Source organism: Bidens hawaiensis, unplaced genomic scaffold (genome assembly GCF_021521415.1).
Source record: "Bidens hawaiensis isolate Kalapana, Puna unplaced genomic scaffold, B.hawaiensis_p1.1 tig00009444_1, whole genome shotgun sequence".
NCBI lineage: Eukaryota > Viridiplantae > Streptophyta > Magnoliopsida > Asterales > Asteraceae > Bidens > Bidens hawaiensis.
In genome coordinates this window covers 1-72,089 of record NW_027491699.1, presented here as the reverse complement: position 1 = coordinate 72,089, position 72,089 = coordinate 1, and the positions used below count along the sequence as shown (strand labels likewise).

The window sequence follows — 72,089 nt, the reverse complement described above, 5'->3', positions numbered from 1 at the left end:
GTGACTTGTTAGAGACAAAGGAATGATGCATGCGGACTTCCAGCTTAAATAAGTGGCTTGTCACCAGAATAAAGAAACGTGTTTTGTAAATTAGAATTTAACTCTATAAAACTTATGTTTGTATCAAAAATGGATTAAATTCCCGGTTTATCATAATAATAATCATGGTGTTTTTATAACTCTGATCATTTTTTCCAACTACAGTTCTGATGAAATTTTCCGCTGCAAAATAATTTAATAAACACCGATACCACCAATTAATGTTCGCGGCTCCCCTCCCAGAATATAGGGGTAAGGGGATGTGACAAATACTAGTCATGGCAAAGAAAACAAAAATTGCTTGTAAATTGAGTGATTCCAATTTGGAAATCAAGAAACTAAACTTTTTAACTAAATTTGTCAATTTGATAACTGATTCGAATTTAAAAATTTGTATTCGATCGAAACTTTAGTTATTTGATAGCTCAAATAATTGAAAATAATAAACAAATAAATAAGTAAATAAAAATCATATATACAATTATATGAGACTGAACACAAAACATGACCCATGAAAATAAAAGTTTGGTTAATATGTATAATAGATAAAATATAATAAAGACACACAGTTGATTAGAATTTTCTAAAATGGTTAATATGTAATCTCTTTGGTTTTTAATATAAAAAACTTATATAATTAGCATCATCAATATTTTTATTTTATTATTTCTTAATAAATCGCACGCATCAAATTATTTTTAATCCAAAACTAATTTAATTATTTCTACATCTTGGTGAATTTTTTATTTTATTATTTCTACATCTTGGTGAATTTAATCCAAAACTCCAAATAAATCTCACGCATCAAATTATTTTTATTTTATTATTTCTTAATAATAAAGCCCACATGGCCACAAATGACGTCAAAAGACAAAAGGACTGTGGGCTGCCGTTCTTAGCCCGGAACATTTAACCCATTATCATAAAAATACGCTCCTATTTGGGGTTCTTGTTTCTACTCTTATAACTAGTTTACTTTATTTTATTTTTGTTTTTATGTACATGACAAAGGCGTTAAAGGAGGGGTGCACACCTAGCTAACACGTGACAAAAATTTGGCAGAGCTGATCTTGTATTAATACAAACTTATGACCTTCTATACGATCCGTACCGAGAGAACCACCGGCGCCCAATTCTGAATTTGACTTAAGTGTTGATAGCTTGCAATACGGATCGTATGGTTCACCCGTGATGACTTTGTGTCTTAAGAACCTCAAACTTAGCCATCTAGTTTGTTAAGGAGCATGGGTGAAGCTCAGTGAGGCCCAGGGTCTCCCTGCCCCCCCCCCCCCCCCCCCCCCTTTTCATGTAGAAGTGTAAGTTTACTTCTGAAAATTTGAGCCCAACCCCCTCATTGATGTATTTTTTAATACATTTTGAGTCCCCCCCCTGACGTTCTCGCCCAAACTTCGACACTGTTAGGGAGAATGCAATCTTTAAAGTAAAGAAGAGAATTCACGTATGAAATGTGAAATTTTCTTTAACATCATTAGTCGATCACAAACGAGTGTGTTGTGGATTCTCTAAGGGTGGGATGAAGGTAGGGTAATGGTGTGTCAGTGATTCAAATACCTCTTTTGAAAAGAACATAAATGTGTATTTTAGTTCAATTATATGGATAAAGATAAGGAGATCCATGTGAATGCTCTCTTGCATAGTTAGCTACTTCAACGTCACTACAACAACGTGGAGCCGTAGCAACGCGCCCGTGGCACCATCCAGTAGTTGTTTTTAAATATAGACATTTGTAGGTCGACCTATCATTTATACTTTATTTTTGTTTAACATATATAGTGACTGTGGTCTTATATTTACATCTTTTTACCGTAACCCACTCAACATTTCCCTCTCGTTATCATTTGGAATGTTCCAGGTCTTAAATTCATTATTCTCCATTCCTATGCAATAGAAAGCTAAAATCCATAGTTTACAGTGCACCGTATCACTTGACGAAGTTATTGATAGAAGACTTGATAATATATATTAAAGCAACACGTTTTATAAATGTTTTCCACTTTTAACTTGTACCATTGACCGAAAAAGAAAGTAGAAAGTTAAAACTTAAAAGAGTACCATGTCTTCTTATTCTTATCCACGCTTGTATTAATTATACCCTATAATTTTGTATAATGCATGCGTGGATACATTTGTAATCTGTAGTACTGATTTCTGCGAAGTTTTATGTGTATTAGGGTTTTTGTTGAAATATACGGATGTTTCAATTCAATAGCAAAATGATACTTGGAAGACATTACATGGGATATGGGCCCCTATCAACAGCCAAGGGAGGAAGAAAGCCCAAGCCCAGTAAAGGAAGAGTGAGGGGAAAGCAATATCAAAGGAAAGTCTTGTCAAGACTGCATAAAGATGATGTGACTTGGTCCAAGTGGGCGGCCCAAGGAAAATGGTCGGCCCAGCTCAGGATAACATACACTGGCAGTGGCGGATCCAGGAACTTTCACTAGTTGGGGGGGGGGGGGGATTATGTTCGATATAAACACTCGGTTGTAACGGGTCAAAAGAGGTCGAGTATATGGGTCAAAACAGGTCGAGTATATGGGTCAAAACATGTCGATTGTGCAAGTTTTTGTTTTAAAGCTACATTGCATAAATCAATTCAACTTAAAAAAAAACCATATAGAATGAACAGCCACTATGCCGGACTCAGGAGCCTTGTAGTTGTATAGACCTATGTACTCCACCGTCACCTACCCACTTACCCGTGCATCAAAAATATATATGCAGAAAAGTAATAATTAATGCACACTATTGCTTTAAGGGTTGATATTATAGCCGGTTCATTAAAAAAAACAAGAAATTGATTTGATGTTTTCCGTTTCCATTTGGGTTTTCTAAAGGCCAATGTGCATTCTTAATTTTGTCTTGGGGGCATGTGGATTTTTTTTGGATTCCACTAACATATTAAGCTTGATAGGCTAATTTCAGTGGGGTCTATACCCCCCCTGAAGCATGAATGAATCCGCCTATACACACCGGGTAATAGGAGGAAAATGAGAGGCTCGGCAGGAAAGTCTGAAGACCAGGTGAAAATGTTATCTACTTAGGAATTTCAATATTATATGTCATGTAATAGGCTACTCTCCCTAACCTTATAAGAGGGAATGCCATGTTTGTAAATAGACATACACAACCAGATATAAAACTTATACTTTCACTCTCATATTCATACTCATACTTAACCATTGCACCAATCAACCATTCTCAAGTAATCGATCCACCTAAGAGGTCATCTAGGGTGTCTACAGTACTAAAAAAACATGATTAATGACATTATCAGTTTTACTTGTTAAATGTTTAGTTGGTTGACAATAATATTAGTTTTAAGCTCTAATATAATTGTGTTTATTTTGTATGTTGGAATGAGCCGAGATCAATTTGGATTTAATTAACAGAAGTTGGGTTAAAGATGAGAGGAGATTGGGCTTATGCTTGCTAGAGTTCGTGATGGGCTTGGAAGCTTATGCGGTGTTGAACTCAACTCGTGGGTCGGACTTGAGACCTGTGATCAGGTATTCAGGTGTACTAAAAGAAAAGGAGAGGGAGAGCTATTGGAAGAGTTCAAATCGTCCCCGACTTTATTTTTGATCTCATATCAGAACCATCCTTAGTATCTTATTCATCTTCGAACACTTTTCGATTTTGGTTGTTTTGTTTGATTTAGTGTTTCGTTACTTGGATGATTACTATTGTATTTCTTTGATCTTGTTCGATTCTTGGGTGAAACATTTGTGGTTTGGATTTAGTAATAACATATTCAATATCTGTGACAGTATCTATTAACATGATCGATTGTGTATGCCATCACATGTTTTATTTTTGTTCCGTTGCATATTTAATTTCGTCAATTTTGGAAATCGATCACTTTATACATAGTTAATTAACTAGAGAGAAACTATTTAACTTGTTAACATGCATGATATAGTTTTCATATAACTCTTAGTATTAGAACAGGAAAAAAAACCTTGAATCCAAATACACGTACAAGAAACAAAAAGGATACATCATAGAAAGAGCCATAACTGAATGGACCTCTTATCTTTTATTGCTAAAACCAAAACTTAAACTACAACACACATGGATTCTCATCTCCCTTCATTATTTAGTCTTGCTCTTTCTTCTTCATAATTTAATGAATCCTGCAATTTCAAAATTAATGTTTAATTAAACACTAAATTATCAACAACTTTATAACTTTCTATAATCAGAAAAATGTTTTTCTTTCACAAACGTTAAATTATAAAGACGTGATTTTAATTTTTTATTATTACTGTTACTGTTATGATGTATGTGTTTTGATCTAGGGGTGTAAACGAACCAAACCGTCTCGTGAGCAACTAAAGATTAGCTCGTTAAAAACTTGAATAGAGTCAAGCTTAAACAAGCCCGAGCTCTAGTCTTAAAAAAAATCAACTTGTATGATAAGCGAGTCTGAGCTTCAGATATCAAGTTTAAGCTCGTTCTCAAATCTCAAGCCAAACAAGATTGTTATTTATATAATTTTAATTTAATAAATTAAATTTTATATAATAATATTTATTATATACAAAGTTATGATATATGATCTTATATTTCTAAACTTATAGTTAAAATATATATAAAAGTAACTAAAATATATATAAATTAATTATAAATAATAAACGCCGAGTTTAAAAGGCAACTCATGACTCGCTGTGAGCTCAAACTTAAATAAAAAAGAGCTCAAAATGAGTCAAGTGAGCGAGCTCGAGCTCTTGTATATCAAAACAAGCCGAGCATGTGCCTAATTTTGATGAAGCTAGGTAGACATACTTGGAGCAGTCGGTATTGGGGCTGATCTTGTATGGAATATTGACACCACACTTAGAGGGGAGGCTAGCAGCAGTGCTTGCGACAATCCCGGGGCTGGAGTTGTAGGACCTCTTGAGGCAGTCACACGCGGTCTTCCTGTCAGCGGTGTTACTAGCGGCGGAATTAAGTCCTTTAACACCAGCACAACAGGCTGGAGGGGGGATCCCACCGGGGCCCTTTAGGTAAGTTAGGCAAGGAATCAAGCTGGAAGCCACCTTACCACATGTGATGGCTGCTTCTGCATGGGGTGCAAACACCACCATGCAAGCCACAACCATACAAGCCATCTTCATCAACATGCCTGCCATTGTTGTATTAAGTTTTGGTTAAGGTACTTGAGAGGGTTTGAGTTGTGTTTGGGTGAGGAGAAAGGTGTTGAGCATATGGTGTTTATATAGAGCCAAAACTTATTAATCCTGACAATCGCCGCTTGCTATTCATTATTCTTGATAAACGATACATAGAGATTTTTGAAAAATTTTGTATTTGCAATATAAATAAAAGTACAATATTTTTTGAGTCTTAGAATGGGAGGGGTGGTTCTATATATATGCTATCCTGAGTTTCACTAATACTAACTGTCATATTATTTATTCCATTAACTATCATAAAACCTTTGTAATTGATAATACTTTTCTAAAGTACTCTAAAATCATTTTTATTTAAAGAAAAAAAATTAATTAAAAAAGTTAGATAAGTAAAGATTAAGGACCCTCAACGCATTCTCTATCTCCATTTCCATAATATATGACTACAACTAGAAAATGAGTTTTATGGGACACCTACCTTTTCTTCTAAAAAAACCACCTATAAAGCCCCGTATAGGACTATATGGGACGTAATTGGTCCCCTTATACGTCTCGTATAGGCCTATACGGGGCATAATTGGTCCCCGTATACGTCTCGTATATCCCTATACGAGGCGTATAGGGGTGTCCCTAGTAGAACCCCTAGAAACTCACTACCCTAACGAGAGGGCGCCATGTACCCTCTTAGCCCTTAGGGTATCTTACCCAATCACCACCACCCTAATACATCCCTCCCACCCTTAAGTATTTGTTGATAATCAATTATATTAGTAGAATTTAGTTTATACATTTCTTATTGCATGTATTTGTTGATAATCACTTATTTTACGTTAATCTAGTTTATAATTTCTTATTCAAATGATAAGAACATCTACAATGGAAAATGTTAAAAAAAAAACATCACCATACCCATGCCACATGAAATATGTCTGGGGACTGGGCTCTGCTCGCTACCTCAACAAAAGACGCCTATTAAATGTCTTAAAAATGGCGGCGCTTCCTCTTTTTAGGTAAAAAGAAAAGATCCCCCCCCCCTCCCCCTCTAGGCCTCTAATGATGTACCATCTTAACTTACCTTACCCTAATATGCCCCTTCCACCCTCATTTATTTGTTGATAATCACGTGTTCTAGTAGATTTTAGTTTATACATTTGTTACTGAATGTATTTGTTGTTAATCACTTATTTAAGTTATTTTAGCCGAATTTAATTTATAATTTGTTATTCAAACGATAAGGACATCTTTTCAACGGAAAAGTTTAAAAAGTGTCGCCATACCCATGACACATTTGTCCGGACTTTGCCCACTACCCCCCCCCCCCCCGGGTCTTCCAGTTACGTCTTTCTACGCTTTAAGAAAAAAGATAAACAAAAAAAAAGCATCCACCTCCTCCTCTCTTTCTTTCAAATCAACCACATCTTTTCTCCATCTCATTCAGAGTAGCTTAAAACGCTAAAATAAAATAATGTGCGTTGTAACAAGATCAATTACCATGCAGTTAAGTATGAATCTATCATCAAACAAGCGAATTTGGGTGTAAAATCACCAAGCACAAGTGTAAAATGTAAGAAGTGAGGCATGGCAGTGGAGTAGGAGTAGTTGGGAGTTGGGTCCCGACTCTTTTATGTAAGCATTTATGAGACAATTATTTCTTAGGCCCTACGTACTGCCTTCAAAATATGAAAATAAGTCCACCCCTAGTGAAGAGGTATGTCCCAGCAGAGCCCAGTTGGACCCGCAAGACTCACCTTGAAGAGGGACGTTTGCGCAAGGACCAACTGGTCCCGCAGGACCCACCATGCTCAGAGATGAAGACCTTACGCGCAGTACGCCAGCCGTTCACGCAGGGAAAGCCTCCCAATGGTGAAGTACCCCGCCTGTCCCCGCAGCTGCGGATACAAGCCATCAGGGAAGGCTACCCGCACTAATAGCAAGGCTACACGCACAAGGCACTAAATAATTCAGTGTCACCTGAAGGAATGAGCAAGGTGGGAATACTCCCGCCCAAATGAGCCAGTCCGTATGCTTCTGGAAGATCTTTTGTACTATACCTGCCAAGGTATGGATAAAATAGACAAGATCTGACCAAAGCAGCCCATGAACCAATCACAGGGTGACAGCTCACCGACAAACAGTACGAGGAGCATGCTCTAGTACTGTTTGTCACTATTAGCCGCTGCCTACTCACCAACCCTTGTCGTGGCACGCACATAGCCTGCAGTTGGTGGAAAAGGAATAGTACACAGCCGGCCTGGTCACTATCAGCCGCTGCCTACCCACCAACCAGCATGGCACGTGCGTAGCCCGTAGTTGGTAGAACAGGAATATTATACAGCTGGCTGTACCTGCTTGGAAACCTACCTTCGGCTATAAATACTCCAACACCTTGGAACGGTATCATCATCTGGTATTTTACCTTCACTAGCTATTTCTCTCAATATACACTTATATTCAGAGCAATCTAGTCTGATTCTCACGCCGGAGGGTGGTCACAAGGAGGAACCCCCCCCCCCTTCTCAGTGACGAGCTCACGGTGTCTGTTTTGCAGGTCATCTGAAGAACATCCTTCTTTGCCGGACCTAACCCTCGTGGGAAACATTACTTAACCCCCAGATTATCCATAATCTACTCGGGGTCGATTAGTGTTTCTTCACCTAGCCTTCCCGTTAATGTTATATTTCTTTCCAAAACAAAATAAAATGATAACTAGATCCATATATAAGATTTGTTCTATGATGATAGTTCATGTGTAAAAACTTGAAAGGTAGTTTTTGTATTAATAATGTATAATGTACTAGGTTGACGCCTCACTACACATGTACTTTTATTTTTGGTTTGAAATTAAATTATAAAAACAAATTTCCACGCATCTTTTAAGACTCATGCCCGAAGGGGCTTAAGCCCCTGTAAATCTGATGTGACGGCGATGCTAATTAAGCTAACCGAAACAGGCAATAATCCTTGCATGCGTTAGTCGGTTATATCTTTGTATGGGGATCACACGTAGAAGCAACTAGTGTCCGCTTTAAAGATCTAGAATACAAGCTGTCCCTTTTCTACCGCTGATTTTTCTATACCTGGCTAGCCTGATCACCCTTTCTTAGTATCCAAACAAAAAGATGTTCAGTTGTTCACGTTTCTTTTGTCGGTGCTAATTTCTAGTTTACATTTAATTTCTTTACTTTGTTTAAAATGAAAAGTAATTTTTTCTACAGTGAATCCGTTACATTACTAAAAAACACATCACCGACTATATTTTCACATTCGGATCATCAACAAATTAACAAACAAACCAGCCACTAAGAAAAATATAATAATAAAACTCCAATATTTAATAATCGTAGTTGATTTCGCGCTTATGACAAAAAAAAAAAAAAAAAAAACAAAGAAAAGGTTTCTGGTTGAGCCAGAGGGCTTTCTCACATATGGTTGGTTTCCTCATAAGGATGGTCTCCTCTAGCTGTACTCGGGGAATGGAGATAAGCGGGTGGTTCAGTGATTCGTCAGTAATCCAAATTAGACGTTTAAAAAAAGTTGAATTAATTAACGCGCATATAAAAGAGAATTGACAGATTATAAGATTAAAATGAAGAGTAATTGCGGTCACATATTCATTGGAAAACCTGCATGTGGTGGTGAACATACGTGAATTCGGTCATTATTGACCGAAAAAAAAACATATTCACGCGTTGTAACGGAAAACCGACACGAATACTGTCACACCCGACCTGAGGGGTCTGGATGTATGACCAACTGGTACCAGTTTGTAAATAGATCATAGTTTCCTTTCATTAGCTTAAGTCTTTCAAAAAAATATATGTATTTATATAAAACCTGGGGATTTAAATACTTGTTTTATATTTTACAAAACATTTGTTTGATATAAATATACAATGCTTTAACTGTATCAAAATCTAAACCACAAGCAGTGACGAAACTTGGCCATACACGTCGAGGGGGCCGGACTTAATATTTATAAAAAAAATTTATAAACTAGAGGGTTGTGGGCTCAAATTTCGGTCAGAAATGGGTAAATTTACACTATGTATAAAAATTTTCGGCCGAAAAAGGATAAATTTACACTACTGATCGAAAAAAACGGAGGGGCCGAGCTCAAAATTTCGGTCGGAAACGGGTAAATTTACACAATGTATACAAATTTTCAGCTGAAAAAGAATAAATTTACACTACCGAGCGAAAAAACGGAGGGGGGAGGACTCAAAATTTCGGTCTGAAACAGGTAAATTTACACTATGCATAAAAATATTTGACTGTAAAAGAATAGATTGACACTACCAAACGAAAAAACGGAGGGAGCTGGGGCCACCCCTGGCCCCAATTAACCTATCTCTGGCCATAAGAATATGATTATACTCTATCCTCAATCTTACTCTTATCCTTGTGTTTCTTTCTATGCATGATTACCTAAAAATACCCTTTGAAAATATGTAAGCTATATGCTGGTGAAACATTGAATGATACAAGACGTTTTTAGGATTCCGTTAAAACATAAATATAATTTTTTTGACAACTCAGCAAGGGGCCTTTTCACAATTTCAAGGGCGTATCCAATATCCACTAACACACAAGTAATCATTTCTTAAGAGTTGTGCACATTGAGAAATGTATTGAGATTGACATAAGTTGTGCACATTGAGAAATGTATTGAGATTGACATATGACATGCATGTTCTTTTTTCATGGATTGAGACACATGCTTTTGGTTTGAGTTACTATTTTTTGTTTTGTCTTATAATGTTTTAGGGATTTCATTATCTGTTGTAAATGTTTTCTAACTTTTCAACTTATAATTGATCAGTCTTGTAGAGTAATCTTTTTGACAATTTTTTTTAGAGTTTAACACATTCACCTTTTGATCAGTTGGTTTAACTAGGTTATGTAGCATCTATTGGTTTATCGGGTGTCATATACAAATTATTTAACTTTCATTGATAGCATTCTGCACGGTCAGGTATTTGAAGCTCAAAACAAATTAATGACAAACAAGTCTAATAATGTATTGTTTATTTTAAAATTGTTATATACAATTTATATAAGTTTCATTGTTAGCATTCCGCACGGTTAGGTTTTTAAACGTCTAATAAAATCAACGGCAAACATGTCTAGTAGTGTTTTTTTTAAATTGTTGTAAACACTATTGTACAATTGTAATATTGACGGTGTTTAATAATTTTATTATCTATTGAATATCAATTAATAATTAATTTGGAGACCGCATGCTATGAGACAACACAGGAAACCAGAACAAAGAGGAGATGAACTTTGAACTTGGCACACAAATCAATATATGGTTTAAATGGCCACCGACGGTGTTGTATTTTACTTATCTTAATTTATATCTTTTTTTCTTTTTCCCTTAATAACATCTAGAAACGTCAATTTATAAGATTGGATTGCGTATATACTAAAACAAATGAATTGAAAATTTTAAGCATGTCTTAGACAACACGGTTGTCACTATGAACGCCCTATGTCGAGTAAACTATAATTGAAAGATCATGACAAAAACTATCATAAGAATTTTAAAACGCGAAAAATCATATGATTTAATTTTATTCGTGAAAATTTATAATGAACCAAGGATTGCATGGTGATAGTTGTTATGAAAATAGATTTGGGTAGCGAAAATTTTACCACGTGTATTATATAATGTAGTATAATTAAAAATGTCGAGAGAGGTTTAAATAATTAAAATTTTGAAGTGATCGTTCAAACTAAACGAAATAGTTATAAAATAAAATTTTATAATTTTTTTTTTCTTTTTTATACAAGGATCTTAAAGAAAATTTAAAGCTTATTTAAAAGAAAATTTACTTGAAAAGTTGATGTGCAATTTATCATAAAAACCTTCTAAATATGATTATATATATATATTTAACTTATATCGAAGAGATCATAATGAACGAAATTTGTAATAAAAATCATCGTGAAATCAAAAGGAGAAATGATATAAAACTTTACCATATAAAATCGAGATATAAAAGAATTATTAACAATAAGAAAAATATAACATTTATAAATAAAGACTTGTGATAAGAATTTATAACAAAATGAAGGAAAAATGGTTTAAATTCTTGAAATGTAATAATAATGTTTTAAGATTTTAAGGCGGAAAAATCGTACATGAAGCACTATGACTTGATATTCCGACACTAAAATCTTTATAACAAAAAAATACCATATTGGGGTCTAAATATGTGCACGTACCACCGCGTCTTTTTCATGTCTTCGACTCAAATAACGATTGTAACAAAAATAATAAATCAGAATACAAAGTCATGTCAAAACACTAGTCCACGAAATCACCGTAGTTCTATTGTTTTGACACCGAAAATCTTTATAACAAAAAAATACCATATTGGGGTCTAAATATGTGCACGCACCACCGCGTCTTTTTCATGTCTTCGACTCAAATAACGATTGTAACAAAAATAATAAATCAGAATACAAAGTCATGTCAAAACACTAGTCCACGAAATCACCGTAGTTCTATTGTTTTGACACCGAAAATTAGGATGGCGGGCGGAACGCTCACATTCGACTACTTAAAGTGGTCATCTCATATGAGACAATCTTTAAGGAGATTTGAAACAACAGGATCCAAGTTAAGCTCGTGATCCATAAAACACCCTAAAAAAACTAATGTTTTTGCGTTTTAAGATAAGGATACCTTGGAGTACTATGAAAAGTGTGTGTATGTGTATATTTATGATTTGATAAATAAATAAGTATATAAATAAACAAGTGCATTGAACAATCAAGTAGGGTAAACACGTATAGGCAACACGTATAAGGACCTATCCTTATAGGTAATACGTATAAGGACCCTAAAGTAAAGACTATACTAGGTCGTTACGTCTAACCACCTATCATATAGTCTTGTGGCTCTGATACCAATCTGTCACACCCCGACCAAAGGCGGAACATGCCAGGGTGCAACGTGATTGGACAAATACACAAGACACTATTAAAGTGAAAATATTTAATCAACTCATTTATTTCACAAATTAATAAACAACACATCTTGGTCAAACGAACAAATTGAACACAAGTAAACAAATATATTGTTCGTTTTACTAATATCCTAATAGTCTTGGTAACGTTTTCCGTCAAGTCCTCAAGTCGATAAAAGTCAAACCTGTAACAATGCATAAAATAATATTTTGTCAACACGTATGTTGGTGAGCAATTTCATAGTTTGAGTATATATAATATGAGCGAAATCCACAAACGTATATGAGACTACAAATAAAAGCATCAATCGTGGCATATAAAACATATGTAAATGAGGATCCTTTCTACTCGGTAACAACCAACATACTCGGATAATGAGGCCCTATTCTACTAGCACAAGGCTAAGTAGTTAGGGGAGCGTATGATCATACTTAATGAGGCTCAACAACAACATAAAAATAAACACTCGCGCACGTAAAGCATATGAGGCATATAACACACAAAAGAGCAAGTATTCCAAAGATCATATACCCTAAAGTTTGTGGTTTGAGAAAAGTGTATAATAAATTATTCTTGTTTTGAATAAGTATGCATGTTACCCCCAAAACATAAAAGGGAAAACGGGGGATGAAATGTACTCACCTCGATTGACGAATCGAGAAATAATAAATGATCGAAATGTAGAAAGCTTGCGAACGAAACGAACGAATCCAACTTGAATGCTAAATGAAAACGAATAAATAAAATATATTAATGAACTTGAACTTTAGTTGAAACTTTATTTGAAACACTGAAAGAGAAGGTTCGGTTGTTAATCGGGTTACCGGTTAATTTGTTAACGATTAGGGACTCGTACTTAATTGATAAATAAAATAAAAATAATAATATTTTATTAGGCTTTTAAATAACTAAACCAATATTAAATAGAAACAAGACATGTTTTAAATCAAGGGTTCGGTTTTTATAAAAATGAATTGATAATAAAGTTTATAATAATAATATTAATGATAAAGATAGTAATGATAATAATAATTTTATAACATGTTATATATATATATATATAAAAGATAAAGATTATGATAATACATAGTAATACTACAAATTGAGAATTGTTGTTAAAACTAATAATAGTAGTAGTAGTAATAAATATAATAATTATTACTTTATTGTTGAATACGTTATTAATAGATTTATAAGTTTTAATAATAATAATAATAATTATATGTGCCATATTAATAATAATAACTTACTTATAACATTTAATAATGATAGTATTAGTGATAAGAATATAACTCGAGTAACGATGTCGTTAAACGACAACTAGGCCCAACATGGGTTTCGGCTCGATAAAACAAATGGATAATATTTAACAATAATATAATTTAATAATATTCCTTAATAATAATAATAATAATAATAATAAACTATTAATTATGAAAATAATGATAATAATAACTTTAATACTAATAATAATAATAACAATAATGAGTTTTATAAGGATTTATGTTATTAATAATAATGATACCAAAAATACACTCCAAAGTTGGTTTAAGGGGGTATCGAACTCGTGACTCGATTACCGATTATGAGTTAGACACCAAGATAAACAAACTCTAAATCTCATTACCTATAACCGATGCTTGACCGAGAACAATTTTCGGAGCCGAACAAAGATAATCGGAGAAACCGTTTCCACCAGAGAGAGAGAGAGATAGTCCGTGATAGAGAGAGAGAGAGAGACGGTGAGAGAGAGTAAGGCAGAGAGAGGGAGTTGGTGAGAGAGAGAAGCAGAGAGAGAGACGCGGAGAGAGAAGAGAGGCGTAGAAAGAGAAGAGAGGCGGAGAAAGAGAAGAGAGAGAGAGCAACGGAGCGAGCAGAGAGAGAGAGAGGTACCGGTGGTCGTTTTTCCGGTCGCCGGAAAAACGAGCTGGAGGGGAAAGGGAGTGGTGGTGGTGGCTGCGGGTGATGGTTTGCGGACCAGAGGGGAAGAAAGGGACGGCCGAAGGTGGTGGTGCGGGTGTGGTGGCCGGAGGCGGCTTCTCGCCGGAAATGGAGGTTCGCCGGAAAACGACAGGGGGTGGGTGGTGCTCGCCGGCCGCCGAGAAATTATAAACGAGAGAGGGGAAGATCGCCGGACCTTTGTCGGAAAAACGGACCCGCCGGAGACGGCTCTGGTCGCCGAAATTCGGCTAGGGGAAGGTGGCGACTGGAGTTTAGTTTGTGAATGTTAGGTTTAGGTTATAATGTTTGGTTTATATATGTGATACATATTTACATAAAATGCCCTACAAGTTCCAAGTGTTTTATAAAAGAGGGTATAAAACTTAATAAATGTTAATATAGGTGCAAAAATTGCAAAGATTACCCCTTACAACTTATAAACTATTTTTGTGTTAAATAAACAACGATTAGTACACGCCTACATGATGGGTTTGATGGACCAAGTACATGGAAGGTTTAAAGATCGACTTAAATGATGTATAAAATTACCGGGTCGGGTTTATAATACAATACGGGTTCGATGTATAATTTATTAAAATAAAACGCGAAAAAGAAAGTTCAAAACCCGAATTTGACGAATGTCATAATTGTGATCTCGTTGTTTTGTTGTATATTTATGATTTGTTTGACTTTGACTTTATTAAAGTGTACCCACATTATTTCTTATGATTAGTGTGCTTTGATTTATGGTGTTAATCAGAAGAGAAATTATAGGTAAATAATCCTTCTACTTTTTGCTTAATCAGGGATAAGATGATTTGCGCGGTTTTGCATAACTGTACCAAGGGTAATCTTATATTAAACCTTATTTCTAAGAGCACACGGTGTGGACACTGGAGAAACCTGGCCACGATCAGGAATACCCGGGGGGGGGGGGGGGGGTTGTAGTGATTTGTGCGAGGAGGCCGTTAATCAACGGTCAAGCGACCGTTACAATTTAAAAAAAATATATAAATTTAAACCTACGAAAACAGGTACGTGTGTGTGTGAATCACTGAATTGTGAAAAACTCTGGCATCTGGGTCTTTAAAGACACAAGTTGTGTCAAGCAGCCCAAGCATCTTCAGCTCAGTTACTCAGCAATCAGCCCAACAAACCCACTAATAGCCGGCCCATTTGCACTTTAAAACTTGGTACATGCTCATTAAAATCTTTAGCTTTTCATTAAAGATATTAATTCGTTAATAATTGCGTATAGAAAAACAAAATCTGGATTCATAAATTCCCTGTGGTTTATCACTTTATCTGAACTACATATACAATTATGGGCTCGGCGGAAAAACATTTTCTAAATACTAGTTTAAATCTAATCTTATTTTTGGCATTCAGCTTTCTAAGGGATGTGATCCTCATACACCACCCCCACATGCCTATACAGCTCGTATAGGCCTATATGGCCGTATAGGGTACGCATACCTGACAAAGGGACAAAAAAACCCAGCTTTTTGCAGCCTATACGACCGTATAGGCCTATACGAGCCGTATAGGCATTAAATGGCTCGTATTGCCTTCTAACAAAACCATAAAAGATATACGGTCGTATAGAAAACATTTGCAGAAACATTCAAATTGCCTTAATCGCTGCCGGAAAACGACTATACGGGCCTATACAAGTCGTATAGTGCTATACGACCCGTATAGACAGATTTTCAGTTTTCTAAGCTTAAAACATGAAAGATTTTTATAATGGTTGATAAGATTAGGATGAACGTAATTTGAAACATTATGTATTTTGGGGTGCGCTTTTATTTTAATATATGTGGACTAAATGTTAAAAAAAACCTCAAATTTTTATTGTATGTAAGCAACAAGTATGCCTAGAATATTAAAAAGCCTCAAAATTTTGTTTAGAAAGTTTAATAATAAAAAAGCTGGGTCAACCAGCCCCAAACAATCTTGAGCTTTTGACGAGCTAAGCTTGAGCTTAACATTTAAGCCCGTTAAGATAACCGAGCCAAATACGACCCGTATAAATCACATATATTGTATATATGATCAACATTTTTTTTAAAAAGTGTCTGTATAGGCCTATATGACCCGTATAGGCCTATACGAGGCACTCTAAACGATGACCGACACAAACTGACACGATTCAGGTCCCATATGACCGTATAGCCCTATACGAGTCGTATAGGACAAAAAATGGTGTATGAGGATCTAGGATGGTGTGGGAGGATCCCTTGCCCTTTCTAAACGAGCTTGATTGTTGAGTAACATAAAACGCTACATATTTTTTTACACATTTTTAACGAGCAATATTTATTTTTAAATTATTATATGGTCTATGTTTTCATATTTTATGATATTAGTTTATATATATATATATATATATGGATCAGGATCAGGATCAGGATCATAAGAGATCTTTTTGAAATTGAGAACTATAGAACCATTTTGGACCACAAAAAAATAAAAAAAAATCATAAAATAAAAAAAAAATCAAAAAAGTATAAAACCAAAATGCTTATTTTATCATCCCGGTTTCATATAAAAAAACAACTCGGTTTAGCTAAATTATATACACATATGTATAATATATACATATATGTATATTTACATGTTTTTTTTGTACACATGTGTATAATTTAAGATAAATGATATTGTACATATGTGTATATTACGTAACCAAAGATTATATAAAATTATACATATGTGTATAATACGACGTTTTTTTTATTTTTTTTGTATTTTTAATGAAACCGGAATGAAGTATAAGAATTTTGGTTTTTTACTTTTTTAAAATTTTTATTATTTTTTGTTTTATGATTTTTTTAAATATTTTTTTTAAAGATGTTTTTAGTGGTTCAAAATGGTTCTCAAAGTTCTCAATTTGCAAAGGGTTCTCATAGGATCCTTACTTATATATATATATATATATATATAGGGGAGGGTTATTTTGAGAAACATGGTGAGTTTTAAGAACTTTAAAAACTCAATTTTGAACCACACATTTAAATAAATTAAATGATATGAAATATGTGGTTGAGATTAAATTTAATTAAAAAATGAAACAGGGGAGAGAATAAGTATTTTTGATAATTACACAAGTTTAAACGTTAGTTACACATGTGTAAAAAGTCGATTAGGTGTGTAAAAAAATACCGTAATTTTTTGTACATCACTTACACTTACGTATTACACATGTGTAAAAAAAATTCGAAAAAGAAAATTGTTACGCTGAGTTCTTTCGAGTTCTTAAAACTCAGAGTGGTTCTTAAAAGAAATCAATCCTATATATATATATATATATGAAATGATGCAGTTTGACGAGACATTCAGGAACTTTAGATTTTGGGGTGGTCGTTTGATAATTGGAGGAAGAAGGATGGATGGTGGTTGGGTTAAAAGGGGTGGTGGAAGAGAGGTTGAAGAAGAAGGAGGAGCTTATGGGATTTTTTATATGAAAAATCCTCAAAATAGCCATTCTGATCCAGCTATTTCCAACTTTGGCCATGGTTTTGAGAAAATACCCAAAATAGCCGATAGCTTTCGACGGAAGCACATTAGTCTCTGACGGACACAGCAGGGTGTAACAACTCGCCACATGTCTAACAGTTTTGTCATCTCAAATAAAGAGGTAAAGATCCGACGGGACTTTGAAGAGATCCGACGGAACTTTGAAGAGATCTGACGGAACATTAAATTGTCGGACTGATAATGCAGGAGGCTACTTCTGGCGGCTCCGACCGTTTAACCCTTCCGTCAGATCACACTCAAATCGATCTCCCTCAATCTCTCTTTCTGTTTCGTCGTCGTTGCGATTTTCTGGCGAGGCCGCATCAGTCGTGTATATACCAAATCGAAGTACGTAATTATAGTAATCAACTCATTTTCATATTCCGATCAAAAGCCATAAGTTTTGATTTCCTAATTGTAATCACTGAGCACCAATTTAGAATCTGAAAAGGGGTTGTTCTAGGGTTTGTTTTGATTAAAGAAGATGAACTGAAACTGTTCATTTTTCGTTGAAATCCTTTAATACATCTTTGAACAAAATGAGTGAATATTATTTGTTTCATAAACCTGCCCTTGAACGGTGGCCGAACATCACCGCCGGAAATACGAAGAAGATGGCAGGAACAAGACTTCAATCAAGGTAACATCGCTGGAAAATCGAAGAAGCAGACAAATGATCCTTTTTGTCGGATCCAAATCTCTTTTGGAGGGTCCCTTTAAAGTTTCGTCGGATCTTCATCTCTTCCGTCAGAGCCGGCAAACCAGTTAGACATGTGGCGATTTGTTGCAGGCTATAGTGTTCTGCCAGAGACTAGTGCTTCTGTCGGATCCGGCGGAAGCTGATGGCTATTTTGTGTATTTTCTCAAAACCTCGTGGTTTTGATTGGATGAGTTAAATGATAAAGGAACAAATGTTTTTGCACTGAAGTTATGCAGGCGTGACGATTGATAGAAATATAAGCAAAATGGATCGTAATACATGGTCTTATAAGTGTTAAAAACTCTAGAACTCAGAAGTGTTACAATTAAGCATAGTAAGGCTTATATACAAAGCGGTTAAATCAATATCCTTGATAGAAATGTTACAACCAAGCATAATAAGTCTTATATACAAAGTGATTGTCCTTGATAGATATAAAAGGTATATTAGAGAGGGAGTGGAAGAGGAGCGATTTGATTCATTTTGAAACCTGCTTAAACAACATGTGTAGACGAAAAACAATGATTAATTTGTATTTTGTGGGATTGGGAACATAGAAATAAAAAATAGTTTGTGATAAAAAAGGGAAATCCATAGAAAAGAGAATGCTTCCGGAAGGGCTGATCCGCTGATGCAAACTATTTAGAATAGGAGCATTACAAAAAAATTTAGTTATTTTTTTTGAAACTTTGATTGAATGGATTAAAAATGAGGACTAACCTTTATGACAAAAGGTTGGATATTTCTTTCTAATGTGTCCGTTTTGTTTTTAACATACACAGAGGCGTCTTAACATCCTTTTATCTCGTGCGCGGTGGCAAAATGATTATGGTGGCCTGGGACTCCGTTTTTCTTTAAGTTTCGCCACTGCTTGTGTGTTGTTGCAATAAACGATTTGATCTCGGTTCGGAATGGTTTCAAATATTAGTTACTATACTAATGGTAGTGTAATTTATTTTTTCTATGAAAAAAATATATGGTGGAAGGAATCATTTATATATTATGTGATGGGTGATTTGTAAACACAGGAATGAAGGTTACGAGGCTATCTACAATCCATGATTTTAAGATGGAGCTCATTTTGATTCGATAGTCCATTTTTTGTTTTTATGGATTGTTATACTTGAAACATTAACATTAGTATTTTTTTGGACCAAGTGGTTTTAAAACCCAATTCTTTAATATAATTTTGATGTTGTGATGTTTGGTTAGCTTTCTTTAACTATTATCTTTTTATATAAATTGGATGTTAAAAAACAAACAGGAAATGAGCCCAAAGCAATAAATTATTTCACATGGTACAATTAAAAAGGAGGCTTGCTAATAATTGCTTGAAACTTGATATATGCATGTGAAAAGAAAAGCATTCAATAAATTAATTCAAAGAAAACTTGTTTTCTTTTTAATTGTCAAATAAATATTATTTACATAAGACTTAAACACCCTACCTTCAATTAGTTATTAAATCACCTTTACCATCACACCAAAGTGACCAAATGGTGTGGGGGTTAAAAGGAAACTTGTTAACGTCTGTTCTTGTGTTTTAGCTTTTCATGTTTATTTTTTATTTATAGTAAACTGTAGTTTCGTCAATGTGTTTTGTCAAAATCTGCGGGTTTAGTTCAATAATTTAAAATTTACGATTTTCAACCCTTTAGTTTTATTTAACTTGCAATTAAACCCGAATTTATTAACCTCGTTAAGTTCGGTCATTAAACCCATCAGCGTGTCCCTCACGTGAGGGACAGTTTTGTCCATTTTCTCCCCAAACAAACCTCAGACCTAATTCAGAAGCCCCCTCACGTGAAGGGCTGGGGTGTATTTGAAAAAAAAAAGACAACACTGTCTCTCACGTGAAAGGCACGCTTATGAGTTTAACGACCAGACTTAACGGAATTAGTGAATTCAGGTTTAATTGCAAGTGAAATGAAACCATAGGAATGAAATCGCAAATTTGAAAGTATTGCACTAAATACGAAGATTTGGGCAAACCACATAAACAAAAACCACAATTCACTCTTTTATATATTTATTTTTTTGAACAAGTTTTTCCTTTATTTACTGTTTTGAACAACCAAACTTGATATGCATGTGAAAAGAAAAGCATTCAACAAATTATTTATCTATTTGTATACTAATGGGTTTATAGGACATCATATTTAAGGATTATGAAATTCAAGGCCCAAAATAAATGTATTAGAACGATTTATCAAAGATAATAAGTTTCACGAAGTGGTGTTTCAGTATTTCTTAGATTAACTATTTTCAAACAGCGTTTTTACTACGTGGGAAGCCATTAGGCCTATCAATCATGTTAAAAATAATAGAGTTATAAATTTCTAATTCAATTCAATGTTGTATTTTTTACATGGGCTGGAGTTGATGTTTGGGCTGCTGGACATTGGATGCTGATTGGGCTTGTAGATTGCAGTGGGCTTACTGGGCTTGTAGATATTGCTGGTCAAATGGTCAAGTTGTTGCTGATCCGTCTGGTCATATTCTGCTTATGTTCAGCCGTTATACAAAAAAGAGTTTTGGTGTATTATTATTAGATAGAACACTTGTACTCTCTCTAAAAAAGTTGTTACGGGTTGTTAGATTGTTCTAATTTGATATTGTTCATCTTGTTCAAGTATCATGGCTCGTTAGATCTTCTCTATTTCGTGTTCAGATCATCATATTGATGACTTGTGTGTTAAAGACAAAGTAGCTGTGTTCTTCAATTGGTATTTTCGATTTAATCAATCTGGTTAAACTCTTCTTTGATTATCATTTTTTGACAAATCACCAATATTCGAGTTCGAACCGTGAGACGGAATTTCAACCATTGGTTATTAGTTTGACGCTCCAGATATTCAAACCCAGGACCAACCCAATAGGCCTCATGGCGTCCTTTTGATTAATTAGTGTCTTATCTATAGACTCTTAAATTGTCGGAAAGGTTGGGTTGTTAGCGATCCATACTTGGATTCGATCATTATTATCGATAGAAACGGATTACTAACACAAAGTTAGGCAAGTTCAAACACAGAAGCGTTGAAGATTTCATTAATGCCAAACCCAAACTCCCACCGAACAATTAGTAATTACTTCCCTAGAATACACACATGTGCATGCAAAAACGCCAATATAAATATGTACCAATACACACTGTTTCTAGCATCAACATAGTTCTAAAAACATACCAAATTTCATTCTAAAAATAATATTCAAATGGCAAGGACAGTAATGGTTGTTTTATGTCTCGTGGTGGCTGTCGCGGCGCCCTTTGCCGAGGCTATTACCTGTGGTCAAGTGGCGAGTAGCTTGGCGCCATGCATTGGGTACCTAACAAAAGGTGGTCCTGTGCCACCTGCTTGTTGTGGTGCTCTTTCGGGACTCAATAATGCTGCAAAATCAACCCCTGACCGTCAGGCTGCCTGCGGTTGCTTAAAGGCTATTTTACAATCCAACTCCGGCATCAATATCAATAATGCTAAGAGCATTCCTGGGAAGTGCGGCCTCAACATCCCTTACAACATTAGCCCGAACATCGATTGCTCCACGTATGTCTTTCTTTCCGAACACTTGGTGTCTCTAGCTCTTTGCTTAGGATTTCCAGTTTTATAACGCAGCCGCCGTTCAAAAATTTAAAAAAAAATTGATATAGTCAAGTACCCATAAAAGGGTCATGCTATAGCCACACCAACCCCCATCCAATTTTACATCATCAAAAGGACGTTGGCAAAACACTCAGACAACCGTTTTGAACGAAAAAATTAAACTTTGAAAGTTATTGGTCACAACGATTGTCCGGTCAATTTTCAGGCATAACTTCTGACCATAGATAGTCAAACTTTGAAATTTTTTGGTCAAAACAGCTGTCTGACCATTATCCAAGTGGCCGTTTAGAACGATATGAAATTTGATGTCAGACGTTGTGTGTAGCTAACCCCCCAACCACCCATCCATAATAAAACATCATTTTATTGTTCCAGACAGGGGTGAAGGATATCAAGGGCCAGGGGTGGCCCCGGCCTCCCTGTTTTTTCGCGCATTAGTGTAAATTTAGTTGTTTTTCGCCTGAAAATTTTTATACGAAGTGTAATTTTACCTGTTTTCTGTCACAAGTTTGAGACCCCCCCCCCCCCCCCCCCCCCCGGACATTTGTGTCCAAGCTTTGCCACTTGTTCCAGGCTTCCAGCAACACCAAAATGGTACTAATTGTGCTAAAATATGATGATTTTTACAGGGTGCATTAAGGCTGAACCTTATGCATGGTGGAAAGAAGCATATGATAATAAATAAGGAGAGCACTTCAAAAAGACACATCTGGTTGTGTTTTATATATTTGTAATGTCCAAGGGTGTAAAAACCTTTTAAGTTCAAGTGATTATGTTCTTATAATGGATTAATGGTTAAACGTTTCAAATATGTTTAAAAAAAATCATAAATCCACCGATATGTACTACATTATGTATGATCTAGATAACAGGAACCACCGAACCAGTGAACAAAATACACGAATTTATCAACTATTTTAAGAACAAAAAGCCTTACCTTTTTTGTAAATAAATCTACAAGTTGATCATTATTATCTATTTTTCAAACTTTTAGAACTACTCCTAATATCTTTTCTTACCTCTTATAAAATGAAGATCAAAGTTATAGTTTTTGTTCAATCATGCGAATTGTCACAGAGGAGTTTCGACTAACTGTGATATCATCCACATGTTTTAACAGCAAAACTATCTCACAACCCGTAATACATTGCACCATATTTTGTCTAAGCATAAGACCGAGAAACCGTGGATTATCTTTTTGCTCTTCCAAGAAACTAGCTCGGTGTTGTGGCTAGTTATAGGGGTTCCATCCTTGCCACATATACATGATGGCGCCTGCTACACCACCCAGGCTAATGAAGGTGCCATGGGGATAGGTGTCACCCCAACCGTTGCAAAACGATTCTATTTAATAATAATAATAATAATAATAATAATAATAATAATAATAATAATAATAATAATAATAATAATAATAATAATAATAATAATAATAATAATTTAAACCAATGTATATACCACCATACTTTATACTCCACAGTCCACATCACACCAAAATACTCTTCTATTTTATACACCACGTACACCACACATGCTTCTATTTTTTCTTACAAAAATTTCACAATGCAACGAACCAACGGCCAGCTTATAATGTGTGGGATCCGATGAATCCGTTGAAGGATTAATCTTGAATTCTTAGTAAGGTTAAGAGTTTATTTTGTTAAGTTACAATTTGGTTATTTGAATTGTAGTAGGTTTAGGAAATGTCTTGGCTTGGAGAGAAAGTTTAGTGATTGCCTTGGTGAGCAAGTTAAATAAGTCTATAAATAGAGGTCTAGATTATTGTTTTCATAGAGAGAGTTGAGAGAGAGTCAAGGAGTCTCATCCCATGTACGTTTGATAAGTTCGTGAAGTTCGTTTGTTATGTTCGTTTGATTATATGAAAAGAGTCGAGGGTTGTCACCCCAATATCTCGTGTTCGCTTGTTTGATAAGTTCGTTTGATATTATTGTTTGATTCGTCTGGGCCAACAATTGGTATCAGAGCTACGGCTCGCGTAAAGTTTCGAATTATTTCTTTTCGAAGGTTTTGTTCGGTTATAAGGATTTGTAACCCGGAAGCAAGAAAATTTTGGCGTGCAGATTACAATAAAGTTTAACCTTGGCTATTTAATTTGTTGGTCAAGGAATTGCAATTTGTTTCTTTGTTTGGTCGTTATCTGCGACAAAAGAAAACATTGTTGTTTTTTTAAATATTAAACCTTGATGGTTTGACTTTGGATAATCCATATACCCGCCATATATTTTGTGTTTCTTTGGTTTTAGCAATTTGGTTTGTTTCTTGAAATCCTTGGAAGTCATTGCAACATATTTGTTTTATTCATCGTTGCAACCAGAAGAAGAAAAAAAGGAAAATAGGAAGTAAGAATATAAAGAAAAGTTTGTGGTGTTTGCTCATTTATTGGAGATTGTTTTCGGGATGGAATCAATTCCAACTAAAAGAACAAACAGGAAAAGAAAGTAAAGATAGGAAAGACACGATGGTGAATGAGGGACTTCCAGTATTGACGAAATCGAACTACAAAGTATGGTCGATCAAGATGAAGGGATTTCTGAAAGAGTATGGTCTTTGGGAAGTTGTTGAACCTACAGTCGGTGTAGCTGTTGATGAAAGGAAGATGTACATGGCGTTGGGGTTCATATGTCAAACCCTACCGGAAGACATCTTGGTACAAGTTGGCATACTTATGAATGCTAAGGAAGTTTGGCGTGCTTTGAATTCTTTCTTCAAATCTGACACATCAAATTCTTTCTTCATAGATTCTTTGAAATCATAACAGATGGCCTTGTCACTTCCTGCATAGATAAGATCATCAACATACAAACTTAACATCAAATTTTTATCTGCCACCTTCTTGATGAACAAAGTATGATCATAACTGCTTTTCTTAAAGCCCTCTCTTTTGAAGTAGGCTTCAATTCTATGATACCAAGCTCTAGGGGCTTGTTTCAAACCATACAATGCTCTCTTCAACTTGTAGACTTTTTCTTCTTCTCCCCCCTTTACAAATCCTTCTGGTTGCTCCACATACACAGTTTCATTTAATTCCCCATGGAGGAAAGCACTCTTTACATGAAGCTGATAAACAACCCAATTTCTTCTAGCTGCTACTGCAAGGAACATTCTAATGGTATCCCATCTAGCCACTGGTGCAAACACTTCACTATAATCAACCCCTTGCTTCTGAGCATACCCCTTTACTACAAGCCTTGCCTTATATTTTTCAACTTCACCCTTTTCATTTAATTTAGTTTTGAAACCCATTTAACCCCAATAGGCTTCACATCAGGTTCAACACTAACCAGCTCCCAAGTGTTGTTTCTCTCTATAGCTTCTATTTCAGTTTTCATTGCTGCCTGCCACTTGTTATCTTTTGCAGCCTCTTCATAACTTGTAGGATCTTCTATGGCACCATACATGGCCATTAAGTCTTCCTCAGCGTAGCTGGTATAGTAGTCTTTCATCCAACCGGGTACCTTTTTCATTCTACTAGATTGGGCAGGAGGGGCAGAATCGTCATTCTCACTGTTTGATTGGCTGTCTATTATTTCTTCTTCAGAAGGTGCTATATTTTGAGGTATAACTTCTTCTTGAGAAGCTGCAAGTTCATTATCTTCCGTGAAAGAAGAATTTTCTGCATCTACACTATTTTTACCCAAAATGCCCTCCTCCTTAACAATCAATTCTTGGACTTCCTCCTTATTCAACTGCCAATTCCATTTCTTTTCCTCATCAAATGTCACATCTCTACTTATTACAATCTTTTTGGTGATAGGATCATAAAGCCTATAGGCTTTTGATTCAGTGCTCACACCAAGAAAGATGCATTTGTGACTTTTATCCTCTAACTTTGTTCTCAACTGCTTAGGCACATGAGCATACCCAATACTACCAAAGATTTTAAAGTGACTTACACTGGGCTTTTTCTTAGTCCATAACTCCTCAGGGACCTTTTTATCAAGACTACGACTAATACACCTATTTAAAACATGACAAGCCCAAACCACAGCTTCTGCCCAAAATTGCTTTGGCATTTCCTTTTCAGTTAAAAGGCACCTCACCATATTCATGAGGGTCCTATTCCTCCTCTCAGCCACCCCATTTTGTTGGGGTGTATAGACAGCAGTCAACTGCCTCTTAATTCCTTCATTCTCACAAAATTCTTTAAATTCTTGAGAAGTAAACTCACCCCCTCTATCACTTCTTAAACACTTAATACTATTCCCAGTCTCATTCTCAACTAAGGCTTTAAACTTCTTAAACCATCCAAATGCTTCCCCTTTAGTACCCAAAGCATATACCCAAGATTTTCTAGTATAATCATCTATGAATACTAACACATACCTCTTATTACTTTGGGAACTTGGCTTAATGGGCCCGCATATGTCGGTATGCACCAGTTGTAGTATTTCTGATGCATGCCACTTGGCTTTCTTTGGAATCTCCACACGATCTTGCTTCCCAAGTGTACAAACTTCACACACCCGGGTTTTTTCAGCCACCTTTGGAAGCCCCTCAACCATGTTATTAAATTGCATGGTCCTTAGAGCTTTATGATTTACATGAGCAAACCTCTTATGCCACAAATCTTCTCTAATAACAACTTGCATGCAGACAGCAGGATCAATGGGTTCTACAAAAATTGGAAACATCTGGTTCCTAGTCATCTCAGAGGTCAGAATTAACCCCTTTATAGGATGATAAGCTTTCCCTTTACCTCCTTGGAAGATAAAGGTTACCCCTCTAGCTTGAAATTGGCCCACACTCAGGAGGTTTGAGGTCAAATCTGGAGCAAAATAAACCCTGGTAATAATTTGAGTTTTACCATTAACTTGCAGCTTCACATCTCCAACTCCTTTCACCTCTAATCTCTTGTCATTACCAAGTTTCACAGAATGAGAAAAATTTAGGTCCAACTTAGTGAACCAAGACTTGTTCCCAGTCATGTGATTTGAGCATGCTGAATCAAGAAACCAGATCTTTTTTTTACCCTCTCTTAGCTCCCTTGACTCAGCCATCAACATCTTTTCTTCATGCTGAAATCTATCAATATCTTCCTACACAGTTGCCATTAATAACAACTCTTCACTGTCATCATACTCAACATAATTTATTGCTTTATCTTCAGAAGGACATTCATATTGAAAGTGCCCTAGTTTGTGACACTTATAGCATTCCAACATGCTCTTATCAATCGAACCTCTACCTCTTCCTCTGCCATATGACGACCTTCCTCTTCCACGGCCCCTACCACCTGTTGTTTCTTGTTCAACCTTAAGTACTTGTTCTTCTGTTGACTTCTTCAACAGTTTCTGCTCATGAACAAGGAGGGAGCTCTGCAACTTATCTACAGACATCTCATCTAGATCCTTGGATTCTTCGATAGAACACACAATGAAATTGAAATTTTCAGTTAGTGTTCTCAACATTTTCTCTACAATGGTTACATCAGTCATGTTATCACCACATGACCGCATTTCATTGGCTATAACCATCACCCTTCCAAGGTAATCAGTCACACTCTCTCTTGTCTTCATTTCAAGTACTTCAAAACTTCTCCGAAGTCTCTGTAATTGGGCCCTCTTCACACGTGCACTTCCTTGATACTTGATCTTCATGGCATCCCAGACTTGCTTAGAGGTTTCCTTTTGAGTGATCGTCTTCAATATTGATTTATCAATAGATTGGAAAAGATAATTCAATACTTTTAGGTCTTTCAGCTTGTTCTCTTCATAATTCTTCCTTTGTGTGGCAGTGGCTTGCTCTCCAGGATTGATTTCTGTATACCCGTTGTTCACCACGCTCCAACACTCCTTAGATTGAATGAGATTCTTCATGACCATACTCCAGTGGTCATAATCTCCATCAAATCTTGGAACGTGGGTTGCCTGGAAATGATTTCCTTCTTCTGCCATTGCTACAGCTTCTTGTTCTGGATACACTAATGGAAACGATTGTGCTCTGATACCACTTGAAGTGTCAAGTGCGTATAAAACACAAATAGATTGAGTGCATAACTGCTTCATTAACATCACTGGCTTAAATAGCCAAACTTACAACGCTCAGAAACTAAAAAATCAGAGAAAACAGGAAATAAACTAAAAACTAGGAAGACTCAACAATCTCCTTATGACTTGGCTACCCCACTACTTCTTAACAAACCAAACCAATTTGACTTGGTTTATTTAACAAAAAACATAAATAAAACGTGCACTCCTGATTCAATATAGTTTAACTGTAACTTTAAACCCAAAAAAAATGTATATGAAGTAAAAGTTGTTGCTTTTCCTAAGTAACCAAATTATACACACATAACAGAAAAATTCACATTAATTAACAACACGAAAATGCATATTAATAACAAAAGATAAACCATTAATGAAACCTATTTAGTGCTACTATAGTGGGAAGTAATAGCAATTAACCAAAAGATAAAACCATTAATAAAAACTCTCTAAATGTACCTTAAAAAGAATATAAGTTTATTAATGTTATCCTACATTAACTAATGCTACAAACTTTGGCCTAATAGAGTAATAGTTGCAATTTTATATCAATTTCACAACCAACAAGAATCAATAAATCATTAAACAATTCGAGTAAGTTTCTTCTAACAAAAAAGAATTTTAAAAAGAAAACTAGAAACATTTGGCACTATAAAGTATCAAGGGACAAACTCTATTGACTCCATATTATCCTTATACACAGTCAAAGTTAACTCTTCTGCTCTCTTAACTTGTTCCCTCCAATCTGTTTTGATCAATGTATACATCATCAAAAATGCACAAGCAGCCTGTGATGCAACCAACCCTAGCCACAGTCCTATGTAACCGAGCTTGAACATGAAAGCCAATGCAATAGAGGTAGGAAGCCCTATAAGGTAGAAGGCAGCAATGTTGATCTTAACCCCCACTTTGGGTCTTGCTGAACCAGTCAAAACCCCGCAAGCAGCGGTCTGTAAAGCATTTCCAACTTCTGCGAGCCCTATGACGGGTAGGGCGGAAGAGAGCATGACCAGGATATCGGTTTCATTAGTATACACCATTCCAAGAACATTTCTTAAAGAAACATATAGTGTGAAAACAATAAGCCCATATATAAACGCGGTTGATATCCCAATCGCTGCAGCCCATCGCGCACGAGAGGGTTGCCCTCCTCCTAATTCGTGCCCAACGCGTTGTGATATGCCTAAACTCAAAGAGAATGGAATCACATACACTACACCAGTTAGTTGTATTATGATTCCTGTTGCTGCCACACAAGATTGAGGATTTGCGAGCAATCCGCTGAGAAACAGAACGATTTCATACAACCACCACTCCAAACAGACAGAACAGACACTAGGGATTGATATGCTCAACAATGGCCACCAACCTTTTAAAATTGTTGCCATGGTGGTCTTCGTAATCGAAGGCTTGATGGCGACATTTGACAGGTATACATAGAGAATTAGCCCAACATTCATGTTATACGTAAAGAATGTTGAGGCCAATGCAATGCCTTTGGTTCCTAGTTTTAAGTAACTAACAAGAAAGTAGTTTATAGGAAGGTGTAGGATTGTGGCGCAAGTCGCGACAACGGTTGTTGGTGAGTTTAGTCCTTGTGCTCTCAAGAAAGAGCGCAACGGTAAGAGGTGAACCAGGGCTGGGATTTCTGGGAGAGAAAAGAATAAGTATGTGGCTGCAACCCTTGCGATACTAGGCTCTTGACCAAGCCCATGTAAAACAGGTTCTATAAATAGCCATAGGAATGTGATGGGAATGGAAACGAACAAGAGTAGAATGATGGTTTTTATGTATATTTGGCTAAGGACCGAGAATCTCTTCGCGCCATAGGCTTGAAAACAAATGGGATCCATTCCCATACATAGCCCTTTCATGATTGACATACATGTGACATTTGCGATAGCGATGGCTAGAACAACTCCTGCTAGTTCAGATTTTCCAATGTGGCTTAAGAAAAGCATTGAGATTATGGACTTTGAATACACAAGGAAGGTGGTTGTTGCTACTGGACATGCTGATGTTCCTAGCAGTATTAGCTCTTCAATCACCTAAATCAATAAACAAAATCAACTATTCTCTCATTTGAAACATGTATGTACCATATAACAAATAAATGAGGTAAGATATTCAAGATGAAAAGAAAACATAGTCACCAAATATCATCAAAATTTTGATTACATGAAACACAAGTTTTTGAAGTTTATCTTTAAATTAAGGTACTATGACACATAAGTAAGTTGTTTGTTGAGTTGCGAACCTTTCGTAAAAACATTTATTTGCCATGACGTATTCCGCACTTGTTTTATAAACATTTTTTCTTACCAAGTTTTCTCTCATCAATGTAAGGTTATAGAGATCTTTTAATTCTTTAAAATCCACATTTTTTACTTATCTATCGAGGTGGGATTGTAGTTTATATATTTCCTGAAAAATATATGATTACAAAATGTCTTTATATAAAGCCCGAATTCCCCATCCACTTTTCATGTTGTTTTTGTGGTGCCATCGGGACTGGATGTTGAGGTCGCTTTCTTTGTGTCTTCTTGTTGTGGTGGTCGGTTGTGTTTCAGAAACGATTGAGTGTTTCAGATCGGTTTCGGGAATGAAATCGGGTGTGGCCGTGTGGGATATGGGTTTGGTGTTGGTTTCAATTGACAAATGGGTGAGAGATTCATTTCTGTCGGTTTCAAAACGAGGGAGTATAACATAGTGATCCCGTATGAAACTGACAAAACATCATTGTCCAACGATTAGGCAGCGTCTCAAGCTGCTTCGGATGCTAATTCACATTAATCTTGATGGCACGGATGATGAATCGGGTTTAAGAGTGTTTGAATCGCGTCAACCTTAGATTATTAAGTTTAGTATAAATATAAGTCTTGGATATGGGTTATATGTACGTGTGTCTGGTTTTAGGAGTTAATTGATTAATTAATTAATAAAGAAGAGAGTGTGAGACGGTAAGTCTCCAAATGGTTCGTGTGTTGGTTTACCCATGAAGAACTAACAAACAATTGGTATCAGGGCATTATGCGACAAAAGAGCAATATAGGTACCGCAGCTCAATCAAGAACCAAACAAGGAAGCATTAACTAACCCAACGGGATGAGAAGAAAACGACACAAGAATGATAACAAAGTAGTATTCGACAGCAACGAAGATAATAACATGTTTGGGTATCCATGGAATGAGTTAATTAATAATCACAAGGTGGTATAATATTCTTGAAGTTTTCTCCCACATAGTCCTATCATACATATGCCATTCATCATGACATACTGTGAAGTCCTTAACACAATATCTCATGATTGATCATCCTCATGCCTTAAATTATTTAGTAATTAGTATGAACCTATAATATTTACTTGTCAACATGCTCTTAATGTGTATGGCTATTCACAAGCATGCATTACTTTCCATTAACTAAATAAGGTAACATGTGTCTCTACTTGCATTGGTTTAAATATTCTTTGTCCGATAAAGGTATACAAGGAAAACAGTTTATGAAGGCAATTACTATTTTAGACAAATCAAAAGCAGACTTTATGAGTTACAGGAATATAAAACACAAGTTGAAAGGTACAAATCCAACTCAAGCAATTTAAAAATGGTAGATGTGCATCTTATAATTTGTTGTAAATTATTTAATATTTGCCAATTGGTGTCTTTTTCCATCGCCTTTTTTAAACTTTTGAGGTCAGGAAAACGTTTTGAGAATCTCTCAGAATGCGAAAGTTGATGGTCCAAAAGATTTTATTTATTTGTGGCAAGTTATTGGAACAAATTGCTACCACATGTACCTTTATGTTTTCACCAATGGTGTTGTGATTCTAAACAAGGTGAAATGACTGCTACCACACGATGCATGTACTTGAAAACATTTAGAGAACTCGAAAAATGCAATTCTGGACCGTTAGACTATCGCTAGTGCAAGATGTTAAGTGCAATAAGATTGATCTTAATTATCAGGGAGATTTATAGACATGAGAGAGAAAAAGAGAGAGAGAACCTTATTTAAGAGCGCTCGTCCACGAAGGCGATTAAAGAAGTTCTCTTCAACTCCTCCATGAATGCAGCTATCTTGATCGATCTTCGATTCAATACATGACTGCTCATTGTTGATTACAACAAGAAGTTCAACACCATTTTGAGGTCCTTGATTTACATCCATGATCACCGTGCATGCCCTCCTTAATCCGTGTGCGTTTTGGTGAACAACAAATAAGAGAACAAAAGAGCTCAGATGTGAGAGGAATGCATAATGATAAATAGACATTAGAAAGAACATCATATAATTGAATCCAAGAAAAAGTATTCCCTCAGAATGATGGGCTGGTTGTTACATGGGGTGTACTTAATAAATTATAATATCCTCACAACATAAAATAATATGATCTTTTACCAAAAATTGAAAACAATATTTTGAAGATTATGCAAACCTTAAAATCGTCAAAATAGGTTTTGCTTGTCCGTCGTTTAGTGGTTGGCTTTGAACATGTTCGTCAACCATGGGACTTGAAGTGTTACAAGACAAGAAGATGAGAGACATATGCATATGTTACAACTCAACTCCATGTCACCAACACATGATTGAATGCATCCGAGCTTTCCATTTATTTGCACATCGAGAAGCCAAAGAAACAAGTATATATTTAAACCTATAATATATATCTAGAGTATGGTTGGGTTCGTAGATTAGAAAAAAGAGATATTATTATTTTAATAAAGATTAAGTTGTGAGAGATTGTGAATGAGTATAAAGAATTAGTATTTTTAAAAGGATGTGAGTAGGACAAGAGAGAGAAAGATGGTTATTGGTTGGGCAAAGTTATCAGTTTTTTTTTTGGAAAATTCTCTAAATAACTCATTTGAAAAAAGAGAAAATTTAAATGACCTATTAGTAATCAATATTCTTAAAATGGACCAACAAATTTGGACTGAAGCGACGGGATTTAAAAAGATTTGAATCTCGTGTGTTCCGTCCAAATTTAAAGTAAATCCGTCTTTCTGGTCCAAATTTTAAATAATTTCAACTTTACAGTCCAAATTTTTAGAAATTCTTTTTGTCTTTTTCTCTAACACTTTTTTCTCTCTCATTCAACCACTCTCTTCTTTTTTTCTTCCTCTTCATCATCATCACCGTCTTCTTTTTATTCATTCTCTCCATCGAATTCTATCTTTCGACTTGTCCGAGGGAAAATATTTCGATAAACACGGAGTGGCTTCATCGTCAATTTCTTCATCTTCATCATTGTTAAAGAAATCATATTAATAATTATCGATCAACGACGAGAAATCTTGGAACTTGGCCATTTTCCGTTAATGGGTTTTCTTTTTATTGTCGGAGATGAAAAAGAAAAGATGATGATGATGATGATGATGAAGATAAGGAAGAAAAAAAAATAAGAGAGAGCTTGAAGGAGAGAGAGAAATGTGTTAGAGAAAAAGAAAAAAAATTCTAAAAATTTGGACTCAAAAGACGAAATTATTTAAAATTTGGACGGAAAAGACGGGATTATTTAAAATTTGGACGGGAAAGACGGAATTCACTTTAAATCTGGACGGAGCAAACGAGATTCAAATCTTTTTAAATCTCGTCGCTCTAGTCCATATTTGTTGGTCCATTTTGGTAATATTGATTATTAATAGATCATTTAAATTTTCTCTCTATTCAAATGGGTCATTTTTAAGAATTTTCCTTTTTTTTCTTTTTGAAAGAAGAAGCTAGTAATCGATTCAAAAATGTTTTTTTCTATTTTCTCGTATTTTTTGGTATATAAATTTGTAAAGTAACAAATAAAACAAATGTTAATCAAAACTTATTTAAGAGTGAGTTGCTTAGTCGTTAAGGCTAGGATATCAAGAAAAAACTTTGTTTTAACAACAAAAACTTTAGAGGTAAAAAAAAGGATTAGAGGCTGTTTAAATTTGTAAATCAAATACGACTGGTCATAGGTTCTAATATTCTTTTTCAATTTCGTAATTTTGGATTCAATTCTTAGGAGTGTGAGTAGCTCCCCAAGTCACGAGGGGCTACAAACCGGATATATATGTGAAGAATTTTCCATTTTTGCACCCAAACAAGATACACTTAATTTCTTGGTATATTCTTCGATGCAATTTATTTCCAACTCAACGTGCTCTTACTATTAAATATAAAGTACTATAATAACCTACTTGATTTCGGATGTTATTGTTTATATGTACATAACTATTAAACCTTAGACAAGCGAACAAGAACACCAAACACGATATTGCATAAAACGTTTATGCGACTCTTTTCATTAATAAGAAACAAGAACAAATATTTTCTACTCTCTATACTCTATTAGAAATAAACCTTTTGATGGGTTTATATAACACCCACAATTTTAATCCTACTCAAACTAGGAAACATAATTAAACTAGACTTTCAATTTATTTAATAATAAATAAAGAAAACTATGACACCAATTTATTCAACTTGGTCCTGAACTTTGGATCTCCACTGAACCGCCCCTTGAGATCTTCCGTACCACCCTTATACTTTTCGTATTAACCATTCGGGTCCTTCAAGTTGGTATTGCTCCAAGTTTTACACTCCCTCTCAATGCTAACTTCCATTGTTCCTCCAAGATCCTTCACACCTTGTAACGCTCTCACCTCTTTAAGCTTGATTCTTGGATTCGACTTTATAACACTACATACGGGTTTCTTTTTCTGGTTTACAAATGTTTGTTTCGAGATTACCACTATTTAGAACTGCATCACCCGCTTTCAGATGGGAAATAACTTTTGTTTTCTCAACTCCATGACCAACTATCATGGTACTCAAAGCGATTCTTTCATCCCCACTCAATGCATGCTCCCTCTCGAACTCAAGTCCTTTATCCGTTTGTTCATTCGGATCACTTGAACTTTGCATGAACCTCATGCAAACTTCAACATCAACTTTGTTGGTTTGTTGATCTTCAACGTTTTTTGTTCCACCATGACAACCCGTAACATGAGACGAAACTACCTACTCGTGCACTTCATTCAACACGGTTTCTTTCTCGTCTTGTTCGGTTTCCGTCACGCTTACGTTTTGATCAACCGTTCATTCTTCTTCAAACATAATTTCCTCATCATCCAGATTCAAAATAACAATAGATGATTCCAAGGTTACCTTCAACGGATTCGACTCTGGCACTACTTCTGGACTTGTCCACCAACAGGAGCCTTCTTCAAACCATTCATCTACCAAATTCGGTTTGAATTCGGTGTCAGCTGCGTATTTTTCTTGAACCTCGGCCATATTAGCCTCCACATCCCACGGTTCTTCTTCTTTAACGACAGCTGCATTATCTTCCTCCTCAAGTTCTCGACAGTATTTTGCCATATGCCCTTTCCGTCCACATTTGTGGCACCTAAAAGGAAACTGCTTTGGTTGATACCTTGATTCCTTGTCTCGGTTCTCTTCGTCCGATGAATCTTCTTCAGAGTTTTCAACTCGACTCTTTCTGTTCCATTCTTTCTTCTTCGGTCGTTCACGTTTCTCGTTCTCCGGGTACTTACTCTTGCCTTTCTCGCCATAACGGTTCTTATTTTTGTTTAACCAATGCTTCTCCTTCCTTCCGACATACAAGGCTTCACTCTCGGTTTTAATCGACACACCGGCTAATTGTTTTGCTAAGGCTTCTTGTTGAAATTTGGTAACCAGGATCGATAAACACCATAACAAAGTTTTAGATCATAAGCTCGATCTTTGTAATTCTCATTAGCTCGAAAATTACAATACTAAAAACTCTTTTAACTCTCTTAATGATATAACCCACAAGCTCGGGTATATATACTAAATTAGATTTCAAAACCCAACTAGACTAGAATACAAATACCATAATCATATTCAAATACTAATTGGTAAAAACAAATCTAAATAATAATTAATAAATAAATTTCTTGTTGTCCAAGTCATTGGCTCGACTTGTTCACCAAGTAATTTATTCCATGTAAACCAAGTCACGTGCTCAACTTGATAAACAAGACACTAACTCATCATAGGCTCGATGAGTCGGCCCAACCCGCCTCATTGACTCGAGGACGGAAATTAAGTCCAACAATCACCCCTTTAATTTCGGACTCGAAGGTTGGTGCATCTTTAACTCCAAGCATATCTCTTTTGCTTAGATTCTCTACTCCAAGTAGTTTTTCCCTTTCTTTAACTCCGGATGTCTCGACATAACTCGCCGGTTCACCATCTTGAGTTAAAAGTAATTTCGGGTCATCAAAAATGACTTCTCTTCCTCAATCGAAACAAACCTTTCTATCCAACATAAAATCATTAATTTTCTTTGGAGAAATGGTGGTTTGAGTCAACCGTCTCACGGTTGATGGACCCGGATCAGTTTGCATACCAGACAAAGAAAGAACCGGACCTTTAGCATGGACTGCAACATTCTTTGCAACCTTACTCGGACTACTCTGAATCAAATTTACTCGATTTTTAGGATTCTTATCAACCCGGTCCCACCTTCTTTTCTCATAAAAAAATTACATCTCGAGAAACATGCATTTGGTTCTTAACCGGGTCATGCTTCCGGTATGACTTTTTACCATGTTCGGTACCGAGATTAACCATAGGGGTACTCAGGTCATCAAACTTTTTAACCGAAGTAATTGATAGCAAACACATCGATGTTTCTACCCGGATCGGTGTTTCAACCCGAATCGGTGTTTTAACTCGAAGCCTAACCTTGTACAACCGATTTCTTGATCTAATCGACTTCATAATCACCTTTCTCGATTTGTCAAGAACTAAAAGTTGATCATCCTCCATGATCACCTTGCGCCCATTCTCGGTTGCTTGAACTAATCTTAAAATATTGCTCGTTAAGTTCGGGATAAAATAAACGTTTGAGATAATTCTCTCAACATCATCATCACAAATAATTGTAATGGAACCTTTTCCCTTGATGTCGACACATGAACTATCACCAAAACGCACCTTCCCAACAACAGTTTCATCTAATTCAAAAAAATAAGATTTCATACCCGTCATATGATTGTTTGCCCCGTTATCAAGGTACCAAAGACCATCCTCCATCGGTTCCGACTCGTACCGCTTAGGATGCACACTTTCTTCATTCAACATGACTTGATCATTAATACTTATCTTCATTAAAATTTCCTTTTTTGTTGTTGGTTCGTTTGCTTCAGTTAAGTTTGCTTCGGCTCGTTTTCCTCTTCTTTCCGGGCATGCCGAAGCGAAGTGACCCATCTCGTCCCAACGAAAACATTGAACCCCAGAATAGTCCCTTTTCTTACCCTTTAAAATTTCTCGCCTTATTGAACAATAGCTTCCCGTGACTCTCGGGTTCGTCATCAACACTATTCACACGATCTTCAAAAGCTTTAAGACGCCCAACTATTTCTTCAAACTTGAGTGTCTTGAGATCTACCATTTGCTCGATAGAAGCTACAATATTTATGAATTTTTTTAGGCATACCAGTTAAAAACTTTATCACCAATCTTGTTTCATCTATGGCGGAACCAAGTGCTGCGAATTTAGTTGCTAAACCGGATAATCTCCCGGAATAATCGTCTATAGACTCGGAATCCTTCATCTTCGTTCCTTCGAATTCAGTTATAAGGGTATGTAGACGTGCTTCTATAACCCTCTCCGCTCCGACATACCGGGCTTTTATGACATTCCAAATCTCTTTAGCCGACTTGTAAGTACGGACGAGAAGAAGAATGGTGCGGCCATTGCTCTTTTCTTTCTCTCCTAAAACGAACAGCCCACATGGTGTAATTCGTTTTGGTTAGCATCGGACATTGTAGAGAAATAGTGGTTTGGTTACTAGGTTGGTTTGTTATGGTTCGTCTCCGACCGAAGGTTTGCCGGAATCTTGAATCGATCTTGAATACAATGATGCAAAGAAACCCGAAACCTATGCGCTGGTCTTGATTTCCCAAAATCTGTCACGGATCTTGAAATAATGTTGAATTCCTTCACAACCTTGGAGTTCTTGGAGTTTGCGTGAAGAGATAATTAAATCCACTTGAATTAATTTGTGAAGAGATAATTAATTTCTTGTTTTCCTTTCGTATTCAGAACGCCAGAACCATAAGTTCATGCAATTCTTGACTTTTCCACAAAAAGACAAATTGCTTTTGACTTTTATAAATTATGACCCCTTCACAGTTCTTTAATCACAAAATCGGAAAACCACTTGATCAAAAGAAAAAAACTCTCTCTGCTACTTCTTTGCTTTCCAGCGACCAAACAAAAATAAAAAAATTCACGATCACTTCTTTAAACCAAAAACAAGAACTCGTGTTTTTATAACCAAGCTCTGATACCGATTGAAGTTTGGTAATCAGGATCGATAAACACTATAACAAAGTTTTAGATCATAAGCTCGATCTTTGTAATTCTCATTGGCTCGAAAATTACAATACTGAAACTCTTTTAACTCTCTTAATGATATAACCCACAAGCTCGGGTATATATACTAAATTAGATTTCAAAACCCAACTAGACTAGAATACAAATACCATAATCATATTCAAATACTAATTGGTAAAAACAAATCTAAATAATAATTAATAAATAAATTTCTTGTTGTCCAAGTCATTGGCTCGACTTGTTCACCAAGTAATTTATTCCATGTAAACCAAGTTACGTGCTCAACTTGATAAACAAGACACGAACTCATCATAGGCTCGATAAGTCGGCCCAACCCGCCTCATTGACTCGAGGACGGAAATTAAGTCCAACACTTGTCCAACAAGAATATTCTCGAACTCGATAATACTCGGTTGGGTCGCCCACACTTGAATAGCGGTAACGAAGCTACGATACTCCGGCCTTAAACCGTGGATGAGTATCTGCTTCATATGAGCGTCGCTAACCTGAGACTGTGGATCGAGTTCTCCAATCTCGCGACACAAATTCTTTACCTCGCGAAAATATTGTGGGATTGGAAGATCTCCTTGGGAAATTGTCATCAACTCACCTTCAACTAGTTGCAATCGAGCATCGTTCTTCTTTGTAAATAAGGTCTCCAGCGTATCCCACGCTTGCTTTGGGTATTCGAGATCTTGAATATGATCAAGAACATCATCATCGACGGTTGTCTTGATGATAAACATCGCTCGGCCCGCTTTTACCTGCCACTTCCCGATACTACCATTAATATCGTTCGCGGGTTGTCTCGTCTTAGTACCGTTCGTTACCTGCTAAAGATCTTGACCTTGAAGATACGATTTGATGCACATCGACCATTGTTTATAGTTGCACTTGTTTAACTTCTTGATTCCTCCTGCAACTTGTAACTCGGCCATTGTTTCTGATTTACTAATATCGGATCGAATCTTGCTACAATCAGACCTTTACTGCTCAAGCCCGACGTAACACCTGAGCTTGTTCCGATAAATTATATAACAGCCAAAAAACTGCCTTTGGTTCGAACCTTGGTTGATGTACGGAAAAGTCAACAACACCAAAACAAATAATTATATATTATATGGTTAGAGAAGAGTGAACTTCAATCTGAGCCATAGAAAATACCTGATGTAATTCTGACCACTTATATTGATGCAGTGGTTTTCACGGTGGTTACCATTTTCCTCACGTTATAATAATAGGTTACAACAGTTTACCATCCCTCTCTAGTCGCCCTCTTCCATCCTATTCAACAACCGATCAGTTGGATCTGATTTCAGGGGTTCGTCATCCCCATCCTCCTTTCCGCTAAAATTAATTAATAGCTTCGATTAATTATAAAATATTTGGTTGCTGGATTTCGAGTTAGTCGTCCTCTCAATTACGTTCAATTCATTATTGTTGAGTTTGTTTTCCCTAAATTTGATCTTTACGTTTGATTTGTTGACAGTTCAAAGGTGACGAGATTCTTCTCCTTCTGATCAATCAGAGTAAATCGATTGTGGATGCTATCGGTCAATATGTAATCACCACTTCAATGCCTAAGACGAGGTATGTATGTCAATTTCCCATAATTTGTTTATTAATTAAACCAAATCCACATTAAATTGTAGAAGATTACATATTGTTGTTTCTGTTTCTGAGAGAGATTCATTAACGAGGAATTTTATAATCTGCTTATTGTGATCGAGGATCAAAGGATGGAGGATTATAGATGTGATTTTGGCAACAAGCTGTAGCTAGAGGATGCTGTCTCTCAAATCATATTTGATTGTAAGTTTCTTTCCGCTGTTTTTGTTACCATAGTTTTGGGAATTAACTCCACTTTATTATGATTTCTGAAGAAACGTGGATCTACTCACTGGTAGCAGATCTACTTTCCTCGGGTGTGATTATACTATTTCACCGATGGTTCTTCTGGATCAGTGTTCTTCCACCTACAAAATGAACAGCGCCGTTACTTACCCCTCAGAAAGGGACAGAGGGGTCCTCTTTGGGGTAACCCTCCGGCGTGAGAATAAGTATGTGTAGGAGAAGATAATAATGTGTGTAAGAGAATCTCAAGAGTATTGCTTAATTGCTCAATACCCTCCGGTTGTGAGACTGTGTGATTGTATGTCACTGACTGTGAGTGAATGTAATTCAATATGATTGAATGTGATATCACTGCCTGTAACTGTCAATGATTGAGTATGAATGTCCTCATCAAAGTGGAGTTGATGTTGTATTTATAGTGCTAGGGTTTCCCCTGATTAGGCTCAACCTCGTTGGCCTCCTCCAATCGCACTGCGCCACGTGTCCTCTGGGACACCTGGCGCTTTCTCGTTGGTTGTAATCACGTGGTAGCACATGTGTCATGCTGAGTTGTCGACCTTTCATTTGGCAGCTGTCAACATCAGCATATTCTTATTCCTTAAAAAGATGCCTTCTGGAAGGTTGTCTGACGTGCACAATCAAGGTTGCCCTAATCCTGATTTGGATAAGGACGAGGTCGATTATGTGCATGTGTGATATGCGCCCATCCTGAGGATGCGCGAGGTCTTCTCTTTATTCTCACGCGCAGATATTTCATGCGCAGATGTGATATGCACGAGCATGTGATATGCGCCGCGCGCTGGTGCGCCGCGCGCATATGTGATGCGCGAGCATATGTGTGCCTGGGCAGATGTGATATGCACGAGCATGTGATAAGCGCCGCGCGCATATGTGATGCGCGAGCATATGTGTGCCTGGGCATATGATGCCTGAGCATGTTTTGTATGCGCCATGCGCATAGGTTTTGGCTTTGTGCCTTCATAATGTGTTTATCTTGTGGGTTGACCCGCCTTGCTCGGTGTTGAGGCGGGTACATACCTCTTCAAGCCCCCCCAGTCTAATGTGTGTCTTATCTCGCGCGAGCGCGGTAAGATAGATATTAGACTTACTGATTTGGTCTTTTAAAGGTGTTTTGTCGTTTTCTTGGTTGTTTTCATCGTTGCGCGAAGTTCTATCCATTTGGTTGAAACGAAGGATCCAAACACGTGGTCGGTTGGTGGTGACGTGCGCCGTAAACGTGTCAGACGTTTCGTGTGCTCGAGGTGCTACAGTTGCCTTTCATGTCCTCTCGCACAGCTGTCTGGAACACGTGTCGCGCTCGCATTGGTTTGCACCTGCGAGTGGGGGCGCGTCTCTGTTCCGTGGCAGGTCGGTTACATTTTTATGTCCCCTCAACAGTGTTAGGGACACGTGCCGCGCTCTCGTTGGCTTGCACCTGCGAGTGGGGGCGCGTGAAATCCGATCAGTTACCACTTTTCTCTCTCCTGGGCCTATAAAAGCAGGCCCTTAGGAAAAATTTTTATCTTCATCTTCATTGTTTGCTAATTTTCGAATTCTGTCTTTCATATTCTGAATTGAGTGTTTTCATCGTTTCGAAACTTCGATTATCTGCTGCTGCAGTTGTATGTCTGATAGTTCAGACTCGTCTAGCCCCTCAATCACCTCTATTGCCTCTCGAAGACGCCGTGTGAAATCTGTGGTAATGTCGACATTGAAGCAAAAGGGGAAGGGGAAGAGGGTTGTTGAGACCACATCGGAGGAAGTAGGGAGGACCAAGGCCACCAAAAGGTGGAATGAAATCCCCTGCAAATTGAGGCAGGTCGATTTCGACAGCCTCATCGCCTCTCAGGGTTTTCCCACCCTGTTTGGCTGCATGTTGCCTGTGGCCGGGCAGACGGCGGCGGACCCGCCTCCCGGCTATATTTCACTGTACACCCATTTTTTCACCCACTGCAACCTTCGTCTTCCGATGACAAGGTTTGTAGGCGCGGTGTTACGTTTTTTCGGGATTCATATATCCCAAGTCCATCCGTTTGGACTTGTGCGCATGACTCATTTCGAGTTCATGTGCAAATCACAGCGCGAGGAGCCCACCCCTCGGCGCTTTCAATTTTTTTACAAGCCCAAGATCCAAGATTCTTGGATCTCCTTTATTCCTCGCAGTCAGAAGGTTAAGTGCTCCACTGTTTCATTCAAGAGCCTTCATGACTGGTCTGAGAGGTTCTTCTATATCAGGGCTGGTGTAATCCCCATCCGCATGACGATGCGCTCCATCTCTTCTGCGCCTGCGGATGTGGGTGTCCTCAAGAACCCAACTGGCGCCTGGGTTAAGAAACTGACCGATGAGCCATCCCCCGCGAAGAAAATTTGCGAGGAGGCGCTGGTGGGGGTCGGCATGAGTAAGCTATGGGCCGACAGCGCGCTTGAGCCCGTTATCCAAGTCGACGGGTTGTGTAAGTTTATTTCATTGCTTTATTTCTTTTTCTGCGCGAACATAATTCTTTTTCTGATATCAGTTGACTTGTTTTTGCGCAGTCACCAAGGACTATATCCACGCCGCTTATGATGATCAAGTGGAGGGTGGCTCCGTCGCGCTTGGCGCTGGGGAGGCTGGTTTCCCAGATCGCTTCGATGACATGTTCATCCCAGTGGATCTGGAATTTGACTTTGATGGCGACGCGCCTGGTAAGCCTTCACACTTATGTTTATTCCTTGAGAATACCAAATTTTGCTAACAGTTGTGTTACATGTATTATAGATGCGCTGGAGAACTACGAGCTGGAGCTCTCGGAGGAGGAGGAGGAGGAAGAGGAGGCGCCCCTACTAAAGCGCAAAGCTAAGGGGAAATCAGGCGCAGGGGGCAGTAAGAGACAAAAGAAAGATGACACCCCTGTCGCTCATCCCCATGCTCAAACGAAGGGACCTAAGGAAACCCAGGTGTTTACCACCATGGGTTCTTTAGCTTCCCTGCATGTGAAAGTGGGCAGACCTCCTGTCCACTTGAGGTATGGTGGCGTCACCTCCTCCGTTCGCGCGGCTGAAGAGAGAAGCAGTGCCGCGCCTGCGACAGGTATACTTTGCTTATCTTCATCTGATTGCATTATTATTAAACCTTTGCTCCTTTGAATGTTTGCAGGACCGGCGACGGTTGCAGATCAGCCGCAGGCGCCACAAGGTGCTGAGGCTGCGCCGGGGTCTGCTTCGAAGTCCCCCGTTCTACCCTCTGAGAAGGGTAGAATGAACTTTATGGCTATGTTCGCCGCGCGAACAGAATTGCGCCAAGGTATGTTTTGCACATTTGTCTCCTGAATTTTTTCTTTTGGATCCAGTCGTAAACCAATTTTCCTTGTTGATTTGTTCATAGGAGTTGTAGCTGGCGTACAAGTTGCCGGTGACACTCCTAGCGCCGTTGACGGCGCCGCTGGTTCTGGTCCTGCTCCTGCTAGTGCTGATTCTCCCCTTATTGGGGTTACAAAGGAGCAGGAAGCCGTATTGCGCGCCGAACTGGCGGCGTCGAGACCTCCCTCGCCTCCTCCTACGCGCAGCCCTCTCCGCGAGGCTGGTTTGGAGCCCCCCAGGTCGCAGGAGAAGAGGCCTATTCAAGAAGATGAGGAGGATGAGGGGGCTCAAGCTGAGGACTCCTTGGGAGACCGCGCCAGCCCTGCGATGCCACAAGTCTTCGCAGCGCATACTTCTGGTGGGGCTGGCGCTGACTTTTCTGCTTCATCCCCGCAGGTATGTTTTAATTTGTTGCTCCGCTGCGCGTACCTCCATATAAGTATGTTTATGACTTAGAACATTTCTTGTGTTTTGTAGGAAGGTGACCACGTTTATCGCCCGAGATGGAATATTAATGAAGACAGTTCCTTCCAATCCATGGGCGTATGCGAGGACTTCTGGGCTCATGCCGTGCCTCCTACTGAAAGGAGGTATCAGGAGGAGCGCACCCGCGCTGACTTGCTCAACGATCACATTTTCGCTGGGTCAGCTTTCTTTGCTGCCTCCCAAGAGCTTCATCGCGATTATATTAAAGTACGCGATGCTCTTGTGGCAGCCCAGCAAGAGGCTAAGGTGGCTGCCTGGAACCTTTCTGATGCTCGCGCACGAACTGAGAAACTCCAGGCGGAGCTCAGCGAAAATAGAGCAAGTGCCAACACCGCCTATATTAAGCGCGGGCATGAGCTCCAAGCTGCGCGGGAGAAGCAGCAGGTGGCGGAGGCCGAAGTTGCCAAGTACGCGCGTAGAGTGCGTGTCTTGGAACAGCAGGCTGAGGCGCGTGACCAAGCTATCGTCCAGAGTATCACTGAGAAATCATCACTGGAGAGCGAGGTTGCGCGCCTGAAGAGGGAGTTGGCGGCCGCGCATGCCGATAGAGATGAGGCCTTGGCGACGGCAGCGTCCAGCCAGGAAGCACTTGGTGCTGCGCAGGCGGAGAAAGAAAAAATTTTGGCGGCAGCAGCGTCTGATAAGGAGGAGCTAAAAAAGTCCAAGGAAACTGTTGAGTTATTAAACTCCCAGGTTCCTGCCCTCGAGACGTCTGTTGCTGGCCTCGCGCAGGATCGCCAATGGCTGGTGTCACAGGGCATGACTCGTTGCGCTTTGGCGATGAAATATTCCGCCGAGTTTCAGGCCCTTGTGATGGACTGCAATGCTGCCGCGCGCTTGGTGGGTCGCGCTGAAGGGTTTACGGATGGGTATGAATATGGCATGTTGAAGAAGAACCCATCCGAGTACCCTTACAAGAGCGACGCGGCCTGCGCGGACATGGCCGCGGTGGGGGAGAAGTATATGAATACTCCCATCCCCATCCTTATGCAGGTATCTTGACCTTAATGAGTTTTACTTGATTAATTTTTCAAGTGTTTTGTACTCAATACTTTTCTATTGATTTGCAGATTGCTGCGCTTGCTGACCAGCCCGACCTCGGCGCGCTAAAGAAGTTGCTCGATGAATGCGAGAGGGCTGGTGGCGATGATGGTGGCGCGGGGGATGTTGCCCCTGCCAGCGGCTCTGGCGCGGCGAAAGAATCTGCTCCTGACACCGTCGTGATAGAAGACTCCAATGAAGAGGAAGAACTTGACTATGGTCAGTTTGGAGATGAAGAGGAGCAGGCTGCACCAGATGCCGAGGGCGATGATGAGGATGATGAAGAGGCTAATGTCAACGTGGAGACTTGAGAAGCCCTTCATGTTTTTATTTTTATTTGTAATTTGTAACTCATCATACTTGTAAATTTCAACGCTATGGAATGAAATTGTTTTTCCCTTTTTCACATCTTGCGCATTTCCATTCATGTCTTCATGTTTGCTTGTATAGATATAAGATATGCTTGCACGTTAAAATAAGAACAAGGTTGTAAGGAAATTATTCACTTAACCATAGTCCTATTTTGTAAGTGGTTTCGCAGTATCTTGTTTATGCTGACATGCGCGATATCTTTTCTCAATTCCTTTTTTGCGCGTCGAGGTCGCGCGGTTTTAATATGGAAGTATGAGTTTTAGCCATTACATGTCAGCATGTGTTACTCAGATATCCACTATGATTCCGCGCGCGACCTCGACCTGAGACCTTAACAACTATGATATGGCATGTACTTTGCCTTAGTTGTGTTTAAGGATTTTTATGATCAGGCTGCGCGGGATGTAAGATGGATGTTTGTGAGTGTTTTGAGCTAAGGCTCTTTGTTTTGGGCTAAGGCCCTGACGTTTTTAGAGTTAAGACTCATTAACGTGTTTGAGCTAAGGCTCGTAGGTTTGGGCTAAGGCCCTGACGTTTTAGAGTTAAGACTCGTTAACGCGTTTGAGCTAAGGCTCGCGCATGTATGTTTTACTTCGTTTTATTTCGTTTTGAAGTCAATATAGTGTTGTCATATTGCTCCAAATTAATAAAGGAAGTGTGAAACATGTATGCAAAGGTAATAGAACAAATATTGAAAGATAGCGCGAATCATCATTCATGATGGCTTAAAAGCCTTGATTACATATTTGAACTTTTACATGAAGCATTTTCTAAGTTGTGCCGCGTTCCACGCGCGCGGTATCTTTTTTCCATATAAATCTTTTAAAGTGTACGCGCATTTCCCCAAATCTTCTGAAATTTGATAAGGTCCCTCCCAATTGGGGGACATTTTTCCCGGGGGTATTGCGCGGCTAGCTTCATTGTTTCGAAGGACAAAATCATTTTTCTTGAAGTGGCACTCTTTAACGCGCTGATTATAATATTTTTCCAGCTTTTTCTTGTATCTGGCTTCATTGATGATAGCCGCTTCTCTGCGCCCTTCAAGCAAGTTAAGGTCCAATCTTCTTTCGCGCTCGTTATCAGTCTTGCTCATCATGAGTACCCTATGGGATGGGCATCCAATTTCTGCTGGGATCATAGCCTCTGTCCCATAGGTTAGGCTGAACGGGGATTCGCCATTGCTAGTTTTGCTTAATGTCCTGTGTGCCCACAGGACATTAGGTAACTCTTCGACCCAAGAATGGGATTCTCCCTCCAACCTTTTCTTCAGCCCATTTAGCAAACTTTGATTCGCGCGCTCCACTTGGCCATTCCCCTGAGGGTGGTAGACCGAAGTGAAGATTTGGTTGATGTGCAATTCTTTGAGCCAGCTGGATATCTTCCTGTCAGTGAATTGTTTGCCATTGTCGCTCACAATTTCCATAGGAAGGCCAAAACGGCAAATGATGTGGCTCCAGATAAATTGCTTCATCGCCTCAGCTGTGATTTTTGCTAGTGGCTTGGCCTCAACCCATTTTGTGAAATAGTCTATCGCCACTACCAAAAATTTCACTCGCCCTTGCGCTTGCGGCAGGGGCCCCACAATATCAATGGCCCATTTGTGGAAAGGCCATGCAGAGGTCACCGGAATCAAGTTGTTCTTTGGCCGCATGGTGTTTGGCGCGTAGCTCTGACATGCCTTGCATTTTTGTATTTCTTTTAGCGCATCCAAGTACATGCCTGGCCAATAGTAGCCCGAGCTCATTGCCTTGGCAACCACCATGCGCGGGCCAGCGTGTATGCCGCAGATTCCTTCGTGAATCTCCCTAATCACATAGCTTGCTTCTTCAGCATCCAGGCATTTCATGAGCGGTCCAAGATAAGAGCGTCGATATAATGTACCATCAAGTAGTTCATAGTTCTGCGCCTTGTGTCTTATCTTTCTCGCCTGTGCGCGATCGTCCGGTAACGTCCCCTCCTTCAGGAATTCCATTATTGGAGTAATCCAGGATGAAGGGGTTGTATGAATTACAAGGACCGATTGCGTTTGCACTGACGGGTTGCTCATTACTTCCACCCTGACATCTTTGCCAAAGTGATCAAAATTAGTTGACGCCATCTTACTCAACGCGTCAGCGGACTTGTTTTCGCTGCGCGAGATGTGTATGATTTTGAAGAAGTCAAACTGCTCGACGAGCTTTTTTGCCTGCTCTAGATATAGAGGCATGGTGTTCTCCTTGGCATCATAAAGGCCATTGACCTGTGCAGCTACCAAGTAAGAATCAACATGTGCCTCTAGCCTTTTAACTCCAAACTTGCGCGCAATGCGCAGACCAGCCAGCAGGGCTTCATACTCAGCCTCATTGTTGGTACTCTTGAAGTCCAACCTAATAGCATAAGTATATTCATGATTATCAGGATCCACCAGTTTGAGGCCTGCGCCGGACCCTTCGCTGTTGGAGGCTCCATCAGTGAATAGCCTCCAAACATCTTCTTCATCATTTGCTCGCGGAGGGTCTACCTCGCGCTGAGCTTCTTCAATCTTTCCCTCTGGGATTTCCGTGATGAAATCCGCCAAAACTTGACCCTTTATTGCTGGACGGGGCTTATAAGTGATCGTGTGTTCACCCAATTCCAGCGCCCACTTTGTCAGCCTTCCGGAGAGCGCGGGGCGTCGCAAGACTTGCTGGATGTTGTAACCTGTCAGAACTTCAATCGGATGACCATTGAAGTATCTGTGAAGCTTGCGCGACGCGTGTGTTAGTGACAAAACTAACTTTTCCATGATGGAATAGCGCGTCTCAGGGTCTGTCAGCACCCGACTCACATAGTATATTGGCGTTTGGATCCCCTTGCGATCCACCAATAATACTGCGCCGATGGCGCGGTCTCCAGCTGACAAGTACAATGTAAGGGTTTCGCCAGGAAGTGGAGCTGTGAGCTCGGGCAGCTTTATGAGACATTCTTTTATCTCACTGAAAGCTTGCTCAGCCTCAGGCGTCCACTTGAATTGGCTCTTCTTCAAGCAATTCCTCAAAGTGTTAACGAATGGAGTAGATTTGCTGGCGTGGTTCGCTAGGAACCTGTTGATTGACACCAATCTACCATTCAGCTTCTGAACCTCTTTCATGGTGGATGGTGAAGGCATGTCAAGGATGGCTTCCACCTTTTCAGGGTTCACCTTGAAACCATCCTTAGTGACCATTACACCAAGAAATTTCCCCTCTTCCGCGCCGAAAGTACATTTTCTCGGGTTGAGCTTCATGTTAACTTCCGTTAGGCGCTGAAGAGTTTCCTCGATGTCTTTGAGCATTTGTCTCTCCTCCCTGCTCTTGATCACCAAATCATCAACGTAGACTTCTAGATTTCTTCCGATTTGTTCACTGAAAACCGAATCCATAAGCCTCTGATAGGTTGCGCCCGCATTCTTTAAACCAAAGGGCATTTTTGTGTAACAAAAAACACCCTTGTCGGTTCTGAAGGCAGTCTTGTCTTCGTCCTGTGGTGCCATTTGAATCTGGTGATAGCATTTGTAGGCATCCAGGAAACATTTGAGCTTGAATGGCGCCACGGAGTCCACCTTTGCGTCGATGTTTGGGAGGGGGTAACAGTCTTTCGGACATGCTTTGTTGAGGTCCTTGAAGTCAATACACATCCTCCATGACCCGTTGCTTTTCTTTACCATCACAGGATTGGCTACCCACGTCTGGTATCGGATCGGGCGGATGATGTTTGCGCGCAACAGGTCCTCCACTTGCTCATTCATGGCCTTCGCCTTTTCATCCCCCATGATTCTCTTTTTCTGAGCAATTGGCTCCACCGACTTGAACGTGTTAAGAGAATGTTGCGCCAACTCTCGCGGGACCCCCGTCATATCGGAGTGTTGCCACGCGAAAACCAACGTGTATTTTGTGAGCAACTTTTTCATTCTCAATCTCGTTTCGTCTGAAATGGTAGCGCCAATTGTGACCGTTTGCTCTGGGAATTTTGGGTTTAAAATCCACTTCTCTGGCGCATTGTCCGCCATTGGAAGTTTCATTCTCCCTTCCCGCGGCGTGCTTGTCACTGCGCACAAATGATCGCGGTAAACAAATGTTACGCCTGTTGGTGTAGGGAACCACAATGCGCCGTGCGCTGGCGACGGAACAGCATTAAATTGGGCAATCGTTCCCCTACCCAGGATCATATTGTGGCATGACGTGGTGGGCAAGACCAAGAAGTTGACCACTTCGGCTCGCTTGTGCTCATCATCCCCCATAGTTAGTTCAAACTGAATCTGGCCTAGGGGATGGATGATTTCATTTGAGACACCACAGATTGGTGCGTTCACAATTTCGAGCCGCGCTTGGTCTGCCGGGTCTAACTTTCTGAAACATTGCTCATACATAATGTCAGATTCGCTTCCAGTGTCCACCAGGACCTTTGACACTTCGTAATGAGCAATGTGTGTGGTGATGACGAGAGGACTGCTTATTGAAGGGCCTCCCCTGATTCTTGGGAAGATGACTTGCTGCTCGCGCCAATCTCCGTGGATTTGCGCGCTTCTCTTTTTTGACGTCTGCCCTTGTCGTCCCCCCTCAGCCACACAGATTCTTTTGTATTTCTTGCTGGCAGAGGCTCCTTCCGGTTGCTCATCTTCTATTCTTTGGTTTTTCACCAAGTGAGCCAGCCTGATTTTACATCCTTCTCGATCGCATCCTTTAAATGATGGCATGCGTCGGTGTTGTGGCCCGGGGACCTGTGAAATTCACAATATTTGCCACTGTTTTGCGGGTCCCTTGTAGTGTAGTTGCTTGGGGGGCTTGAATTGAACATTCTCAGTACTTAACACCTGTGAAGGTGTTTTAGTGAGTGGAGTCCATATTCTTGGCAGAGGTCTGCTAGGATCTCTGCCGCCCTCCCTCTTGTCACCATCCCCGCGATTACGAACATCTTTTTGGGGCTGGGGTGAGCTTGGTTGCGCTTGCTTTTCTACTGAAGAAAAACTTGTTGGCTGCAACCTGGACCATACAGAGTTCTGTTTGGCCCTCTTCTCTTTGCTGCGCGGTGATTCAGCCTGATGCGCTCTTTCTCTTGCCCTATCTTGGGCAATCTGTTTTTCATTTCTCGCGAAGACTCGCGAGGCTTCCATTAGTTTTGCCCAAGTGGTGGGCATACCATCTTTGCTTACGAGAGCTCGGCGGAGTTGATCACTGCGCGCGCCTTGTATAAAGGCCACGCGCAGGAGCTGCTCAGTTATACCCCCGATTGCCAGGGACTCCTGATTGAAACGAGTGATGTAATCTTCAATCGTTTCATCATTCCTGCGTACGCAGTGCATGATGTCATCAGGATCGCGCGTGTGCCTGCGCTGCTGTACGAAGTGGGCTTGGAACTTTTCTAATAGTTCCTCGAACCCATCAATTTGCCCAGTCGGCAAGCTCTCGAACCATACCCGCGCTGCGCCTGTGAGGCAGCGAGCAAACATATGACACCATGTTGGCATCGTCCAGCTCTCTAGGTTTCCCGTGTTATAGAAACCTTGCAAAAAGTCATCTGGATCCGTTGTGCCATCATATTTGCCCAGACCACTTGGCATCTTGGTCTTGTGCTGGATGGGAGCCTGCGCGATGCGCGCAGTAAACTTTGAGTGTTTTACCAAGATGGCTGGTCTGTAGGGTGTGGTTACGTCCACTTGCCCTCTGACCGGTGGGCTGTACGGCATGTGCAGATCCAGATCTGCTCTGGCTCCAGGAGCCATGTTCACAGGCGCGCGGAGCTGTGAGCCTCCTGCATGAGTATCCCGTGTCTTCCTCATGCTATGCACTTCTTCATCACTGAACTCAGTGTGTGCAGTGTGAACAGAATGTCCTTCTTCCGGCGCGCGCGGCCTCTTTGTAGTCTGCTTATCAAACGCTTGCCTTTGTGTTTGGTCGGCCAGCTTCTTCTGTTTGACCATTTCGCTGTATTTTTCCATCAGATGCCGCTGCTCGTTTATGAGCCATTCATTCGGATCATTTGTTTCTTCTTCTGGACCCATTGGTCCTTTCAGTTTCGCGCCGGCCATATTTTGTAACGCGAGATCGTCTGGAGGAGTTTCAGTCTGGCCGTGAGGGGTTGTGACGAAGGGACGGTTGCTGGTGGTACGCGTAGAATCACGCGGAACCCTCAGAACCTGCTGTCCGTCGTTAACACCCTCACGTTCAATATCCTCCAAAGCTTGATCAACGTTACGAATGCCAGAAACCATGGTGATTGATTTTTTTGTAGATCTGATTAGATCTGATTGCCGATGTAACAGTGGATGGCGCCAATGAAGAAACGTGGATCTACTCACTGGTAGCAGATCTACTTTCCTCGGGTGTGATTATACTATTTCACCGATGGTTCTTCTGGATCAGTGTTCTTCCACCTACAAAATGAACAGCGCCGTTACTTACCCCTCAGAAAGGGACAGAGGGGTCCTCTTTGGGGTAACCCTCCGGCGTGAGAATAAGTATGTGTAGGAGAAGATAATAATGTGTGTAAGAGAATCTCAAGAGTATTGCTTAATTGCTCAATACCCTCCGGTTGTGAGACTGTGTGATTGTATGTCACTGACTGTGAGTGAATGTAATTCAATATGATTGAATGTGATATCACTGCCTGTAACTGTCAATGATTGAGTATGAATGTCCTCATCAAAGTGGAGTTGATGCTGTATTTATAGTGCTAGGGTTTCCCCTGATTAGGCTCAACCTCGTTGGCCTCCTCCAATCGCACTGCGCCACGTGTCCTCTGGGACACCTGGCGCTTTCTCGTTGGTTGTAATCACGTGGTAGCACATGTGTCATGCTGAGTTGTCGACCTTTCATTTGGCAGCTGTCAACATCAGCATATTCTTATTCCTTAAAAAGATGCCTTCTGGAAGGTTGTCTGACGTGCACAATCAAGGTTGCCCTAATCCTGATTTGGATAAGGACGAGGTCGATTATGTGCATGTGTGATATGCGCCCATCCTGAGGATGCGCGAGGTCTTCTCTTTATTCTCACGCGCAGATATTTTATGCGCAGATGTGATATGCACGAGCATGTGATATGCGCCGCGCGCTAGTGCGCCGCGCGCATATGTGATGCGCGAGCATATGTGTGCCTGGGCAGATGTGATATGCACGAGCATGTGATAAGCACCGCGCGCATATGTGATGCGCGAGCATATGTGTGCCTGGGCATATGATGCCTGAGCATGTTTTGTATGCGCCATGCGCATAGGTTTTGGCTTTGTGCCTTCATAATGTGTTTATCTTGTGGGTTGACCCGCCTTGCTCGGTGTTGAGGCGGGTACATACCTCTTCAATTTCTTAAAAACTCAATTTTCTTAATTACAAGGTTAAGACCAATTTTTGTGCTGTTGTTTAGGCTGCTTCAAATCTGGTATGTTTGTTACATTATATGTTCTTAATAGCTTAAATGTGTATTTTTTGTTCCCAAGTAATTATAGTAAAGTATATATATTTTACCAGCCTCAAATGATTTATCTTACATTTTTAGATTAGCCAAAAGTGTTCTTAGGTTGTCAAAGAAGGAAATCAGGAAGGAGAAGGTTATAGCAGATTGAAAACTCTTCAGAACCAGCTATTATCGATCAAAAAGGCAAGAAATATATTTACAGTTGTTATTTTTTCAAAATTCAAGTTTCACCAATCTCCTTTATTCATCTCAAATCTAATCATTTGTGAACTTCTTCAATTGCAGTTATGGCATTTGAGATGGCCGTTTGATAAAGATTAAAAACCGACTTGGTGGTTTCATAATAGTAGTTTCATAACCCATGTAACTACCCATTATGATTTTATGGTGAGTTTTCAATCTGAATTTCTTAACCCCAATTCGTATTACTTTTGTCTTCATCTAATCGCCGAACCATTATGATGTTACACTTTGATGAATTTTCTGATTTGCATATATTGTTTAGGATTTCAAGTGCGGATTTGTATCTGGATGATGACAATGGGGCTGCATAAGATACATAATCCTGCTGCAAGTTAAAAGGTAACCCGTTTAACAATCGAAATCAACTTATTATTAACAATCAATTCAATTAGTTATTTTGTTGAATTTGATTGAACATGAGTTTTGGTTGTAGCAGTTGCTGATTATTATTTTATTTTATTTTTTGGAAAAATGCAGGAATTTGCAGCATGACTTTCGCGTTAGCAAGACACGGGCCAGTGGGAGATAACACACATGTTCGACTCGGGTAGTCAGCACCAACGATTAGGTTTCTCTCATATATGTAGCGACATGTAAAATGCAATGGTTTATAACTTTTTTGGTCAAATGACAACTTTTCAACTAATGTGTTTCAATTTTCATTGTGTTTTTTAGTAAATATTGATGTTTAATAGCAACTTAAGTTTATTTCGTTTTTCTGTTTCAGTCACTACTATTAAATTGGTATTGTGTGTTTAATTGGGGCATGTACCAACACAACATAAGTTTGGAAAAACGGGCGGGTCGGTTTGGGTGATGGGTCAATACAGGTTCGGGTCAGACTGGGTTTGGTTAAGCGAGTTCAAGTGAAAATGAGCTTAAGTCAAAACGGGCCACAAATAAAAAAAATCAATTTAGTTCATGTCAAGCCGAACCATTAAAATTTTTTTTTGGTTCGGGTGCAACCTACTTAGTTTACTATTCAAGTAAAAGGGTTTCTCTCTATTATGGACATTATTTTTATCGTGTTATTATCTATAAATTCCGACTATTATGTAATATTGTAATGTATTGTGCTCTGTTATAATTATGTTACATTATACACCTTTTAGTTGCACGCAAAGAGAAGTCGGCGCTTAAAGCTGTGATAAAATGCATCGAAGAATACAAACATAAAGCCGAGTTCCAAACCGAGAATCTAAAGAAGCGAGTTGAGTAGTCGGGAAGGTAAAGGTGGAGAAGAAGAGGCCGGCTGCATTGGCCCGCAAATCAACGAACCCAAGCCGACGATATGAGACCCATGGTACCCGTAAAGGCTGGCCACTTCACAAACGCCTATGTTTCCTCATTCCATGCCCCTCAAATGTTTGTTAGTTCAAAGTCACACATGCAATTCCCTGCCGGATACGTGTTCATAAGGATGTCACGGTAAAACCAAAAATATAGCGGTACCATTTTTTATAAAATATATTTTCTACCTCCTTTTAAAGATTTCATTTACATACAATACAAAAAGGTTGTTGCCATTTTGTAGGAGTTGTTTAGAGGCCGAGGAGCATATGCTTCTTGGATAGGTAGTGAATTTTTATTGAAATAATTGTAACCATGTTCACTCTCTAATTATGTATAAAACCTTTTAGAAAAAATGTATGCCCTAACCAGTGACCAGTACAAAAAAATGTCCATTTGAACTGGTTATCCATCCAACCTGTTTGACCAGCCCGTTTTCCACCTCTTCTAGACACTCGCATTAGTAAACTGGAAAAATGTTCTGTTATCACAATTCACAAGGGTTTTCATCTGTATTATAGTTTGCTAGAGGTAGGATGTTGTAACTAAATTTGAACTGAAGGTAAGCTTCTATTCCACTCATTCGTTTCTTTTTCAACCTTCTTTTAGATGTATAATTGTGTATTGTTACTAGGCCAGACATTTTTGACCCGTTATCATGAACATTCAATTCAGGTTACATTTTATTACTGGTGTAAAACTGGTTGAAACTTGACATTAATTGATACATTTTATTACCGATGGTTACTGGATATATATGGGGTTCAAACCTTAATTTGGGCTCAATCCATAACAAGAATGTATGACATGGGTCAGAATTGGTTAGGCGTGTCATTTTCAATTACATGTTAATTTTCTCCATGATATGCTGATTTGCTGAAAGGTTTTTCAACGTATGCTCAACCTGTTTTGTACATCCGCACAAAGATGTTAACTTTTTTCACATATTGTCGTTGGACTCACTAGATATATGTGGTACTCATGTCCTAAATTTAGTTGTTTTGCATCTATTAAAATATCATGGTTTATTTTCTGTTTGGTCTTAACCTATGTTGCATGGGAACTGGTACGGGAACGGGAAACGGGCACGGGTACGGAAAAGAGAAACGGCAAAACTCAAAAAATTAAGAAACGGGTACGGCAATAAATACATATAAAAAATAAATATATATATACATAGGTTATTAATTACTAGTAACAAATAAATAAATATATAATTTTTATTTATATATAATGACATTTAAACATTTTATGTATAAATTTATAAATTGAGGACCAAATGTAAGCTAGTCTAGATAGCGAGAGTTAAATGTTAAAATGATAACTTAATTTAATACTATTTATGTAAATATTAACAAAGTTTAGGGACTAAATGCAAACAATTGAAAGATTAAGGAGGTTTATTGTTTAAACCTAAACCTAATTTAATAAGCCGCCGCCTTCTTCTTCTTCTTCTTTCTCCATCTTCTTCTTCTTCTTCTTCTTCTTCCTTCATCCTCTTCATCCGTTTTCCGGCGCCGGAATACTGTATGTGGCGCCGGAATTCATCGGATACGGTCTGGAAACACCCTTTAACTTCCGGAAGCGTTTATTAATGGTCCCCGAAGTTCAGGAAACGCTTCGAAATAAGGTTTGAATTTTGGAAACGGTCAACGACTGTCCCCAACATCCCGGAATCGGTCAAGATACGTTTCCAGGCGTCCCCGGTCGCGTTTCCGTCCCCGGCGAGTTTCCGGGACGTGGTACGGCACCCCGGCGGCGTTTCCGTGCAACAGAGGTCTTAACATTCTCAATTGCAGAATACTACAATATTGCCAATCCTTGATGCTTATCTTTTGTATACACTCTATTATTTGGCCTGCCTATTCCCTACAAACACACTTCTATATGGATGACTGTATGTTCGTTTAATATATTGGTTATATTTTTATGTTGGTTCAGGCGGAGATGAATTGGGTTCGTGACTGCTTTGGATCTTAGTAGGTATTTTCTGTAGATAAATTTGAGAAATAGAAAATGTATATGAGACGATCACAAGAGCCAATTCATATTTTTAAGGGTAATTTCATTGGTTTTTTTTCTTCATTTATTATTGAATTATTGTCGCATTCGTGCTTTGATATTCCCGTTCGCCGGACGGGTAAAGTACTTGTTTGTTTGGTGGTGGTAATATATCGCACCAATCAAACTCAATTCACAATTGATGATGGAGGCTGTATTGTGTTTCCACACAAGAAACACAAATATTAATATTTGTGGTGAAGAGCTTCTGCGTCTGACTCTTCCTTGAACGCCACACACACAAAAATAATAATAAAGGTAACTTTGCTTTTCTTTTGATTAAACCAGAACTGCCGTAGGTGAATATCAGCCACAAACTTACCGATAAATTGAGATTAAATAAAACTACCACCGATGGGTTTATGTTGGCTACGGCTGCCGACAATACGAGCACCCGTGATCGGATTCTTCACTGTGACAGGAAACTTCAACACCTTCAATTGGGACCTTGTGATCGGTTTCTTCGCTTCTTATGAGTTTGATTGGAAACTACTACTCCAATCAAGACTTGCCGCAGATCGAAAACACGAGCCTCGATCGTTAGGCTCTGATACCACTTGTTAAACTTTTGACAACTGAATCAAGAACACCAAACACGATTTTACATAAAACGTTTATGCGACTCTTTTCATTAATAAGAAACAACAAGAACAAATATTTTCTACTCTCTCTACTCTATTAGAAATAAACTTTTTGATGGGTTTATATAACACCCACAATTCTAATCCTACTCAAACTAGTAAACATAATTAAACTAGACTTCCAATTTATTTAATAATAAATAAAGAAAACTATGACACCAATTTATTCAACTTGGTCTCTGAACTTTGGATCTCCACCGAACCGCCCTTTGAGATCTTCCGTACCACCCTTATACTTTTCGTATTAACCATTCGGGTCCTTCAAGTTGGTATTGCTTCAAGTTTTACAATAACAACATATTAGATTTTAATTATATGAGGAAATTGACCCTCTAGAGGGAAGCCCTGAAATAAAGTTACCATTGTTTGATTTTTATTTTTAGATGCTAGATAGTAGATTCCTAATTTATACAAGCCCATGTGCTCGACCCAAATCAGCTCGAGTTTTTAACCAGGAAATTTACAGCAGGGAGCTTCAATTTGCTGGCTATTTGAGCAGCTCCAGCGTCTCCAAGCTAAGTTGCTCGTTCTCCGTGTCTTCATTTACAAATATGAGTAATACGTAGCAAACTAAAATTTTACAACCAAACAACTTGGGCTGAAAGCTTCTTTTCATAATTGATGTCTTTTTAATTTTTCTTTTTTCCTCTCTCTCATTCCAAATTAACAGATTTTGTTTTATATATCTAGATTCAGATTAGAGGAACCAAATGAAAAGGATTAGAAAATATATATGACTGTTCTTACATAGGAATAATTTTAGGATGAGTGTTATTGTTATACTACTATGGAGTATGGACTGTCAACAGCTTCCCTTCATTTGCAATGATCGAGCACACACGAGAGGTTAGAATATTGCACATACTGCCTTGGTGATGTGGAGTAATTTTGGTTACAAGATAGAAGGAAATCAAATCATGTGGGTCTAGTTGTCACCGACGATAGTTAGCTAAGCAACAGAAATTATGCAAAGACGAAAAAAAATAGTGATATATGCATGTGTATAATAATAAGGTCGCATATAATTCTAGATTGTTTAATCAGTTTCTTAAGGTCGCATATTACAATGTTAGTCGTTGCGTTGGTGTGATATTCAAGAGTAAATGGTTTGATATACAAGTCACCGAGTTATAGTGGATCAAACGGATGGCTTGGTAGATATTCAAATCAGATCGAGGCAAATGTCAAACGACCTATTCTTCTTCGATAACCAAACACAACAAGTGTGTGATGTACGCTATCTGTATCCCATGACATCAAATGACCGATACATTGGTGGGTTGTTGTGGCAGCCAAGGGATGATGTATGAACTAGAAAAATGTGTTTGTGAATCCCCAATAATAAGAATACAAATGATGAAGAATTCTTCCAAAGCAACAAAAGTGTAAACAGTAAACGTGCCGACATTTGGAGAATTGAATGATGAAGATGAACCAGCATATCCTGTCACATGAGATATCATTGAAGTCTTTGATGTGGACAGTGCTAATGAGGAAGAGGATGCTAGCGGTGAGGAAGAACTTGAGGGGACATATGGAGATATGTCGAAAAGCAAAGATGGCCCGACTTTGTCTCATCATTGTTCTAAGCATTTTTTGTAAGTGAAGATTTAACTAATTTTTACTATATATGTATTGCTTTTATGTGTTTGTAGTGCGTATGTTCTTAAACTAATTTATGGTGTCGTTTTGTAACAATATAACTGCAGTTCAAAAGTCGCTGCTCAAAATCCGGGTAGAGTGTCGATAAGTTTTCTACAGTTTGGGTTGGAACCACTTAAATCAGTTCTGGCTTTTTTACACCTCTACCATCATCGACACCATCCGACTTTTCAGAAACTTTTTGTTATGCCATTAATGTTATTCATTTTTCGTAAAATATACTCACTTTATGTGCTTACTCCTTATACAAAAACATAATACATCAGTTAGTTTTGATTCTAACTAAATCACTTGCACAAGCATTAAGATGACTTTCAATAGCCCAAAGATCATTGACTTGAAACTTTACTATTAATCACTCTACTTTTGCTGCTTCCCCAGGCATGCTACTTTCGGCTACCGTCTCTCTAACAAACCTGGAATAACAACCACAGAATAAAGTTAGTTTGAATAATCTATAAACCTCAAACTCAGTTTTTATACCTATAAAAAGTAGGGACGGCAATATCTAACACAACACGGAAAAAAATCAGGTATTGGTTGTCATATCTAGCATGTTTTATAAACGGGTCATGCTGTGATTGACCTGCTTGGTTAAATGGGTCGTGCTTGAGTTGACTTTTTAACGGGTATAATAAATAAAGGTTGACTCACTAAACCCGTTTATCGCCCATTTAACCCATTTTTGTGAGACAACGACCAGATTAACATGTTTTACAACTTGAATATAGCTTGTTTGACACGTTTAGATAAATGGGTAAAATGGGTCCTGTTCACGTTACACAACTTTCGGTGTGCGGGTTATGATTGTTTTCTACACGAATAAAATAATAGGTCAAGTATGTGATTCATCAATTTCTTTTTGAGGTATGTGATGAAAAAATTTAACATGAATATTAAAGACGGCCCCTTTGACATATTTACCGAACTAAAAAGATCAACTAGAATTGTATTTTATCTTCAATGGGTTAATAAGGTTGAACGTGTTGAAGTTGCCTATAGTATTTGGAATAACTAAAACCTCCTAAATGGATTCATTAAAACAATTATACTACGTTTTTAACCAACATGATTTTTTTAATGCTGTTTTAGTACAATAGATAATAGATTCAACTATGAATACATGTTTCCAATTTTAAAAATATACTCGTTTTGGGGCGTTTCCCAACCCAATGTTTTTGCCACATCTAACGAAAACTAAATGAATCAATAGAAGAAATTAAGCATGCAAATAAGATTAACTAAAGTGGAGTTTAACCTTTCTATTTTATCGCGAGACGACTGCAAAATGTATATAGAAAGCACGAATGACATGAGAAGCCCTGTTTATGAGTAAGAGAACCAATATAAACGAATTATTTTTTAAAATTGAAAATAAAAAAGTTGATTATTTTTTCTAAAACCTAAATAATGAATGCATAATTACCTGATCCAAAGAGAACATAGAATCCAGAAGCAACATCTATTTCTGATTGTTCCTCCCTATACAGAATCATTCATTGGTACAAAAAAAATTAAGCCCTGTTCAAGACCGGCCGTGTTTGTTCTTCAACTTTGATGAATCAGATACAGAAATTACAAACAGGCATAAATAAATGACTAACCATGTGTATCTAACAAGCACGTATTTTGGCCATGATTGTGCATCCCAAAACAGCTTGCCAATATCAGGATGAAGCTCAACATCTGATCAGTAAAGTTTCATGAAATTTCAAGATACATAAAATGTTAAATTACTTTTAACATTTTTGCAAGAGTTACATGTGATAGTATGCTTAAAACCATATCAAGTTGACACAGACACGTGCGATGTCTTTAACATTGTTCGCATTTAAATTGTTCAAAATATTTTGTGTAACACCCCAGGAACATGTTCAGGTTTCTAGTAAACTTCTATAACTTGATGGACTTTTTTTATCAAAGAAGAACTACTTTGTGTGGTGACAAATCTTATTTAGTAATCCATGAAGATTATTGGCCTTTGGAAGTTAATATAATATGAATTCAAGTCATTTATACCATTTAGATTGAGTCTGTTGCACTGTGGGCGGTCAAAATGGGCTCGTAACCACACAGATGATTTTCTACACGGATAGGGTCAGTTTGACTGTTATAACTTTTTGTCTAAATCATAAGTGATAAGGGTGTAAAACCTGATTGCACAAATTATATTATTTTATAATCATCTAATAGTTTATGCATTAATAAAACACTTCAAGCAACTTTGAACCCATTTGACCAATAAAGCCTTTTGAGTTTACCAGGTTGACCCGTTAGAAATAAAGCATAACCCAAATCGACCCATAAGTGAATGGGATGAAATATAACTCTACATAAAAAGCTATGGTTAACCACCTAAAAGTATAGCATGTATTAGCCTTTCAACATTTAAGACTCACTCCAACAATTAACGATGTGACAGAAAAATATGACATTATGTCCCCTTAAGCTTCAACAATCACTATTTATTCTTGGTGTCAATCACTAGTAAATTATTAGAAGGAAGTGCAGAAAATAAAAAAAAATTAAGGCAATTAAATGCAACTTATCAATGCCTAACAATCTTGGTTTTAAAATGCGTTCATAATGCGTAAAGTGCTGATGCGATGCAAAGAGCGCATCGCTGCACTTGATGCAATGTGTTTACATGATGGGCTCATAATTCACTAAGATGTGCGCAACATGATTTAGAGGAAGAAAAGTTTATACCTACAACAAAAATGTGCAGAATATTCACGTTGTGGTGGAATTTTAGGATTTTCGTAAGAGCGCATCACACAATTTAAAACCAAGCTAAAAATCAAATAATAACAATGTTAAGTAAAAGTGAAGGTAACATACAATGATGTGGCATGTCTATAACACTGGCAGTCACACCAAGAAAATCACTTCCGGAGAATCTCTGTTTATAACGCAAACAAAAGGTTCCATGAACATTAAACAATTATTGAATTTTCAATCACGCGTTTGAGAAAATTTAAAACGCAAAGTTTGTTTTTCCTTACCAAATGCACATCAATCATTGGGACCTCAGAGCTCTTACGGTTTATCACAAGCAGCCATGGAATGTAATACTTCTCTTTTCCAACTTGAAATGATCTACATTTATTCATTCCAAAGATTACATTGATCATAAATTTTTTTCAGAAATTTAGTCCAACCCGAATGAAGATAAATAGCTTATAGACGGCTTAGAAGGTAATGAGGACAACCAACTAGGGGTATAAACACGCAGAGCTGTTCGCGAGCTACTCAAGATCTGATTGATAAAACCCTGGAAACGAGTCGAGCTGCTCGTGAGGTACTCGAGATCCGATCGATAAAAAGCTCGAAACGAGCCGAGCTGCTCACGAACTACTCGAGATCCGATCGATACAAAGCTCAAAACAAGCCAAGATGCTCGCGAGCTACTCGATCCCGAGCCTCAAAAAAAAGCTTGTTAAGTTTTTGAGCCTTGTATGAAAGGATCGTCTAGGCTCGAGCTTGATGGAGCCTTATGTATTTTAAAGTTTTAACTATTTTGGACTTGTATGTATTAATTTAACATTGCACAACCGAGCTCGAACGGAGCTTTTTCCCAAAATATATAAAATAACTAAAAGTATATATAAATTAAAATATAATAAACAAGTCAAGCCCGAGCTTGCAGAAACGACAAGAAACAGGAAGTCTTACATTTTGACGGGATCAGCTCCGGTGAAACCAGTAGGTTTAGATATAGGAACCAATACCTATAACATCATTCAAATTAATTAATTAACATAATTCATGCAATCAATTCAATAAAACCCTAAAATTGAATTATTAATGAAATGACCTCACGATTTACACCGAAGATCGGGCAGTGGCGACCAATCATATCATGCCAACCGGTTCTTGACTGTCAAATTATTAATTAAATAAATGTAAACAACAAGTAAGATGTGTGAATTTAGATATAGATAATAAGAGTACATACAGAGTGATATTGACTCATTTTGCTCATCGGAACGATGTCTCCGGGCCTATAAGCTGCTGCAAGATTTGATATTGTTGTTATTACTAATAATAATAAGAGATTAGCAGTGCTGATTAATCTGCAATTTCTTCTTGCCATTTGAAACCCCTTTGACAGAATCTGCTTTCGAACTGTATGCATAATATGATTGATTATAATCGAAAAGTTTTGCCCTAATTATGTTAGTCACATACTAGTTAATGTAATATAATGATTATATTGAAAATGCTATATCGTGGCTGTAGTTTAGTGGTAAGAATTCCACGTTGTGGCCGTGGAGACCTGGGCTCGAATCCCAGCAGCCACAAGTGTTCTTTTTTATTTGTTTTTCAATAATAATAAAAAAGAATATTTAAGATTTAATTTCTTTTTTCCTTTTCTAGGAAGGCGACCTACTTGTAAATCTACTTTTTTTTTCCCCATATTTTCACGAGAATAGAACCTCACCACTTGATATTGCTACTTTTTGGTATATAATAGTTAGCAAGAAAATTGGATTGTTAAAAGTATGAATGATTTTGATTTAGTGTGTGAATTAAGTTAATCAGCACACCACCTTAGTTTTAGTTTATGATGCTTAGTTAACAAACAAACATATCAATAAAATTCTTACACGCAGCAAATTATGATACTTGATTTTTTTTGTTCTCACTTTTATTTCGTTTACATAGTTTTCTAAGTCAACGTGTGTGATGGTCTTGTGTGCAACTAAGTTACATCAAGGTTAGAAACTTCATGTTGACGTTACAAAGCGGGATTAAAGACCTTACTGTTGGTGTGCTCTTTTTAAGATTTGAACATAGGGTCTATGATATCGGATGCAATGAATTACACAAAAAAAATTTCCAGAAAACTTATATTCAAAGCAACAACTTTGTAAACTATATAGCGAAGTAGTATGTTGATTTCATAATTTTGATTGTTCCTTGAATGCTTCATGCAAATATATGATTGTCATATTTAGTCCGCTCACTTAAACTTATAATTTAGTGGTTTATTAAATGTGTAGAAAAATCATAACAAACCGGCTTATTAATTACGTAATTTAATTTAGTGGCGTCTTCAATTTTTTTTTCTTAACGAAAATTTTTTTGCACTTTGTAGGGTTTGAACCTGACCTCCTATTTCACGTCTAACCACCTTACCATCCCACCAAAGTGGAAATGAAATATATATGAATTGCTTAGACTAATCATAAGCTTTAAATAAAACTTAAAAAGGGTCGATTTAACCATTTTAGAGGCTTAAAGAGAAAAAAAAAACATAGAACTTTTTTTTAGGAAAATTGGTTCGTACTTTCGAAATCCATTTTCATGAGATTTAAAAAACATGGAAAAATAAATTTGGGAACTATGGTTCGAACCCCCTCCCCCCCCCCCCCCCCCCCCGAGAGTGAAAGTAAAGTCTTATCAATACACTTGATTTGGTAGGTTTTCGCACTTGAATAAATTTCGCTTTTAAACTAGTATTCGCTTAGATGAAGGTTTTTGCTAGGGTTGGTAGTTTTCGCATGTAGATAGTTTAATATGGAGTTGGATAGCTTAGTTTTCGCGTAGACCAAGTTTCCGCATAGATAGATTTTTCGCATTGTCCATACGAAAACTGTAACATTTCGGTTTTCCGTATTTGTATTTGTATACCGACCCGTGTTTGTTATTTGGGATGTTCACACTAATGAAAACGCCCATTTATGGAGTATTTCCTTGCATTTATCTTACTTTATGTCTATACGTCTCGTGTAATCGTCAATCGAACCTCTAACTCGTACATCTTGGCTTTATACTTCAACTATTTAAAAGTTCAAGGACCAAATATATAAGCTTTAAAAAAATATCTCCCAACGCGCCACATTACACGATGCGTGGGAGTTTCCCCGCCGCGTAGCGCAGCGGAGGAGGGAGGCGCTTGCTATCGGCAAAGTTGTTACCACCGACAGTTTACTTGCCATTTCTAGTTCTAATCACTAGGGGTGTTCATCGGATCGGATAACGGATTATTCGGGTTATTCGGTTCGGGTTATTCGGATTTGAAAATTTTTGGATCCTATTCGAAATCCGATCCGAATTAAAAATATTCCTATCCGATCCAAATCTATCCGAATTCAATTCGGATCGGATTCGGATAATATCCGAATAATCCGAAAGTATCCAAATAACCCGAAATAAACCTAAAAATTTCCTATTTTTTTGTTTCCAACATTTAATAGTTCGGAATCACAATAAACATACAAACCGGAAAATACGAATTACTATTAACGCAAATTTAAAGTTTAAACTTCAAATAATAGTCTAATAAATATACAAAACCGGAAAATACCACTAAAAACATGTTTTTTATTCGGATTAAACGGATATCCGAATAATCCGAACAATCCAAATTTTTTAAAATTCCATATCCGAATCCGATCCGAATCCGAATTAGTTATTCGGATATTCGGATTGATCCGATCCGAATAAGAATTCAGATCGGTTTATTTGGGTTTCGGTTTCGGTTCGAATTTCGAATTTCTTAAACACCCCTACTAATTACCATTAATCCTCAATTATCTTGTCAATCACAAAGCGAGTCGGTTATTACAACTCATTTCACTAGCTTCCTCCCCAAGATTAGCTTTAATTTATTTAATTTCTTGACTTTATTCCATCTTTGACTCTTTTCCAAATCATTTGCAATTATAACAATTTAGTATCCTTCAAGTCAAATTGGTGCTATATAAACGACCCATGGCTTATGCTAAACGGTTACCCCAACTTACTTCACCTCCAATTTGTGTTACTAGTACTCTTTGATTGTGTTATTGACAGTTTGACTTTCCAAAGTCCAATACTTTGACTTCTCCGGTTTTGCTTGTTCCATCCACTTTCCGGATATGTGTTGAACATAAAAGTTGTTCATTTTTACATTCTAAATGAAACCCCTCAATCAATTTCAATGATCGATGAGATTTTGGGGGGTCAATTGCATTCCGTCCTATTACGGTTTATATTAAAGTTAGTTTTGGACTTTTCAATTCCACCATGAGTCGTTCCAAGTTAGCCTCCGACCCTTTTATGTTTTAGTCTTATTTCATCATTTTGAACCTAACTGACCCGAATCCAGTCTCATACCAACATCCGGGTCAATGACGAACCGCCACTCGTTTAACTATAGTTTCATGGAAATATAATAAAGGTTATACAGTTTATAGGTTTAAGTGAAAAAGTACGTTATGTTTGAATAAAGTAGAAGTATACACGAGCATTAGATTAAAAAAAAGATTATCATTATATTAAGTTACTATATCAAAATTAAATAATATATTTTCGTCGTTACCAGATTAATATAATAGTACTTTTAATAGACGAAATCTAACTTATATTTTGGTGCCGGTTTCTAAAACGTCTTTAGCTTTTGATGATTTTCAATAGCCAGGATACTTCATATTCTTTATAATCAGATTATGAAATTTATATATGCAAGGGAGATTTTATACAATATTTTATTTGTTAATTAGTTGAACTAAAAAGTTCAATAGCCAGGATACTTCATATTCAATGAATCCCAGGAGGGGATTGTTTACTGCATTTGCTCCGGCTTGGGTAACCGGGGTAGTGTTAGTAACAATCGTGTATTCATCGGTGTTCCCCCCAGTAGCTGGGGTTGTGGTTACCGGAGTTTCTTGGTCACTCGGTGGCTTTGGCATCGGAGTAACCTTAACCATCTTTCCAGAAGTTTGAAAAAACTGAGAAAAAGAAAAATTAGTTCTAGCTTAATGCACGGATGGCGCCAATGAAGAAACACTAAATGACCCCGACAGATTAAGGATAATCTTAGGGTTAAGTAGATGTTTCCCACGAGGGTTAGGCCCGGCAAAGATGGTTATTCTTCTCAACCTGCAAAACAGACACCGTAAGCTCGTCACTGAGAAGGGGGGTACCTCCTTGTGACCACCCTCCGGCGTGAGAATCAGACTAGGTTGCTCTGAATATAAGTGTATATAGAGAGAAATAGCTAGAGAGAAGATTATTAGTGGGTCTCCTGTACCTACTGTGCTAAAACTTTATAGAATAATTGGAGTATACATCATGTCAACTCTTAATGTATTCTCAAATTAGCCAGCGCATTATCGATAATGTTTAATTGTGTCAATTTTATTAAGAAATTAGACAAGAACTATCTGAAAGGTTTATATTTATTATGAATTATTGGTTTGATTTATGTATAAAGCATTTTATATCTAGCAACCCAAATATATATGATTCAAGACTAAAATCCTTAATATTCTTTAAAAACTAATACCGTATAATATAAGGAATTAACCGATTAAAGTATTAAAGGTTGTTTGACAGTCTTATGTTGAATCAAGAGGCTTGACTGTTTAAGAAGTGACCTCTGAATCATTCAACATTTTTCTGAAACTTAAACATTAAGGGGGTGTTTTGCCTAGCTTTTTTTAGCAAAGCTAATAGTTTTTTTAGTTTTTAGTTTTTTTTATTACAAAATAAGCTTAATTTGGTGTTTGGTTTAGCTTTTTTAGCTTATACTTATATAAGCTAATTTGAAGAAGCTTACTAGAAGATAGTTTTTTAGTTTAGTTGAATAAGCTTATTTGTTTAAGGGGATAAGTTACTCATTTGCTCTCAAATGATGGTGGATTAATAATATTAAAGCAACTTATTACGGTAACAAAACAAAGAATGGTAGATTTAACAACTTATTAAGGCGTATAATCAACTTGTAGAATATAAGCTAATCCAAACACTTAAAAAGAGCTTATCAAATAATAGAAAATAGACTATAAGCTACTTTAAAATATAAATATAAGCTAGAAATTAAAAGATAGGCCAAACACCCTTTAAAAGACTTTATAAACCATCAAGATATGTCTTTTTAATAAACCAGACACATTCTACCTCTGACCGATTTAAAGTAGGCTCTTAATTATGAAAGCATTAAGCGACTTTAAGAAATCAATATTTCATGTTGCAACACAACTTTCACGTTTAAAGTTGAAGTTTTTTTTGTTCTTTCTAGGAATTATAAATATATACAATTACAAACTTTGGTGCCGCTGAGTGCCAATGGGCCACTTGGCGGCACTGTATTGGTTGTTAAATTATGGATTTGTTTTTTGTTTTTGTTTTTGTCCTGGTACCGTGACAAACATTATTAAAACAAACGAATTCGCGTAGACTCACTGCATTTGTTTTAATTTCGGTATCGTAACCAATGTCACAGAAATCGGCCAGATTTGCGTAGACTCACCTCCTCAACTTCCGGGATCGGCAACGCTTGGATCTTCCCAATGCGCGAGTGTTATCGACTGACGCCACACAACTGATCCACCTCAAATTTTATATATTTTTGTTTTATTTTTGGTTTTTAGTTCCGGTAGAATAACACACTTAACTGAAACCGACCGAATTTGGCGTCGACTTACCGCCTCAACGCCCGAGACCGACAATGTTTAGGTTTATCATCGGACGGGTTTTACCAACCTGCCCGGCACAACACACCGGGTATAACACTAGTTAGTACTAAAACAAGAGTAAATCAGATTAAGGGTGCTAACTGCTAAATCAATAGTTTCTTCAAGTTTTCTAGTAAGGATTCAATGTTTCGTTGTTTAAATCAAAAATAATTCAAAAAATATCAAATTGACATGATATAATAATAAACCACATTATGCTTTCAAGTTTCAACTGTCTATCTATTTTATTAGTTTCAATTTTATATCCATTTCGGTAGGTTTCTACTCCCTTTCAACGACATCATATATGCATTCATTGTATACACACGCACACCTACTAGCAGTACCTTTTGTTTCCACCATCGCAAAAGTCATCTCTTTGTTTCTTTCTCTATCTCTCTAAAATCTTTGTGCTTCCAATCATCGTCTTCAAGAATCAACTTACTAGCTAATCGAATCATTTTTTGCTCAACAATTACAGATGGAATTACCAAAACGCGGGCACCGATTTTTCAAGTTCAGGAGCCAATTTTTAAGTGTTATTTTCTGCTTTTAGAGATAATCATATTAGGAAAACAAGGTTGACTTTTTGTTACAAACTACATATTTTTTTCATAACTCCTTTGTTTTGCTGTTCATATAAATCAATTCAATGGCTACAAAAGGATATATTTCTAGCACCGGTGTTGTAGTGATGTCATGGATAATGCTTAGGATCGATTACTCAATGCTCTTCTGGCTCGTTTTCGGTGTTTTTCCTTACGAGAATCATGAAGGAAGGCCTCCATTTATCTAACACTTGATCACTCATTGTTCTTTAGTTAATATCTACTATACTATTTACAGCAATTTCTTCTTTCTATTTCGGTTTACTTTGTTCACAATATATAATTAAATCATAGTTTTAGCCAGGACTCGTTAAGGTTATATATATATATACATATAGCTCTTTGTATCACGTTCACAAGATAACATGTACAAATCGAAATCCAATGATTCCATCCGTGGAGGGAAGACACAACTTGGATACGCAGAGGTCGATCCATCTGGTCGATATGGACGAGTATGTTTTCTTTCTCTTTGTGTTTTATTAATTATCATATATTTTAGTGGGATGTTACAGTCTTTGAATATTCATGAAGAACTCTTGGATTCAATAAGTACTAATTGTTAATATCCTTTTAAACAAAAGGATTAACTTAACCCTACCATTTATGAAAAAGGAACATGTTATCATACGAATATTGCAACCTTACTTTTCTTGTTTACGGAAATCGCTGGATAGAGAAATAAATTATTTACGAATTTTATTGTTTTAGATGAAGCGCTATATACACGTGCTTATGCAGTTCTCGTACAGTTCACAAAATAATTTTGGTTATTGACAGTAATTAAATTTTTTTTTTTATATATATTAGTCTTCCTGAAAAGAACCATTTAAGATCTTTAAAACCACCAAAAACATTTGAACTTAGGTTTGTTACCCTTGTTTTATGTTTTAATTTTAACTATGGTTATTTGCAAAAAGGTGTTCTACCAATTTCTTGGGTCATATGGGTTGTTGGTTTCTGAAAAGGTGGATTGATTAATCATCGTAATTTATCTTTAAAAATAACTTGCTCATGTCATCAGGGAAGTTGACTAGTTCTTTAATTAAGATGCATTATTCATACCCTTTCAAAAATAATCAGTATTTACTTTTCTTTTTTAAAGAAAGTCAGATAACGACAATTCCTCTCTATTTTTTTTTAAATTGCGTACATAGTTAAAATATAACTTTTTAATACCTAAATATTGTTCTTTAAAACTATACACATTCATAATCTCTTACAATTCAATCTTTATTAAAATAATAATATCTTTTTTTTCTATCTACACACCCAACCCTACTCAATTTTTAACACACATTTACAACCCATCCTAACTTAAAAAAAAAAAATTTTAACGAAGTCCGTTTTTAATATAATTTATGCCGGAATGTTCATAATTTTTTTAAGAAATATCGTGCATTTATTATTTTTTTTAGTTCGATCATTAAAAGTTAATTGAATAATTAAGTTATTGGATGTTAGTTTGAATTGCAATCTGTGTTTGCTCCACCAAACCAGATTATCAATCCAGATTGCTTTATTTTCTTTTTTAATTTTTTTAAAACATATGATATGAAAGAATTCCTTTATAAACATTACACACATATGTGGAAATCATTATAACTATTTAAAGAAAATCACACTAGAGACAAAATCAATAAAAGAGTAAAATACCATTTAAAAAAACGTTAAATGTTGGCATAAGTTAACATTAAATTTATATTGTTACTTCAGTCTACAAGGCATGACCCAAAGTTACACTAACAATGCTTGTAGTTCAAGGAAATACTCGGAAAAGGAGCAATGAAGACAGTTTACAAAGCATTTGATGAGGTTTTAGGCATAGAAGTGGCATGGAACCAGGTGAAACTCAATTGCGTTTTGCGGTCACCTGAGGATCTTCAACGCCTATATTCCGAGGTCCATCTCCTCAAGAACCTCAATCACAGCTCCATAATGCGATTCTACACTTCTTGGATCGACGCTGATAAACGGACTTTTAACTTCATAACGGAGATGTTCACCGCTGGAAGCCTTAGAGAGTAATCACAATCTTCCTTAGGATCATACTTATGTCAACACGTTTCAATATCATCTAGAATAAAACTAAATAATCAACAGCCAAATTTGGAACTCCTTCCCTTCTATTTGTAAGTTTGATTAATACAAGACATTTTCAATCTAAGCTTCAAGGGGTGGCGCAGTGGTAAGCACTTGAATCCCTCTAGCACAGATCTCAGGTTCAACGTCGGCTTCTAATGGTTTTCTGCCTTTAATCCCTTGAAGATCGATCACATGTCCAACATAAACTGCTTTTACATGAGACCGTAGATTCACAAATAATTGTCGGTGGCGGTAAATATTTTGGTAATGGGTTCTCATAGTTAAGAAAAAAGACATTTTCAACCAAATTAGGTGAACTGGAATATCTAAGTTGGGTTTTATTTGATTTAAATAATGTATAATTTTCATTAGAACTATATATATGTTTACCCTCTAATGTTGTTTTCTTAGTTTTTTTCTGTTTGTTATACCATAACTTATAACTATAATAATATGTTCACAACTTGGACATGATTATATGCAGGTATAGGCAGAAATACAAGCGAGTGCACATGCGAGCGGTTAAAGACTGGGCTAGACAGATCCTGGAAGGCCTAGCTTATTTGCACAGCCACAATCCACCAGTGATCCATCGAGATCTAAAGTGTGATAACATCTTCATCAACGGACATATTGGCCAAGTAAAGATTGGTGATCTCGGGTTAGCTGCCACTTTATGCGACTCACAACACGCTCATAGCGTCATAGGTAATGTTTCCTCATTCTTTACCTCTCTTAGGTGACCATATTATGGATGTTGTTCTTATTTTATTTCTCATATAGTATAAGTATATATAATTATAAAAAATTCTTTTAAATCTATTTGTTATTTCCTAACACTTACACACATGAAACAGGCACACCTGAATTTATGGCACCAGAAATGTACGAAGAAGATTACAACGAGCTTGTGGATATTTACTCTTTCGGCATGTGCATGTTAGAAATGCTTACATCTGAATTTCCATACAATGAATGCTCCAACCCAGCTCAAATTTACAAGAAAGTCACTTCGGTATGTTATAAATACAGAATAAAGATACATATGTTTCTATCCTAAAACTAAAATATGCATTAAACTATTAGGGAAAGTTGCCGAAAGCGTTTGATCAGATCGAATGCGCTGAAGCAAAACGGTTTATAGGAAAATGCCTTGAAAATGCATCAACCAGACCTTCTGCTAGAGAGCTCTTGATGGAACCTTTCCTTGTTGAAGATGATGATCAAATATTGCAAGCTGAAGAGGTATG

The 72,089-nt window shown here is 37.7% G+C and overlaps 5 protein-coding genes, 1 non-coding gene and 1 pseudogene across 6 annotated transcripts; 3 read left to right on the top strand and 4 right to left on the bottom strand.

The window, feature by feature from the left end:
* Nucleotides 1–4,059: 4,059 nt before the first annotated feature.
* Nucleotides 4,060–5,227, bottom strand: LOC143532369 (non-specific lipid-transfer protein Lac s 1-like). The gene is made up of 2 exons (XM_077027436.1): nucleotides 4,849–5,227; nucleotides 4,060–4,196 (listed from the first exon to the last, which is right to left on the bottom strand). Exons 1-2 carry the CDS (start codon nucleotides 5,193–5,195, stop codon nucleotides 4,187–4,189), a joined length of 357 nt encoding a protein of 118 aa, XP_076883551.1. The 5' UTR covers nucleotides 5,196–5,227; the 3' UTR covers nucleotides 4,060–4,186.
* Nucleotides 5,228–21,555: 16,328 nt separating this feature from the next.
* On the top strand, nucleotides 21,556–21,936 carry LOC143532354 (non-specific lipid-transfer protein 1 pseudogene; annotated as a pseudogene).
* Nucleotides 21,937–26,986: 5,050 nt separating this feature from the next.
* On the bottom strand, nucleotides 26,987–27,961 carry LOC143532353 (uncharacterized). Its single transcript, XM_077027423.1, has one exon. It carries the CDS (start codon nucleotides 27,959–27,961, stop codon nucleotides 26,987–26,989), a length of 975 nt encoding a protein of 324 aa, XP_076883538.1.
* Nucleotides 27,962–28,329: 368 nt separating this feature from the next.
* Nucleotides 28,330–32,146, bottom strand: LOC143532367 (protein DETOXIFICATION 53-like). Its single transcript, XM_077027435.1, has 2 exons — nucleotides 31,944–32,146; nucleotides 28,330–29,982 (listed from the first exon to the last, which is right to left on the bottom strand). Exons 1-2 carry the CDS (start codon nucleotides 32,103–32,105, stop codon nucleotides 28,594–28,596), a joined length of 1,551 nt encoding a protein of 516 aa, XP_076883550.1. The 5' UTR covers nucleotides 32,106–32,146; the 3' UTR covers nucleotides 28,330–28,593.
* Nucleotides 32,147–58,988: 26,842 nt separating this feature from the next.
* Nucleotides 58,989–62,840, bottom strand: LOC143532366 (uncharacterized). Its single transcript, XM_077027434.1, has 9 exons — nucleotides 62,659–62,840; nucleotides 62,518–62,580; nucleotides 62,376–62,431; nucleotides 61,706–61,799; nucleotides 61,542–61,602; nucleotides 60,305–60,386; nucleotides 60,127–60,182; nucleotides 59,959–60,022; nucleotides 58,989–59,116 (listed from the first exon to the last, which is right to left on the bottom strand). Exons 1-9 carry the CDS (start codon nucleotides 62,836–62,838, stop codon nucleotides 59,056–59,058), a joined length of 717 nt encoding a protein of 238 aa, XP_076883549.1. The 5' UTR covers nucleotides 62,839–62,840; the 3' UTR covers nucleotides 58,989–59,055.
* Nucleotides 62,841–62,932: 92 nt separating this feature from the next.
* On the top strand, nucleotides 62,933–63,004 carry TRNAH-GUG (transfer RNA histidin (anticodon GUG)). Its single transcript has one exon. It is a non-coding gene; the product is annotated as a tRNA-His (tRNA).
* A 5,755-nt stretch (nucleotides 63,005–68,759) lies between these two features.
* Nucleotides 68,760–72,071, top strand: LOC143532365 (putative serine/threonine-protein kinase WNK5; the record flags this gene model as incomplete). Its single annotated transcript, XM_077027433.1, has 5 exons — nucleotides 68,760–69,209; nucleotides 70,513–70,778; nucleotides 71,324–71,547; nucleotides 71,697–71,854; nucleotides 71,926–72,071. Coding segments are annotated over exons 1-5 (884 nt in total), but the record flags the coding sequence as incomplete, so codon positions are not given.
* Nucleotides 72,072–72,089: the final 18 nt, after the last annotated feature.

Excerpts from the sequence above, each read along its gene's own strand:
- LOC143532369 (XM_077027436.1), bottom strand. The coding sequence starts at position 5,195 with ATGGCAGGCATGTTGATGAAGATGGCTTGTATGGTTGTGGCTTGCATG.
- LOC143532353 (XM_077027423.1), bottom strand. The coding sequence starts at position 27,961 with ATGTTAATGAAGCAGTTATGCACTCAATCTATTTGTGTTTTATACGCA.
- LOC143532367 (XM_077027435.1), bottom strand. The coding sequence starts at position 32,105 with ATGGATGTAAATCAAGGACCTCAAAATGGTGTTGAACTTCTTGTTGTA. Across the intron at positions 29,983-31,943 it reads GACGAGCGCTCTTAAATAAG|GTGATTGAAGAGCTAATACT; the intron begins GTTCTCTCTCTC and ends TTATTGATTTAG.
- LOC143532366 (XM_077027434.1), bottom strand. The coding sequence starts at position 62,838 with ATGCATACAGTTCGAAAGCAGATTCTGTCAAAGGGGTTTCAAATGGCA. Across the intron at positions 61,603-61,705 it reads CAATGATTGATGTGCATTTG|AGATTCTCCGGAAGTGATTT; the intron begins GTAAGGAAAAAC and ends CGTTATAAACAG. Across the intron at positions 60,183-60,304 it reads GTGCTTGTTAGATACACATG|GGAGGAACAATCAGAAATAG; the intron begins GTTAGTCATTTA and ends GATTCTGTATAG.